General features: G+C 35.2%; 1 protein-coding gene across 1 annotated transcript; it reads right to left on the bottom strand.

Annotated features, from left to right (window-relative positions):
- Positions 1 to 23,578: 23,578 nt before the first annotated feature.
- On the bottom strand, positions 23,579 to 25,066 carry LOC114283233 (AT-hook motif nuclear-localized protein 23). Its single transcript, XM_028226055.2, has one exon. It carries the CDS (start codon positions 24,704 to 24,706, stop codon positions 23,924 to 23,926), a length of 783 nt encoding a protein of 260 aa, XP_028081856.1. The 5' UTR covers positions 24,707 to 25,066; the 3' UTR covers positions 23,579 to 23,923.
- Positions 25,067 to 66,263: the final 41,197 nt, after the last annotated feature.

Below are 66,263 nucleotides of genomic sequence, written 5' to 3'. Positions count from 1 at the left end.
CTAAAGCCAGTGCCAATTTCTCAAAGGGTAGGTACCTTGTTTCTGCATCGACCAGGGTTTTGCTTACATAGTAAACAGCCCTTTGCTCCCCTTCTTCTTCTCGGATTATTACCGTGCTTACTGTGTGTTCTGAAACTGCTAAGTATAGGAACAGCTCCTCTCCAGGTTCTGGATTTGAAAGAACTGGAGCTGTGGTCAAATACTTCTTCAGGTCGGCCAGGGCGGCCTCGCATTCTTCTGTCCATAAGAAATCTGTGGCTTTCTTCACTAAGTTGAAGAAAGGTTTGCACTTGTCTGAGCTTCTGCTTATGAACCTATTCAGGGCTGCAGCCCTTCCAGTCAACATTTGTACCTGTTTTGCCGACGTCGGGCTCTTCAATTCCAGGATGGCCTTAATCTGATCTGGGCTAGCCTCAATGCCTCTTCTAGTCACCAGGCATCCTAAAAACTTACCAGATCCTACTCCAAATGCGCACTTCGCTGCATTGAGTCGGAGCCGATATGTTTTAAGGATGTCAAAGACTGCTTTCAGGTTGGCCAAATGACCTTCAGGTTCTTTGGTCTTTACGACCATGTCATCAATGTAAACTTCCACCATTCTGCCAATCAGGTGTTTGAACATCTTGGTCACCAGCCTTTGGTAAGTTGCTCCTGCGTTTTTCAACCCAAAAGGCATTACTCTGTAGCAGTACAGCCCCTTGGGAGTGATAAATGCAGTATTCTCTTCATCCGAAGGGTACATGGCTATCTGATGGTACCCCTTGTATGCATCCACGAAGCTCATCCTTCCATGCCCCGAAGTGGCGTCTACCAGCTGGTCAATCTTGGGTAGAGGGAAGCTGTCTTTGGGACAGGCTTTGTTCAGGTTAGTAAAGTCTACGCAGACCCTCCATTTACCATTCTTCTTCTTCACTACTACTGTGTTTGATAGCCATGTCGGGTAATCTACCTCTCGAATGGCCCTGGCCTCGAAAAGTCTGTCTACTTCCTCCTCCACTGCTTCGACGTGTAGCAACGTCAGTCTTCTTGCTCGTTGTATTACCGGTTTGGCCGACCTATCAACGTTCAGCTTATGGCAAGTGACCTCAGGGTCAATGCCAGGCATTTCGTAGGGTGTCCACGCGAACACCTCAATATTTGTTCTCAGGAAAGCCTCTATCTCTCTTTCTTCTTCTTCGGCTAGGCTCGAGCCGAGAAGAAAGAAGCGTTCCTCATCCCCGTCTTGGACGAGGATTTTCTTCAGTGTTTCTTTACTCTTTTCGGGCGGCTCCTTGCCGACATCCTCTAGGACCTCCACATCCCCGTCTTCAATTTCTGTCTTCTCTGGTTTTCGAATGCTGCAAGTGGATTTCATTATTGCCATAGAACAATTCTTTGCCTGCAGCTGATCTCCTCTGACCTCCTCAATCCCATACTCTGTTAGGAACCACAATAGTTGATGCAGAGTTGAGGGAACAGCCCTCATTACATGCAACCATGGCCTTCCCAAAATGATGTTGTAAAGGGAGGGTGTGACAATTACGGTGAACTCTGTTGTTATCTTCCTGGTGCCTGCCTGCACCTCCAAGCTAGTTGTTCCCAGTGGCCATGTCGGCGTTCCATTGAACCCGACCATTGGGCTATTGGGTTGCTCCATGTCGTCTGGGTGAAGGCCAAGCTCCTTGTAACGTCGAACGGACATGATGTCACAAGAGCTGCCTTGGTCAATCAGGATGCTCTTTACTTGGCACTCCCCAACCTGGAGGGATACTACCAAGGCATCATTATGCGGATACTGCACCATCTCAAGGTCAGCTTCAGAAAAGGACACTACTGGTCCTTGGCTCTCCTCTGCCGATGTCTCTTCTCTCCGACTTGGTAGACATACTGCAGATGTTTTACCCTCTGGGTCTCCCCCCGAATCTCGTTTTCGTTGACCTTCGAGTGAATTACATTAATTACCCGAGGTCCTCCTACTTGTGATTGCTGTGCTGGGGGAGGTGGAACTGTTGTCACCTGAGGCAATCTTGCCTGTTCTTCCATTCTTCTGGCTTCATCAACAAGGTCTCTCAGATGGCCTTGTCTCACCAGGTCTTTCAAGTGTGTTTTCAGGGCTCTGCAGCCCTGAGTCATATGCCCGTTTTCATTGTAGTAAGCACAATGCCTGCCAAGGTTTCTTCCCATGAATTCTCCTGGTGCCTTTGCCGGTGTTCTAAAATAGAGTTGATTCCGAATTTGATCCAGGACTTTGTGAATTGGGATTCGGAACACAGTTGTCACTGCTTGTGTTGCCCTCAGTTCTATCTCCTGCTTGCTGGATCCGTTGTTACCTCGGCCTCGCTTCGGCGAGCCATTTCCCTTTTCTTGCTTTGCCTCCTTGGTCCTCGATGTATTTTCTTCGGCTTTGGCATACTTCTCGATCCTTGCCATGAGCTCTTCCATGCTTTTGGCAATGTCTTTGCCAAAGATTTTCATAGTGGACAGTTGTCTTTTAGGCCGTTCTTGAAAGATGCGACCGCCACCTCTTGATTACACTCTGGTATTCGGTTGAACACCTCATAGTACCTCTTTGCATAGGCCCTAAGGCCTTCTTCCTTACTGATCTTCAGAGCCATTAATGCGTCCACCCTTAATGGCTGTAGCTTGTTTGTCACGAACCTGGCCACAAACATCTCGGCCAGGCCTTCCCAAGTCTTCACACTTCCCTTCGATAATTTGTGGAACCAATCTGATGCAATCTCCCCAAAAGATGAAGGGAACACTTTGCAGAGCAACGGCTCGTTCCAACTATATAATGCCATCGAGTTCAAGTATAATCCAACGTGGAAGTTGGGGTCTGACTTACCATCGTAAATTTGGAACCTTGGCATACTGAATCTCTTCGGAGCCTCAAATTTGTCTAGCTCCACCGAGAATGGTGTTCTCGGCTTTTCAAGGGAAGTTACCTCGGCATTGGCATTCTGCTGCTTCCTCTTAAGGTAATCTCTCAAGTCTTCTTTGCTCCGTCCAGGAGCTCGGCTATCTCCTGATTTCAGTCTTTTCGGCATACTACTCTCAGCTTCATGGTGGGTCCTTTTTTCTCCGTGAGTTGTGTTGAAGTAGAGCGCCTGCCCTTGAACATGCCGATGTTCTTTGGGGTCTGCCTCCTTGGCGCGATGCATCCTCCGTGATTCTTCTCACCTCGACTCTCCTCGTCCGACCTCCTTTGAAGGCCGGTGAGAGTGTCTTTCGCCCCTGGCGTGCTGGGGGATTTCTGGGATTGGTTTCTGCCCTCCCTTCTATGTATTGGCCGCTGGGATCGGCGTGCCCTACAGCGGGAACGGTGGTTGCATGACATTGTTTTGCATCATAAAATTGACGACCGATTGCAGGTCTGCCAATTTGTTCGCCATTTCTTTTACCTCTTCATCCCTCCGCAGGCATCTATCCTTCTATACCTGGAGGTCATCCTCATTGTAGTACCTACTTCGATCTGGCTTCTTTGGTACGTCACCATCCTGGCCGACGTCTTTCTTGCTGTGATTCTGGTCACGAGTTTCTGTGTTGCGGTTGTCTCCTTCGACGTCAAGGTCGATAGGTCTGCCACTCCCAACGGGAGTGTTGTCTCCAATCTTTTCCTTTTGTCCGTCACTGGCCATCTATTTTCCTTTCTTTTCCACAAACGGCACCAAATTGTGTGAGTGATTTTTCGATCACACTGCCCAACTCAGTAATCAGCTGGAGAGTACTGGCAGAATAGATGACACTTGGCTGACCTGCAACAGAAAGAGAAGATTCCGGTGGTGGTTCATCCACCCAGGGGCACTCCGACGATCAAGTCAGTATATCTCTCAAAGATAATCAATAGTGCTAAACTCACTGTTCAGAATATAAATTGTGTACCTTAGACCCACGAGGGTGTCTCTCTTTTATAATTAACTCAATCCTTGTTCCACTAGAAGCCTAGCTTCAATGGACTCTTGTTCAGTGCTTATCCTCGACTCTCTAAGAGATAAAGATAAACTCCCTAAGAGTGTTATCCTTATCCATGCTATAGTCCCTCCTTATTCTAGGACTCTTGTGCCTTATCTGCTTATCTCGGATTCCGATATCTTCGGAGATAACCTCGGCCGTACCGAGATCACCTCGGCGTCATGTCCTGGACACGTGGCACCTCGGCTGACACGTCGGCGTCACCTTGGCCACGTGTTGGGACTCATAAAATATATCCCCACAGTTTGATTTGATTATATTTGTGTTATTTGGAAATATATATGTCAATTCGATTGATTGCATTGTTAAATTTATTTTTGATTCGCTCGTTTTATTAGAGTAAAAAATTCTAACGTCATATTTCCTATTTTTAGTACATCCTATTTTTTAAGCTTTTACGTTTTTTTTTTTTTTTTAAAGTTCTTTTGCACCATGGATAGGTGTTAGATGCAACTTCATAATAGAAGGTCACCTCAATACATTGATGGGGTGAGGGAATTTATCTTGTTTGCTCATGATCATATGAAACTAGGGGCAGATAAGATTTGATGTCCATCTTATAGATGCAACAACCATATTCAAGAAGCCATAGAGGAAGTTGATATTCATTTGCACGCATATGGGGGTGGTCACGAGTTACACCAAGTGGGTGTATTATGGGGAAGGTTTTGAGTTGAATGACAATGATGACTCACAAAATGAAAATGATGAATATCTCGACAATATGACAAAGAAGTCAAATAGCCCCAATACTAAGGTGCAAGAAGTTATTCATGGCATACAAAGTGGAACAACCACATTTGGTTATGTGGGAGAAGCATCTAGTAGTCGTAATCCTGAATTACCTAGTAGTTGTGGTGGAAAAACAAATAAATTTGCAAGATTAATGAGGGATACAGAGCAAAATTTGTATCCGAATTGCCAACGATTCTCCAAACTATCATTCATGGTTAATTTGCTACATCTAAAGATATTTAATACATGGAGCAACACTCACGATGTTGCTGGAATTGTTGAAGGAAACACTTCCCATTAGTGAAATGCTTCCATGCGCTTACAATGAGGCTAAACAAATAATTCGAGATTTATGCCTCAACTATCAAAAAATGCATATATGCAAGAACGATTGCAGACTTTTTTGGAAAGAGTATGAAAATAAATATAAGTGTCTTACTTGCAAAGCGCCAAGATACAAAGTTCATAAAGATAAAGGTAAAAAGATCCCTCACTAGGTTCTGCGATACTTTCCCTTAAAACCAAGGCTATAAAGGCTATTCATATCAAAAAAGATGACTACTGATATGAAATGGCACAAGGATAAACGTGTAGAGGAAAATGTATTGCGTCATCCGGCTGATTCTGAAGCGTGGAAAGACTTTAACAAAAAACATGGGTCATTCACCAAAGATCCTCGTAACGTGAGGCTCGGACTAGCTAGCGACAGTTTTAACTCATTTGGAAACTTGAGTAACTCATATAGGATATGGCCAATTTTTTTTGTTCCATACAATTTACCACCATGGAAATGTATGAAGGATCCATTTTTTATGATGCCTTTGCTTATTCCTAGGTGTAGGGCTCCCGGATTTGACATTGATGTGTTTTTACGACCATTGATAGATGAGTTAAAAGAGTTATGGGAGGTAGGGGTAGAGACATACGATGCATCAAATGTCCAAAATTTTCAATTATGTATCGCATTGTTATGGACCATCAACGATTTCCCTGCATATGGTAGCCTATCTGGTTGGAGCACCAAAGGGAAATTGATTTGTCCTTCACGTAATAAGGATGCATCTCACCAATACTTGCATCATTCGAAGAAAACTTTTTACATGGGACATCGTTGTTTTTTGCCGCATGATCATGTTTTACGAAAAAGCAAGGCATTCAATGGTGAGCCAGAGCATAGATTGGAACCCAAGTTGTTGTCTAGGGATGAGATTTTGGGACAATTGGGGCATCTTGACTCGATAGTATTTGGGAAGATAGATGAACGTGGGAAAAAGTGAAACGTTCTCTTCAATATTTAAATTGAACAAGGAGAAGCATCTACTTTGAGTTACCTTATTAGGAAACCCTCAAAGTTCACCACAACCTCAATGTTATGTACATTGAAAAGTATATATGCAATAGTGTGATGGAAACATTGATGAACATTGATGGAAAAACCAAGGACTTATATAAGGCTCGTCTTGATCTAGTGGCTATGAGTATAAGGCCTGAATAACACCCAAGGCAAGTAAATGGAAAAACTTTCCTACCCACTCCTTGCTTCATGCTCTCTCCAATTGAAAAAATAAGTTTTTGTGAATTCTTAAGTATAATTAAGTTGCCAGATAGCTATGCATCAAACATATCACATTGTGTAGGCACTAGTGATTGTCAAATTACAGGGTTGAAAAGCCATGATTGCCATGTTGTCTTGCAAAGATTGCTTCATGTTGCCTTACGTAGATGTTTGAAAAAGGATGTGAGAAAGGCTTTAATTGAGCTTTGCTTGTTCTTTAAGGAGTTATCGGCAAAAACATTGAGAGTTGATGTGTTAGAACAAATTGAGAAAGATATTGTTTTCATTTTATGCAAGAATATATTTCCACCATCTACAACAAAAGTAGTCTTTAGAGATGAAAACTAATGACGAAAATAAATTTTGTCACAAAATATGTTTCTTTTAATGACGAAAATAATATTTCGTCTCCAAATGTACCATTTTTAGAGACAAAAATAATATTTTGTCACCAATCTAAATACATAATAAAAAGATTAGGTGACGAAATTATTTTTCGTCATTATTTATATTTTTTTTGTCACCGAAGATTTTCCTGCTATTTTTTCGGGGGGTATCAAAATTTTGAGATTTTTGGTGACGAAACAATTGGTCACCAATTATAAAATTATTAATGACGAATATATTTTTGTCACCAATAATTTTAATATTTTAATATCATTTAGTGACAAAACTATTTTTGTGGCCAATATTTTTATCTTTGGTGAAGAAATAATTTTGTCACCAATAAATGATTTATTGCTAACTATTTTAGAGGGAAATGAAAATATATTGGCGCCTATGGAAGCAGATCTGTTCTTCTTTTTTTTCTTTTTCTTTTTAAAAAAAAAATGCTTGGTTATACACAGAGACCTTAAACACACATATACACACACACACACAATAATTTCTCCCTCAAACCTAATTTCACACACACACATACACCTTATACTCATTCACGGGACTGAGTTTCCACATCGCCGCTGCTAACATTTCATCGATTCACACACATCGCCGGTGTGCCGATCGGCTCACCGCCGACAGCCTTTCACTACAAAACTGATCTGATCACATAACTATCGATATCCGATCAACATGGTATTTTATAGGTATTTATTACTCGATGAATTCTACAAATTAAATGGTTCGAATTATCCAAACGGGATTCGTGATGGGCCCCACGAGCCCAACAATACACTTCAATCCTAAAGCCTCATCTTATTTTTTTCGTTTTTGTTAATTTGCGACGACCTTTCAAACCGTTGCAAAAAATTAATCTTCTAATATTCCACCAATACTACAATAATACATATAGGTCACACCTAAAAATTTAAAACCATCCCACTTTGTGATAAAAAAAAATGTGTGAATGTGAAGCAACTTAGTTATTTATTTATTTATTTCAGTAGCCAACACCCCCACAAAGAAACAAATCATTTTTTTATTTTATTTTTGATATTCCAAACATATCTCTCAATCCTCTCTCCCTCTCTCTCTCTCTTCAAGCCCTAGCCCAAGTCTTCTGCATATCCTTGATCGCCCGGCACCCGTTCAACCAGCCGAGAGTGACCAGCGGCAGCGATCGGCGAGCGGCGGCAATGGCAGCAATCGGCGAGCAACAGCGGCGACTGAGGTATTTTCTTCTCTTCTATTTTCTTCTTCTCTCATCTTCTTCTATTCTTCTACTATTTTGCTAATTCAATTTTTGTTGAAATCGACCCTTGATTTTCGATTTTTGTTGAAACTAGCCCTTGATTTTTGTTGAAATCAACCCTTGATTTTTGCTCTATATATATATATATATATCTCTCTGCCCCCTCTCCCCCAATTTCAAACCCTAACTATAATTTTCGATCTCTCAGATCTCAGCCCCTTCTCTGTTCTATATCACAAAAGTCATTTTGATTTCATTTCGCTTATTGTGAAATGTTTCATATGTTAAAAATGCTAAATGTTCGATGCATTCATTTACATGTTTCTTTATCTGCATTTTGTTGATCTTTACCTCTCTTTCTCTCTCGTTCACTCATCATATTATTTTCACTGTGGCCTTCACTCCGTGTATGTAATTCTATTCAAAATATGAAACCAGGTGCCATAGTGATTGTCTCTTATGTTTTGAATGACTTACGATTGAAATTTGCACTAATTATGGCCCAGCAATTTAGTAAATTAAAGACAATCTTGAAAGCATAAAGATTTATGGGCTGTGAGTATCTGAAGGAACCAAAAAGTCATGGTACGAAAAGTTTACTCTTAGACTGCCCTTAAATTTGAAATTGAAGTTTTATGGCTTTCAGTACATACCCAAGTATATAATTGTTGGAAAACTATATAAATTTGACAGAACCCCCTTCTATTTGAATGTTCTATTTCCTAATGATGGCATTGAAATTAAACATGTAGGATTCACATTGGAATTACCCAAGTATTTAAATGTTTCTTAATGTTTTGTTTCCTATGCAACGATTAGAAAATTCGTAATGAGATCACTTCTGATGCCCATCTACTTCCAGCAACCAATGCCAATTACATAGATGGTCTTGCTATTTTTGCCTATATGAATTTGACAAGGTATCTCTTTCTCTCTCTCTTTCTCCCTTTCTCATCTTTGTTCCTGTGCATATATTTCAACTTACTCCTTTTGTTTTCTTATTGGTTCCATTACATAACAGTGATCCACGAGGTCGTATAACAGCTACAATTATAGAACTGAAGCAAAAAACCTGCTCCAATCATGGCCATTTTCTCCTCAAGGGGTCCAAACAAAATCACACCAGAGATCCTTAAGGTTTGACCAAGATTTTCATTTTCCTTGATGGAGTTCCATTGTATTAGTCATTTCGTAATTTCGTATATGTATCACAATTATAATAATTTGATTTCTTAAATATTGTATTTTCTTTCTTCTATATAAATTGAAGTTTAGTAATTCTTTTGTATGGTCTTTTCTGCTAGACCTTCATTACTATATATGCCTGTCACATATCCTCTATGTGGTGTACTAGGTTTCTATCCATAGTGATTTACATGGTGTTTTGACTTGTCTACCTTCAAAGGCCTTCTATGCAATTTTACTAAAAATGCCTTTCAAGATCATCTTCTTCTAACCAAGGTTGTCAATTATGAAATTATGAAATTTTCCCTTGCTAGGTCAAGATTGTATTTGCAACAAGACATTATGAAATTTTGTTTTTAAAAATCAAAAATAAAAAGCCTATCATTTCCAAGTCCTGTTTCTTTTTCCGTTTTTGGTATTCCGTAATAAAAGCAATCAAGTGTCATTCTAAACAAATTCTCGCTTCTCAGTTATGGCATGGGTTTTATATTAGTAATAATACATTCTTGTGTATTGAACTTGCATTGTTTTATAAGAATGTAATATGGAATGAAAGATGTGAGAAATATTGTTGCTCACTTGCATGCCGCATCTAATACCTGTTGTTCTGCTGATTCTCTGCTCCATGAATTTGAATTGAGTTGTTGTTGCAGGTGACTGAGGTATACAACTTCAACCAAGACGATTTGATGACTGAAGATATATTCATCCTGGATTGTCACTCAGACATCTTTGTCTGGGTCGGGCAACAAGTTGACTCTAAGACTAAAATTCATGCTTTAACTATTGGAGAGGTATGATTTAACGAAATTGGCTTGAAGAAAAATTCATGCTTTCATTTAAAGGACAAAAAATAGCTACTTCTTTATCTACAACCACATTCATATTTTTGGATTCTTAGAGGATGCTCAATAGGTCTTAGAACATGCCACTGGATGGCAAAATTGCCCAACTCGATTTTAATTAAAAAAGGTTTGGGAGAACATTGATGGGGTAGGGTAAATGATAGGGGTAAGAAGGTCAAAACTGTCAGGATTTTAGTAAAATATGGAATTGTATCACCAAAATAGTTGAGTTTAAAATCAAGAAATCGCATGTGAAACCAAAAAAACCTCGACCCATTGCCATCCCACTGCTACATCCATGTTTATTAATTCAAATATAAATTGCAGCTTTGCATCGATGGTTCTGAGCCAATGCTTTGTCAGTCCTGAAGAGGACCAAGACCAAAGTGAAGGTCTGGTTTCATGGGCTGAGCACATTCCATGGTCACCTTTTGTTCTGGTGTCTCACATGTTCATAGATCTGATTTAAATAAACAAAAAACCCAAGTTACATAATTAGTATGTATGTAGCAACCATCTCTTGAGATTTCTGATTCCTACAAGTCTTGATCATATTTGCCATATCTTACTATTATCAACAGAAATTTCTTGGACGTGATTTTCTTCTGAAAAAATTATCTTCTGAAGCTCCAATATATATTGTTATGGAAGGGAGTGAAAGTCATTTCTTCTACAATTTTACTTTAAATAAGCATTTGAGGTGGCTTGTGTTCACTGTGCTTATTATTTTATATTTTTGGAATTTGTTGGATCATGCCAAAGCTCTTGATATGATGGGATATTGGCATATGGGTTCTGTGAGCAACATATATGGACAGGCTTCGATGACGGTGCCCTTTGAGGATTACTTGTTAAACTTAGTGGAAAGAATAATTGCATATTACTTATATTTATTTGTGTATATATATACATTTTGGTTCTGGAGGTTGAGGCATTCCTAATATTCTTTTGTAAGTTCAATGGGAGATTTGAGTCATTGGGTAGGGAGATTCTTTTTTTCTTTTTTTTTTTGGCTCATCTCAATGTGCACATGGTGATTTGCATCCCAACATTTTTTTTTTTTTTTTGTGGACTTTTCTTGCTATGGAAAGTGGCAAGGGGAACTGTTTCACTATAGTCTCTAGTGAATTTCTCCAGCCAGTTTCCAATTAAGGCTTTGGTCTTAAGGAATGCATTTTGCAAAACAAGACCACCCTAGGATTCCACCACACACAACTTTGACTAGCAGAAGGTGCCTATTTGGAGGAAATAAAAACAAAATTAAGATGGTTATTTTCTATTTATTTATTATATATATATTTATATATAAGAAGGGAGCTGCCATAAATGCCCTTGATTCTCAATTTGCATTGGATCAAACAATGCCTTAGACTAATTACATATATGAAAAATGGCACCATATCAATAGTATGGCCAGATATGTAAGCTTACCGATTTCGTGGTTTCAACATAAGCTATCATAGGATTTAAGCTGTGAATGCGGCAGATAACTGTAGATCCTAAATGAAGGATACTTGGGAAGTGACTATTTTAGTTGGCTTTTTGGCTTTTTGATTGGGTGTTTTGACTTTTTGGCTATTTTAACCAAAAAATCACCATCCTAAATGGGGCCTTAATCTTTTACTACTTGTCATAATATGTTGTATGCGTTTCTTTTTCTTATTTATTTTTTTATGTGATGTGAAGCTGTAATTACCCTTTCTGTATTATTTTGGTAATGACAAACATAAAAACTTTATTGATTTTGGTGAAGATACTTCTTTTGATGAGAAAGTTAGGTTTCCTTGTTCTTTTTTGTCATGCCCTTTTTTTTTCATCGTTCTATATATGGCAATTCAGCACCAAGGTACACTATTGCCTTTTGACACTAGAAAAGTTCTAGTGTCATATATTCATTCAAATTCACTTCTAAATGTTCCAAGGTACTTTGTGTTTAACACTGGCATTTTTACATTTACTCCATGGTTGTTAAACTAAGCTAGTGAATTGCGGAACTATGTATTATTAGATTCATATTTTCATTAACTGTGATAAAGTTTTCTCCTATTTTAAAACTTGCTATGTTAATTTCTACTTTATTCTGTCTTTTAGGATACTGCTGACAGTCCTCCACCTGATGAACATGCAAATAGCACAGCAAAACGAACAATTTGCAAGGTTTCAAAAGTCAGAGAGGAAACAAAGCATTGTAAAATTTGGTTTCAAATTTACTTTGAAATTTTTATTTTCTCTCTTCTAAGTTGCATATTAACATATTTAGTGAATGGTTACCTTAACCTTTTGTTGTTGTTGTCGTTTTTTTTTTTTTCTTTTTTAAATGGCAGATTGGAGATGAACAAATTTGGTAACCTGCATAGCAAGAGTTTTTTTGTTGATATTACCAGACACATCCATCACAGTGTAGTTGTACTTTTTGTTGATATTACCAAACATGCATTTTGACTATGTTGTTGTGGGTTATGATTATATTGTGATGAATTTTATCTTTTTGTTGATATTTTATTGAATAGATTAAAAGAACAGGTTTTTGTTGATATTACCAAATGAACAGGTTTTTGTAATGATTTGTAATGGATATTATATTCAGCAAGTTATTAAAATGCACAAGTTATTTTGATTGTGTTGTAGTTTTTTATTTTACTAGAATAGATGTTATAGTTTGGATGTTATATATTAATTTCTTGATACTATGAGACATGTATTTTGCTTGGGTTGTTTTGTTATAATGAACAGTTTAATTTTATATTGATTTGTATTAGATATTTTATTTGATAGATTATTAAAATGTACAGGTATTGTTTATTGAAAAAAATACATAAATTGCAAATATAACCCTCCCCCCAATTTTTAAAATTTATTTATTATTGGCGACAAAAAAAAATTGACACTAAAACTTTCTAATCCTAACAAATAATTTTGTCACATATTCACTATTTCATCACTAAATTAAAATATTTGTTGACAAAAGTTTTCATCATTGAAGGGTCTTTTTTTTCCATCTTTTGGTGACAATATTTTTGTCACTAAAAATTCTATCGCTATTTTTAATGGCAAAATATTTTGTCACCCAAAACAAATATAATAAAATTTAATTTAATTCTAGTGACGAAATGAACGTTATAGGTGACAAAATATTTCGTCACCAAATACCAATAATAGGTGACAAAATTACTTTTAGTGACGACGAATTGATGACGAACGTGGTGACGAAATTATTTCGTCACAAATCAATTTGGTGGCGAAAATTTCACTATTGGAGACGAAGTGATTTTGTCATTAAAGAGCCATTTTATTGTAATGATCTTTTTTCGAAATTATGATCTATTTATGCGTACACTTATCACGTGAAGCAATCCTTGCAGGACCGGTGCAATACCAGTGGATGTACACATTTGAAAGGTACATGCATATTCTTAAGGTCTATGTGCATAACAAAGCCCATCCAGAAGGCTCTATTGCTGAAGGTTACATTGATAATGAGGCTCTTACCTTTTGCTTTATGTACTTCAATGAAGGTGAGACAAAATTTAATAGACCAGAGTAGAATTATGATGGGCCTATTAAAGCTACACAAGATGGAAATTTTTTTGTATTTAAGTAAAAAGTACGTAGAATAGGAGCATGTGATGAATTTAAAAGATTTGAAAAAAGCTCGATGGTATGTGTTGAATAATTGTGATAAAGTTGAACCGTATATGAGGTAAGTAAACCACCATATGATTATATTCGCTAGAAAAATTTTCTTTTTGAATTCTACTACTTTCACAACTATATGTGTCAAATGATGTTGTGTAATAATTTATAGGCAATACATGGATGAACTTGAGAGATAAGGCTTAAGGAATGCTCAAGAGAGGCTAGAATCAGGGTTCCATACATGGTTTCTAAAATATGTAAGAGCTATAAATTTTTTGCCTTATTTTTGCGTTTAAATAATGTAGTTAAGTATATATACTAATACATTTCACATCATAAATGGAATTAGGTCACAAAGCAACAACTTGAAAGGACCATGGACGCTTCCAATTAACTTATGAACCTAGCCCGAGGTCTTGATAGTCGAGTGACACGACACAATGGTTGCATTATCGATGGGACCAAATTTCACACTCAAGATCGTGACATGAATCGAAAAACTCAAACTAGTGGTGTGGTTGTTAAGGGTGACCATAAAGGAGAAGCTATTGATTTTTATGGAGTTGTTAGAGATATAGTCGAGTTGAAATATCTAGGAAAAAATTGGGTATTCCTCTTTAAGTGTGATTAGTGGGATGTTGGCAATGAAAAAAATGGAATGAAATTTGATGATTATAAATATGTTAGTGTGAATGTTACAAAAATCTGGTACAAGGATGAACCGTTTGTGCTAGCATGCCAAGTTATACGAGTGTTTTATATGAAGGACATGAAATTTGGCAACAATTATCTTGTTGTACAAAGAATAATACCTCAGGCAATATATGACATTCTAGTGAAAGAGGATAAAGAGAAAGAGAAAGACGAAGAGGAAGAAAAAGACGAAGATGAACCATACCAAGAATTTGAATCATTTGGTCTTGGAAATGTAGTGCATATGGATGATCAACCCACAGAATTATGCAAAGCAAACATGGAGATGATATGTGTTGATATTGATGACAAATTCCATGAGGAGAAACTTGAGGATGATGAAGTTAATGATGATTTGATTTAACTTTCAGTGAAATCTTTGATGCAGAAATGGGTTTGCTAGCATTTGAATTGATGGGATTAAGCTTATACATTCAATACTCTGTCATTCAGTATTTTGTGGGGGCTCAACTGCCATTTTCATGTTTACTTGAAACCATTGTCAACTAACTTGTCCTCCTCTACTAAAAGAAAATTTAGAACTCAAATTTATGCCATATGAGACATGTTTCTTGTGATCCAATAGCCAGCTTGAATGAATGATCACGTTTAGAAACTATACACAATAGAGACTGGGAAATCTCTTCCTTATGCTCTTTAACTGATTTAATCTCTCATGTTAACATTACATTGATTTGGTAACTTTTGATTTGATGAACCCAACTATATGATTCAAGATTGATTAGAGACTGGGAAATCTCTTTCTTATCATTTCTTTCTTTCTTTATTTTATGGGTTATCTTACTTATCGTGTTTATGCTTTTTATTGTTGGTTTCCATGCTTTTTCTTGTTTGATTGATTAGCAAGTTAATTCTTATTAAGCTGAATCTTTATCATATGTGTTTAGGTTTGTTACCATGGAGAAGCTGAAAGATCAATTGCTAGAAAACAATAAACAAACTTTTGGGTTCCTGATTTTGTGAAGGTTTGATAAATTTTTAAATATCATTAATTTTTTTATCTAGTGCTTAAATTATTGCTTCTGCACTAATCATCTCATTGTGTTTTAGTGAACAAATGGGTTTGCTAGCATTTGAGTTGATGGGATTAAGCTTATACATTCAATACTCTGTCATTCAGTATTTTGTGGAGGCTTAAAGCTTTTAAATGACATGTTTTTTTTATCATATGTTATCTGTTTCCATTTTCTTTTTCTGGATTTATTTTCTGTTGAGTTTGAAATTCATATGTAAACAGGTATGTCTACAAGGGGCAGAGGATGAGCAAGGTATGTACCTAAACCCCATGTGCCTACACCTCATACATCCACTAAATCAGTTCGTTCATCCACTCAATCAACACCTGCACCCCATGCATCTATTAAATCAGTTCGATCATCTATGCTGCACTCATTTACATTAGAATCGATGCATGAAGTTATGTCACAAGTTTCACACTCGGATACTTTTAGCACACATTGCAACACTGATGGTTTGTAAATATTTTAAGTTTATGTTTTGTTTTGGTTGGTCTCTTTACTTCAATCCATATATTAAAATGATACTTTTTTATTGTTTCTAGTAGACACATCCAAGGGTAAGAAAGGATGTGGAAAGTCCGAAGCCTCAAATTAACCAAGCTAAAAAATCAAGGGATACAACTACCTATTCAAATTTGCAAGGTTAGTAGACGACCATATGGTGAAGCATCTGAAAAATTTAGCAGTGAATTAGGGATTGTCACTAGGCAATTTGCCCCACAAAATGTGCCATCGTAGACCGATATTAGCGAAGATGATAAAGAAACATTGATTGCATACCTTCAAGTAAGTAGTACATTCTACTAGAAGTTTCAATTTTTGTTTGTTATGGTTTAACAGTGCATAATTTTGTAATCTTGGGCTCATTTTCTGTCAATATAACAGTGCCTAGTCAATATAACAATGCATAATTTAACAGTGCCTATTCAATATAACAGTGCATAATAGTGCATAATTTAACAGTGCCTATTCAATTTTTTTTTTTTTTGATATGGTATGACAGGAAGGTTTTAAGTTTACCAATGAACCCTATGCTATTGAATCTATCCTCAAATTGATGCACGACCGATATAAGAACTATCACCATGGCCTATGGCAACGCTTTAGAAGTTTTCCTACAATGGAATATGCCCTTGCGGATCCACCTGAAAATATGGAAAAAGAGGTGTGGAGGTTCTTGTGCGAAAAGTGGTCTGACATGGACTATAAGGTAAATTTGTAATCTTGGGCTCATTTTCTGTCAATATAAAACCCTTCTAGATGCCAAATTACAATTATCTAAGATAACTCTCTTCTTATAAAACTCACTCAAAAAATCTTTCTTACCTTGTGATAATCTGAATAGGCTTGAGAATTCATTTACCTTGTACTCTAACTTATGCATTTAATAATAGGTGAGATGTGGCAAGAATAAGTTGAATCGGGAGAAATTGAAAGTCCTCCACATTGTTGGCTCAAAGGCCTTCAGAAAAGTGCAATATGATGAGGTATTAATTATAGAATCTATAATTTATGTTTTGCAATTGTAATTGAACAATGTAATCTATATTGATGTGTAATGTGTGCTATAAATGGCACAGCGAGACCGTGCCTCTGGAGAGGAACTTAGACTTGTTGAGTTGTACAAAATGTCGCATTTTAGTGAGAAAAAAGAGGCATAGGTTCATGTTGATGCTAAGATTAGACATTGAAGACATCAATTTTTATGTATTTTCGTTCCTTGTATCCTTAATAAAATGTGGATGGATACTTAGTTTTATCTCAACTAATAAATATTGTAGTACAAGCTTGAAAGCAGCAGGACAAAGTTATTGAAGATGGATCTGGTCCACTATCCGATGAGCAACTTTCTATTGAGGTATTTTGACAAAAAACTAGCTACATACGAGGCTTAGGGCGTGGTCGAAAACCAAGTACAACATTATCTAGAAAACATACCCGTGCCCAACTCGAGAAAGATAATGAGGCTGCTACAAGGAAGGCTGAAGAGCAACAAAGAATCAATGATTCAATTCTTGGAGTCCGACCACACAGAACACAATGCCAAAGTCGACTTCTTGATGCAGCAGATTAGTCAAAGAGGACCCTCTACTGATTCTTCTTCTTAGTAAGTCATCTTTTGATATCTACATTCTATTTCCTTTGTGGGTTTCTATACTAGTTTCATGAGTATGCACTTTGTTGAGCATGCACTTTGTTGAGCATGAATTCATAGCTTAGCATCAATAGTTTACTAGTGGACTATTAAACCTTAATTGTAAGTACTCTGCATCTCTAAGGAAGCAGAATTGAATAAATTTAGGGGGGAAAATTAAAATAATTGAGTTTTAAATTTGTTTTATATGCATTTTATTTAGAATATGAGGAAAATCAATTTAATTTTTTGTTTCGTATAATGATTTTGGATTTCTGAGAATTTTTTTGTGCTCTTCAAATTGAGAACTAGAGTGTGTGGCTTCACCAAGTATTAATCCTAAATAAGTAAATGTAACTTCTTTTCTTCTTTGATTGGCAGGAATGGGAATACAAGTGCATTGTGAAAGCTACCTACCTGGATATTACTCCATGAGATGATTTGTAGAGATTTTGTTTCTTAGAATTCTCTGGTAGCTGGTTATTCTAAGAATGGGATTCTAAGAATGGGATTTTTGTGAGGCCATTGTAATGTTTTCACATATGCGTGATTTCTTGATACAACCTAATAAATATACTCTTGCTAGCATTCTTTGTTGATTTTTTGGTGTTGTTGAATTTTAATTTGGAGATGAATAGATAGTTTATAGATATGTTTGATATTTTTTGTTTGGTTGTTGAGCATGTCTGATGATATGTTTGATATTTTTTGTTTGGTTGTTGAGAAATCAAGAAAGGAATATAAGTTGATGTTCAAACTAATATTTTTAGAGTAATTGTTACAAAATCAAAAGGCCAAAAAAAAAATTATCAAACTTTTAGCGACCAATTTTAGTTGTCTCAAAAAAATTATAACCTTAGACCACTTTAATTGCCTGCAAAACTAAAACTTTTAGCCACCACTTTTATTTGTCCCAAAAACTAAGGTAGCGCTTGATAGAGTTTTCTAAATATGATTTGAGAATAGGAGTTATATTTTGAGTTTGTGAGTTTTGGAATTATGATTTGAGTATAGAAAACTTGTTTGGTGAATGAGTTTTGAATTGAGTGGGGAATTTTTGATGTGACATGTGATATTTGATACAAAAACTTACAACTTATAACTAAACACACAACTCAAAATTCTATTAAAACTCACAAACATTTTTTTAAAATTTGGAAAATATTTTTTTTGAATATATAAAAATTAACATGTGTCAATTGCAAAAATTAAAAAAAAAATTAAAAAATTGTACTGTTCTGGTCAACCGGTAGGACGTCCGGTGGGACGACCGGTTAGGCCAAATTTCAAAAAAAAAAATTTGAAAATCACGCCTCACATAGAATTTTCTGCAGAGTTTTCTAAATGTCGTGAAAATTTAGTTTGAACATCCTATCCAAATATCATATTAAAAGGTGTGGGTAGAATTATAATTTGGAAATCGTTCCAAACACAGCCTAAGACTTTTAGAGACCAATTTGTATTGTCTCACAAATTAATTTTCTGTCTCCATAACTGCTTCTTTTGCCCTGGATTGTAATTAAACTTTTAGAGACAAATTTTGGTTGTCTCAAAATCAAAATTTTTTGCAACTACATATTTTTGTCTTTAAAAGCCTATTTATAGTGACAAATACAACATTTTGTCTCTAAAAGACATTTTTTGGCTTTTCCGGAGAGGCCATTTGGGACAAACTTCGCAACGGAGAAAATTAATTGGCTAAAGTTTTTCCTAACAAATATTACATTTTTAGGGACGGAATAAATTTGTCCCTAAAAAGCTGATTTCTTGTGGTGTTATTTTTAATAATGTCAAAATGATTATATTTTCATATTTTCAGTTGGTAAACTAAGGTCCTTATACTAAATTTGACAAAATCTTCATATTTCACAGAATCAAAGTGGTAGCAAACCAAGTATTTTGCAAATAATGTTGCACTATCATATATAATTCACAAAGTTATAAAGCATGTATTGGTTAACTATGCCAAAATTAAAATGAAAAGAAGCCTAAACTTTTAAGCGAGTAACAAACAATTGATGATCTATTCGCAATCCCGCGATGGACCATTCTTTGTAAAACTTAGTGCTTGCGTTTGCACAATTCCAAACAATCACAATCAACAGGCAACTTTTAGATTCACTTTGGCAATATACCCTACCATATAAATCTAAACCTAAACCTAAACCTAAACCTAAGCATCGCCTCTTAAAACCCTAAGGAACGGAGAATTAGCTTAGAGTTAGCATAAAGCATATTTCTTAATTAATCATATGCTTTAATTAAGTGGAATCCGATGCAACTGTGTGCAAAAACTCATGGGAGTCATGAGAATTTTGTTTTATGCACTATAAAAAATTAAGGTTTTAAGGATAAAATTATTTTTTTTGTACCAAATATATTTGTTATGAAAAGTGTCGTTATTATACTTTTAGTAACGAAAATTAGACATTAGTGATAAATTATTATTCTTTTAGGACCAAATTTTTTGTCTCAAAAAATAAATCATTTTGAAACCAAATTATTTTGTCTCCAAAATCTATATATTGGTGACATTTTTAAAATTTTGTCGCTAAAAGCCTTGTTTTTGACTTTGCAGGACGACCTTTTAACTACTATACTCGTGACGATGGAAATTGATCCCTAAATGTCTTTTGCAACAAAATTTTCACTTTTAGAAATCAAAACATTTAGTCTCTGAAATCCTTATATGTTGTAGTGATGATCAAATTGCAGTAATTAAGGATTTGATTGGATGCAAATGACCTTCTATTTTGTTAATACTTTTCCAGGCACCTCAACTCGAAAAATTTCAAGTGGAGAATAAAATTAATTGAGAGATTATATTCATTAATTATAATACTAATTAAAATCCAGTGTTGATCATAATTAGAACCCTTCTTGATCAGGGAAGTTTTGATGATCACTCTACCTTGTTAGTTGGTGAAAAGATAGAGAAACAAGCTGTTTTGGCAAACATAAACCGTAAAATCAACAAAAGGTTAATTTGACTATCACAGTGGTTAAGGAAGCATTGGTAGATTCTTGATCATCAATCTGCACTAGGTTTGCTTTTCTTTTCTAACCAACTTACCTCGAATATATATGAATACATTGTTAAATAAAACACAATCCCATTAAGCCATATCTGGTGTATATCCATCTGTCAATGTATTGCACAAAAACACTTTGAAATGAAGACATTTTGTATGGTTTTTTGTTTTCTGAAACAATTTGTATACCTGTACTTCCAGTCCTCCAATTGCAAAATCTCCTCACGTAGTTGTGTGATATTATTGATATATCAGTGTTGTAATCTGAAGGTATTACACATCTATATAAGGATTCAATAAATTTATTGGAGAAATTTGCTACAAAATGAAATATGTGAATTTTTATTTTGGGTATCATTTACATCGCATTAAATTTGAATGCACACTAAGGCCATGTTTGTTTGGGTGGACATGAGCTTGGGATTGGACTAATAGTCCAATAAAATTATTAATCCGATGTTTGGTTAAACAATTGAAGTACGGACTAATTATTTTAAACTTGACTTTTAGTTAAGATAGGATACATAATTCAACGAATTCGTAATCTCAGGATTATTAGTCATGGGAATGCTAATCCAGTCCACCCAAACAAACATGGCCTAAGTACTTTATTTTCAGGGAATGGCTTCTGTCCAGTCCTTAATCGGACTGGACCGTGCTGTTGGTCCCGTGGAGGCCCATCACGGGTCCCGTTTTGATAATCTGAACCGTTCAATGTGTAAAAATCGTCGAGTACTATATGTTTATAGAAAATCACGTTGATCGGATATCGATAGCTATGTGATCAAAACAGATTTATGTCAATCGTTAATTTATTCACCGTCTATTTTTTTATACAAAACTGATTTGATCACATAGCTATCGATATCCGATTAACGTGATTTTTAATAGGCATATAGTACTCAACGAGTTCTACACATTGAACGGTTCAGATTATCAAAACGGGACCCATAGTGAGCCTCCACAGGCCCAACAGCACGGTCCAATCTGATTAAGGACTGGACAGAAGCCATGCCCTTTCTAATAATTGTTGAGGCTGCTTGTTTTTTTCTCTCTAATCTTTTAATCTAACACACCTAATACCGATTATCATTTATGGCTTAATATTATGCTGGTCAACATATTGGTCAGATTTGATAATTGGAATAAAGTCAGTTGAGATTACTAAGTACAGTGAAATTAAGTGATGAGATTTTGTTCTAGTCGATTGAGATTAAATTTGTACAAATCCTCATTGTATAAAATGCGGATATGATTAGCAATACCACACTGTAGGCATGTTAACCACCCTTTTAGGAAATTCATACTGTGAGATTGCTATTTTTCACAATCAAACATGGTCAAACATAGCGATTAAACCAAACATATCCATTAAGCCATCAATGTTAATAGGAAAATGACATGAAAATCGGTTCCTATATCTACATCCGAGATCTAGGAGTGTAAATTTGACCTTATCAAGTCCACGGGCCAAAGAATTAGACATAGGTTCAGGGGGTATTCAGGTCTTCGGTGGGCTGTCAGGCTGGGCCTCAGTCTTGGGTGGGGCCTGGACCTAGGCTCAAGCTCGGGCTCGAGCCTAGGCCAGAACCTTTTTTTTTTTTTCTATCAAAATTTTATTGTTTTTTACTAAAAGTGAAACTGGGTCTCGGGTGGACCGGGCCTCGGGCTGGACTTTGAGTGGACCTTGAGGGGGCCGATGGATTGGGCCCACAGGCCGGGTCAAACTTCAAAATGACAGCCCACACCCAGACCCAGGATCTCGAGTTGGACTCGGACCATTTTTACACCCCTCAAGATCCAATAATATAAAAAAAAAAGAGTTAAAAAAATATAAAAATCTGATTACAGAATAATACACAAAATATATAGGGTAAATTATAAATGCATCCCGTACGATTTGCTTAAAGTACAAATTACCCCTTGTAATTTGAAAAATTACAAATACCACAATGTCAGAATTTTTTATTTAACAGAATTAACTAAAAAATAAAATTCATAATTGTTTTCCTATATAATAATAAAATTACCTGAATTATTAAATGAAACATATTTCTAACATTATTAAAATTACTTCATGCTTTATTAATAAAATAAACGATTTGTTATAAAATTAGAAACTTCGTTGGTGAAATGTAATTTCCAGAACCACAAAAAGCGATTCGTATTTTAATCAAATTTCAAATGATGCATTTATAATTTATCCAAATATTATATGAAAGGATAAAAATTCTGTGTTTCACATAATCTTTTAGCCCAAGCTGACTAGTGACTACGTATATAAATAAAATAATAATATTAAAAAAAGAAACATTAAAGTCATATGCGGAGTACCAGACGTTACATGAGGGGGTGATGTATGTTGGGTTTATTGATTCAACAGCCCACACTTGCCTTATATGATACATTGATAAGGACTGGCCTAATATGATATATTGCCTAATTTGATACACTTGCCTATTGATTTGATTTTTTCAGGACGACACATTAAATGAGTAAATTATCTTTTTAATTCATCACTAAATTTAAAAAAAAAAATTGTATATTATTTTTTCACGTTAAATTGGTTCAAATGAACACTTGAGGGAGAGATCGATTTTCATTCGTGTCTAAGAATTAGAAAAAGAAAGAAATAAATAAATAAACTGTTTGCTTGGCTTTCAGCAAAACTTGCCATATATGTAAATGACTAGGTTGAGAGAGAGAGAGAGAGAGAGAGGAAACTTACAAGTTACAGGGGTATCTTCCAACCAGACTAGATCAAGGTTAGCTCAAACATAAACACCAACCAACATCTCCATTTCAAGAAATAGAATCCTCATGTTTGGAAATTTTTTTTGTTTGACATGATCTAAATAAGTGTATTTTTTGATTTTTTATGAAATATGAATTGAATTTAGATTGAGTTTGAAATAATGTATTAAAGAGATGATGCGACTTAAATAAACTGATGTGATTTAAATAGGATAGTAATTTTTTGACTTTTTTTAAATATGTCAAGTTATCACATCCTTACAACAATACAAAAAATCAGAAAGCTCCTGATTTTCATGATTCAAACATAACTTTAAAAAAAAAAAAAAATGAACGAATGATGTACCGAAGCAAAGCAACACAATAAAATAGAAGATAAAACATGTATCACAAAGAGCTAATTGATCTGTTAGTACTACCACCATGTTTTGAGTATGCCAGTTGCTAAACACAAGTGAGTCTGAAACCATGTCCTTAACAAGAATAGAGTTTCCATGAAGAACAGAAGGAAGACTATTTCAAGAAAATTAAAGATACAACAAAAAACCCAAGAAGTCTAAAAAGAAGAAAAACAAAACAACTCAAGATAAGAGAAGAACCATGATCATGATCATGAGCAGTAATAACATTAACTTGCTGACCTTTTTATGATTCAAAGAAAAAAGCGTATTTCACCCAAGTCAGAGATGTTGCGAAGATCGAATTATAAGCAAATGTGAACATCATAACATTATGGATTCATCAAGTGAGCTGAGTTTCCGACCCAATTATCAACTGGTAACTGACAATTATTAGCCATAGGCAAATTCAAGAAAGGAAGACCACAAGATGGGTCAAGAAATCCACCGCCGCCGCCGCCGCTGGAAACCTCTGACACCGGCGGCTGAATCCGAACCGCCGCCTCCTCCTCGTCCTCCTCATCCAACGGCAATCTCTCATAGGCAACATTACTAAACGACGCGGCAATCACAACCACCGGCCCCGCCGCCACGAGCTCTCCCACCACGCTCCCTCCCACCACCTGTCCCTGCCCTCCCCCCAAAAACACCGTCAAGCTCGTTGCTCCCGGCGGCGCTGGCGGTGGCAAGAACGACCCGGTCAACGACAGAATCTCAAACCTCCCATGTAACCTTACCACCGCACCACCACCCTCCGCCATGGCCGGCTGCCGGAGACTCACGTTCGTGACGGTCCCACTCCCGCCCAAAACACAGATCCCAAGGTGCCGGCGGCGGGCATAGATGGCTACGGAGTCAAACACGTCGCAGCCATTGCTGACCTCAAGAATATGAGCTCGGAGTGTGTTCGCGCTCTCTCGGGTTATAATTACCGGTGGTTTGGGCTTGTTCTTGGATCCGGGTGGTCGGCCTCTTGGCCGACGAGTGACCATATCATCGGAGTGGTGGCTGCCGCCGTTGTCATCGTTGTGTTCTTCGTTTTCAGGATTTGTTTCGAAGGGGTGGAATTGGTGATGGGTATAATGAGAAGCATTTGCTAAATCTAAACTAGACATGGTTACTACAACAACATAAAAAGAAACGGAAAACAAGAAAGAAAAAGTAATAAAAAAATAGTGTGAGAAAGATTTAAAGCTGTTTTTGCTTTGATTATTTTATCGAGTAAGATATATATATAATAAAATAAAATTAAAAATGTTAAAAATAGAAAGAAAAAAAAAGAGAGAGAGAGCTATGGAAGTTGAACACTAGTTTTTGAATAGAGATTGGATTAGAAAACTCGAGTGGGTTTGAGGATTTCAGTGGAGAGAAAGGGAAGGGGAAAAAGGAGGAGGAGGAGGATTCGGGGAGAGACAAGAGACTTAAAATACAGTCATTTCTCTCACCCTACATGTTTGAATATAAGAATAAAAAATTCTATATTTTTTTAAATATTTATTAATTTATTTATGAGATGAAAAGATTAGAGGATCGATAAACGTATTTTCAAAGCGCGTGAAAGTATAACATGTGTATAGTTTAATTTTAACCATATCGGATACATATAAATATGAATTATGTGAATTTTTATATTTTCTAAACTAATTTAGATCGATCCTTAATTGCAAAAAATTAGCCAGAGATCACAAAGTCGGCCCTCAAAGCTTTAGGAGTCGGCTCTTAATTCTAAAGAGTTTGGCTGTGAACAATGAATCGGTCAATCCTATTCATGGTGCAAATGTTGCCAATGCCCCGTGCAAATGTTATTTTGGCACTATGCAAGTACTATTTGTAAGATTGTGCATATTTATCAATTGAATTTTGCACATATTGTACATGTTTCGATTACCAAAAAAAAAAACACTATAGTGGGAAATGGTGTAAGGAGTCATGACAAGTAAGCCTGAAAGAGTGTGGTTGTGGTATCTAGGGTTTGGATCAATAAGATTGTTGGGTCAGGTGAAAAGGGGTCAAAGGTGAGCAAGGGAAGCCAAATGGCGGGATGAGTGGGGAGAAATATCAGGGTGATTGGGGAGGGTAATTTTCCGGATTTGCAGAGAAAGCTGAGTCAGATAAGGGTATTTTTGTCTTTTAAAATAAAATTTTCATGTCTTTGTAATTTTTGTAAACCTTGCTAGCTTTTTTAATCAAATTTGTATGTTATGTTTCCAACTTTTGAAATGGTAAAATTACAACCGCGGTGGTTTTGCCGCTTTAGTTGATTTCATTAAAATAAAAAATAAAATAAAAAAGCTTCTATAAAAAATAGAGTATTATTATTAAAGACTAAAAAATAGATTTAATTTTTAAGTCTTGTGATATTACAATCAATTACAATATTAAAAGAATATTTCATTTCTCATATTTTCTCTAATTATCAATCAATCATATTATTTACACATTATTGAAACTAAAAAATAGATATAAAAAGTGTATTTGTATATTATTTAAAAAAAATAAAATAACATATGGTTAGAAAAATGGGAAATTTTTTTAAGGTCTTTCATATTAAGATTTTATAGCATAAAGTATATAAAATATTTTTATAGTGGTTAAGGTCTCTCAAATCTTTATAGAAAAATTACGAAGCAGACAAATTTCAATTCAGAGAAATTTCGAAACATAGAGAAATTTGTCTGAAATTTCTTTGGTTTGCTCACAAATTTCTCTGTATTTTGACAATTTTGTTTGATTTGCTTACAATTTGTTCTATATTTTAAACAAATCAGAGTAAATTACATAAAATTTGAGCTACTCACAAACTAATTTTTCTATAATTTTTATAAAAAAAAATATCATACTAAGTTCAAAAAACTTAAATACGAAATCTAATTACAGTTTTAAAAATAGCAAACACTACACATCCCAAAAGATCAAAAATAAAATTCAAAATTAGAAATTCAGTGAAAATCAAATAAGCAACATAAATTAGTGAGAGTTTAATATAGACAAGAAAAATTCAAATACCAAAAAAAATTCAAAAGAAAATCAAAGAGACAATTAGCCAAAGAAAATCAAGTAAAGCACAGAGAGAAAGAGAGTCCAATGTATTCAGAGAAAATTAATCTAAAAGAGACATCTTAGTGTCAGAGAAAATTCATCTCAAAAGAAAAATTAACACAAGGAGACAATTAATCAGTGAAAATCAAACAAGTAACCAAAATTAGTGAGAGTTTAATGTTTTCAGGAAAAATTCAAATGCTAGAGAAAATTCATCTCAAGGAACAACTAACCAGTGAAAATCAAACAAACAACACAAATTAGTGGGCGTTTAATGTGGTCAGGAAAAATTAAAATGATAGAGAAAATCAAAGAGACAACTAATCATAGAAAATCAAAAGGCACATAGAGTAAATAAAGTGAATCTAATGTGTTTAGAGACAACTGTGATACTAGAGAAAATTCATTTCAACGGAAAAAATTACACACAAAGAGACAACTAACCAGTAAAAATCAAACAAGCAACATAATTTGATAGGTCAGAGAAAATTCAGATACTAGAGAAAATCAATCAAGGCACATAAGTTAATGTGATTATAATTGTAGACAGAGAAAATTAGGATTCTAGAGAAAATTCATCACATGGAGTAAACTATTTAGTGAAAATCAAACAAACAATATAAGTTGAAATGCAAGAGAAAATTCATCTCAACCAAACTAATGGCAAAGAAATTGCAGAGAACTTCATCTCAACCAAACTACTAGCTTCAACAAGATCAAGCAAGCACATAAAATAAAGTGAATCTAATGTCATCAGAGAAAATTTAGATGTATGAGAAAATTATAGACAGAATCACATGTCTTCAGAAAAAATTCATTCTTTGACTATTTTTCAAAATTGTACCTCATCTTTAACATCTTTCAAGTTGACTCACAATCCTTTTGTTACAAAGTTTTTCTTTTTTTAAAACTTTAGGGGGAAAAAAAAAAGGAATATTTCATTAGAACTAGGGAATGCGGACAAAGATTAATAGAGAAAATTGCCATAAAGAATTTGTTTTCCTATTTTCTTCTAATGTCATATAGTTTTGCTACAAGTAAATAGAACATTCTGAGGGGAGCAAAATGAACCCTTCTTACAATAGTTTGAGCTTAAGATTTAAAACAATTCGACATATTTTTACAACACAAAATCTCCACTGCAATCCCTTCCTCCGCCCAATTCCAATCCCAAACACAAACCCAACCATAATCTAAAATTTATGTGTCACTCATGAACCAAAGGCACAATGCATCAATCAAAATCACATGATTCCTAATAGTTGTAATAATCAATGGCATTTCTTTATTGAAATTTTAAATATAAAACACAAGGACGGAAAATTGATATATGTGTATATATATATATATATATAGAGAGAGAGAGAGAAAATATAGATACGGAATAGAAAGAGATTTGACATAAAAAGAGAGAGAGGATGTAATATATGAATATGAGTGAGAGAGCTTAGACTAAAAAAAAATTATAAATTTTTCCCATTATTAAAAATTAAAGAAAAATGTTAGACTAATTTTTCTTAGAAAAATTAGTAAGAGTGTGGCTTCGAGACGCGTGGGTGTCTCATTTATCATCATGATATTAAATGCAAGTGAATGATTTTTGAATAAATGAAGCCTAGATGGCGATGGGTGGTGTTAATTTGTGGTTGGGGTTAGACGTAGGGTTTTTGTTCTTTGTGGGGTTAGATTTAATCATGGTTAAGAGGGAGGCAGTTGACCAAGTTTCGTTGGACGTGAGTCCAGACGGTGGAAGGAGGCGATAATTTTTTTATAAATTAGTAAATATTATAAATTAAAAAAATTATTCAAAAATTAATTATAAATATTAATATATGATTCCAATTCATTTTATACATATATGTCACAATAAACTCACTCAATCTCCACCCCACATCTAATTTTTGGGCATAAATCTGCACAAATAAATTTGAATTCTCAAGCATACTGTTTTCAAATATTATGTAATAGTGTCTAAAAAATCGTAATAAATACTAGTGACTTTTGATATTTTAATTATCAAATAAAAATAAATAAGTATCTTCATAATATATATATATATATATTTTATAATATAATTAATTAAAAATATTACGTAATAAATAATTAATCTAATCTTGATGTTGAATGAAAAGAAAGAAAGGAAGGAGCAAGTGGGAGGTGGTGGTGCCGCCGCCGCTGCTGCTGCGGTCCTTCGCTTGCGGGGCCCATCCTTGCTTTGACTGGCCTTTGGCTATCTCGACTCGACACCCTCTCATCCATCATCCACTTGCATGTGTTTGGTTGCAGTTACAATCCTATCTCCTCTACTCTACCAACCAACCATTAATACTTGAATCTCCAACTCAAAATCCAATCTGCTTTACTCGTACCAACCAACCAACCAACCATTAATATTTGAATGTCCAACTCAAAACCACGATGTTACGGGAAATTACAATCATACAAAACTTGATATTGACGCATATATGTATTTATTAAGGACTATATAAAATGTTGTTCAATCTGTTAAAATCGTATCGATTTGTATTAATTTATTTTGTTCTATTTGTTAACTACAATTTATATTTTAAAATTTATAATTCGCTTTTAAAATTGCTCTGTTATAATTAATACACATATATTTTTTAATCTATAATAAAATATCAAAGTAAAATTGTATGTGAAAGATATTTAATATGTGAAATTTACTACAAATTAGTAGTTATGTATATGAAAAATATTATGTAAATTAGTATTATATATTATACAAAGACTTAATAATTTGTTAGAATATTTTTTAATACGACAATCCATCCAAAATTGCTCAAATTGTAATTTATTAATCCGTCAATCTATTAATTAGCCATTCAATTTATAATTTTATTCTTAAATCGTTCAAATCACACCCGCACCCCTATATTTATTGATGCATATGTTGGAGAAAGAGACAGGAAGGGATAGCAAAGTCATAGGCATGAGAATTCACATAAATTTTAAATAGAGAACGCTTCATTTTCTTACATTGGTTGCAAATTGCACTTTGACTTTGACATACCCAAGCCAATAAACAATGATACTAAAACAGTTAGTTTTCTTGCCCAGAAAATATTATCAGAAAACCTTGAACATAATATAATGTGTGATTTTGATTGAATTGGTGTATTGTAGGATGTATGTCTAAATAAATTTGAATTATATATTGATAATTCATAAAAATTCCAAGGAAATCTTCGTAAAAAATCTAGAGTTTGACCATTGTAATAAAATAAATTTTTAATTTTTAATTTTTAATTTTATCAATTTAAACTCCATATTTTAATTTATTTTCCATTTAAACCATTAGTCTAATTTTGTTAAGTAAAACCAATAGAAAATGATTTTCGTCATTAAGCTTAATTTAGGTGAATATAAAATGTCCAAGATATTATTTTTTTATTAAATTTAATGATTAAAATATCAATTTTCTATTGATTTTACTTAACAAAAAATATGATTTAGATTAAAAAATAAATTTTTTAATATTTAAATTGATAAAATTAAAAATTTATTTCGTTATAAAGATCAAACAAATTTATTTTTATAGGTTTCCTAAATTCTAAATATGTAATGTTATATATATATATATATATATTAAAAACTCAACAAGAAAACATGAGTCGGCCCCGCAAATATAGATGTAGGCCACATTTGGGCTTTTCATAATTGCTTGGTGGCCACCCAAACAGTTAGCATCTGATTACTATAAATATTTTATCTACAACATGAAAAGATAAGAATAATTGATAATTTAAATAAGGTTAAATTACATTGACTCCTGATATTTATGTTTGTTATAGTTCTCTTCTCACCTTTTAGAAATTACATCATTCTCTTTAAGATTTAAAGTTTCATTACAGATTGCTCCCTCCAACAATTTAATTTTTTTAAATACCAATTTTGCCCTCACTGAATAAATTACATTGACACCCCACATTTTGAAAATTACAATTCCCTCCCCAAGGTTTAAAGTAGCATTACCAATTGTCCCCTCGATTAGTATTAGTTGGAAAAAAAAAATCATTGAAAAAACAAATTAATTGAAAAAAAAATTATTTAGTCAAATTTTTAAATTTCTGTTTAAAAATCAACATAAAATAAAAATTACACTGACACCCCTAGAGGTTTATGTTTATTACACTCGAAAGATAAAAATTATATAAAACTGATAATTATTTTTTATTTCTTATTTCTTAACCAAATTAATTTTTAATTTTTAAAAAAAATTCTAAAAATCAAACCATACATAGCCTAAGAATCTTTTGATAAGTCATTTCTTACGTTGGTAACTTATTTAATTATTTGTTAATTTTACGACATTTTTACTATCTGAGACCTGTTTGGTAACCATTTAGTTTTCAGTTTTCAATTTATTTTTTCAAAAATTTAAAAAAAGGAAAATGTCTCGTAACTCAAATTTTGTGGCTCAAAAGTGGCTCAAATGGCCAAAACGACGTCGTTTTGGCCATTTTTATGTTGTTCTGTACTCAAAACGACGTCGTTTTGGCCATTTGAGCCACTTTTGAGCCAGAAAATTTGAGCTACGTAGCATTGTCGTTAAAAAAATTTGTGTAAAAACCAATGTAAGCTTATTTTTTGAATTTACGTTTTTTTTCTCAAATTTACAAACTGAGATAACCATTTATAAATCAAAAAAATTATCAAATAAGTTTTTATGACAATTTTTTTAATTTTTATAAATATAAATTGAAAACTGAAAACGAAATAATTACAAAACAAGCCTCAGATGGTAAAAATGTTGTAAAATTAACAAATAATTAAATAAGTTACCAACGTAAGAAATGACTTATCAAAAGATTCTTAGTCTATGTATGGTTTGATTTTTAGAAATTTTTTAAAAAAATTAAAAATTAATTTGGTTAAGAAATAAAAAATAAAAAATAATTATCATTTTTATATAATTTTTTATCTTTCGAGTGTAATAAATATAAACCTCAAGGGGTGTCAGTATAATTTTTACCTTACGTTGGTTTTTAAAAAGAAATTTAAAATTTTGACTAACAAAAGTTTTTTTCATTTAATTTTTTTTCAACTAATTTTTTTTTCCAATTAATTTTTTTTTTCAACTAATACCAACCGAGGGGGCAATTGACAATGCTACTTTAAAACCTTGGGGAGGAGATTGTAATTTTTAAAATGTAAGGGGTGTCAATGTAATCTACCCAGTGAGGGCAAAATTGGTATTTAAAAAAATTAAATTACTGGAAGGAGCAATCTGTAATAAAACTTTAAATTTCAAAGAAGGAGATGTAATTTCCAAAATGTGAGAAAAGGAACTATAATAAACATAAATCGCAATGGGTGTCAATGTAATTTACCCTTTAAATAATAATAGCAAAATTTAATATTCAAAGTACTTCACTTTAAGTACAAATATATATTATTAATAATTATAAAAATATATTTACATTCATTTGATTGTAATATATAATATATCTCCCAGTGGCTTCATGAACACATGTTTTCAATTAGAGATCACAAAAAAAAAAAAAGAATACATGTTGTCAATTGATAAAATATTTAAATAAATATATAAGCATAACGATGTACAGTATGACAAACTTATGAAACCAATACAATATTTAAATATTATAATAAGACCTTAGAAAAACATTTTAGAATAGTTCTTGTTGCAAATTTGAGATCACCTTAGCTATAAATTAAACATTTTATACAATATTTTGATAGAAGTGATGTTTCTGAACAAAGGACAATAGGGACAAAATAAACATTTTAATGTAAAAATAGTGCTATAATAGTCATTTAGTTCACCAATCTTATTTTATTATATTATGTGTCGGTTCAATTATTAATACTGCATTGAAAATGTATATTATTGCTAAGATTCATTACATTAATATTATATTAATAAATAAAATAATAAATATAACACGATATAAAATTGTAAAGAATATGTAAAGTACATGTTTAACTCATGTATGTTTTAGAGATCATTTCTATAAATTTATAAAAATTTATATAATTTTGTGTATGTGTAGTATGCATGACATATCAGAATATTTCCCGACAACTAATTAAAAAGGCAAAAAACAAAACAAATAAAAAAGAAAAAAGTCTATATTTCCAGTGGTTAATGAGCTGCAAATCTTATCTTATGAAAAGAAGTGCAAAATATTAAAGATTAAAATTGTGGAGGTTGACTTTTCAACGTGAGTAATTATTGAGTACTTTTAAAATAATTCTTTGCTTTCATTAAAGTGAAAGTCTCATTCATTTTTTTTTAGTGTGTGAAACATAAATAAAATATGATTAATTTAAATATTTCATCTAAAATTATAAGTTTTATTATTCTCAATAAATTAGAATGTGTATATTGTCCACGCAGTTTTAATTAGACTAATTGATCATGCATTATGGAGTTTGATTTTGTTTATATGTTTTTGAAGTTTGTGAATAAAACATATTTTTTGATTGGTGAAAAATTGTGAAATTCATGAAATCAATGTATACTTTTTGGTATGAATGACTCACATTCTCTCTTTTTTTTGTTTTTTGTTTTTGTTTTTGTTTTCATTTTTGTTTTTGTTTTTTTTTTTTTTTTTTTGTCAATATTGTAGAGTTTTAGTTTGTTGGTAAAATTATATTACAACTAAATGGGCAGTCACTACTGGAGGGGAGCATGGTTCGAACTGGTTCGTTTTAGCCGTAAACTAAGACCAATCCATTACCTATGATTCCATCAAATTTGAAACCACCCAATCTATGAAAATTTTGGAACCAAGACTAACCAAACCACAAAACCACCCTTTGGTTTGATTTGAGACCGCATATTTTAAAAATATTATTATTATTTACAATATGATCATAAAATATTATTTACAACTTAAAAATTGTCTACATAATTGTTTAAACTAGTCTTATCACTATACAAAAACATACTTATAATAGTAGAGAGTGATAATATAAATACTTGATACTAATAAAATATTTTAGTATTTACATTTGGTAACAAATTATATATATAATTTAAACAGTCTGGTTCGGTTCTAAATTATGGACTGAATCGTAAAATACAGTTCGCCTATTTTAAAAATCAAAACCAAACTGTGCATTGAGAAAACCAAACCAAACGTGCGATTTAGACTAGGCCAGATCGATTTATGATTTTTTGGGTTTTTATACTCAATCGCTGTTTCATCAATTCAAATCACAAATTTTCTCTTCATCACACCATAAGTTATGACTATAAGATCACTGGACCAAAATTGTGTCTTGTTCACACAAAAAAAAAAAAATGTAAACAAATTTATTTTTGCATTTTGATTTTGTTTGGTTTGATTTTTAAAAATTATTTTTTAAATTTAAAAAAAAAAATTTTGTTTGACTAAAAAAATATATAATTTTTTTGTACTCTCAAAAAAATAAAATTATATAAAAATAATGAATGTCATTATTTTTAATTTTTTTACCAAATTAAATTTTAATTTTTAAAAATAAAATCCAAAAAAATCAAACCGAACAAACTATTGGTCAATTTTTTTTTTTTTCAGCCCTTAAAAGTCGGGGGCAGTTTTGGCCTAGAGATCCCTTACCTTTCGATGCACTTACAGTCTCATTAATAGCGCGTGACAGGACTGCACATTGTCAATCGTCAATGTCATAAGTTACATATACGCGCTGTGAAATAGCGTGAGGAGGTTACAATAACAGCTGAGGAGCTTGGTTTGGTCAAAAGTGCTTTCGGGTTTGGCTCGGAGATAAGGCCGCAAACAAACACACCTTATAAGAGTTATTTAACGACAATTCTACGTAACTCAAATTTTGTGACTCAAAAGTGGCTCAAATGATTAAAACGACGTCGTTTTGAGTACAGAACAACATAAAAATGGCCAAAACGACGTCGTTTTGGCCATTTGAGCCACTTTTGAGCCACAAAATTTGAGTTATGAGACATTTTCCGTTATTTAAATTATAAATTATTTCATGTGATTTTAAAAATTATATTATAATTTTTAAAATTTTTAATTTTATAATAAATAAATTTTTTTATTAATAAATCATTAAATTAATTAATAGTTTTTAATAATGTTAAAATTTTATTTTAATTAATAATTTAGATAATTTTATTGTTGTATAAGTGAGCAGTTAGAAATTTCACTTTTTTAATTGATTTTATTAAATAAAAAATTCTAACATGAAAATATTTGTAATTTTTCAAATCACATGAGACTATTCGTGTTTTAAGCAAATCTCAAAGAATGTATTTGTAATTGACTCAAAAATATATATCCCGAATTTCAAGATCCGACCCGTTACCCTGGAGTAATTTATCATGTGTTTTGGAAATTTTAAATTGACAATTGAAATTAAAAAAAATCATATAACTTTATAGACAAAAAAAAATAATTAAAAAAAATAAGATAATAACACTGGATGAGTAGAGGACCATTTGATGCACCTAATGTATATAATAATTTCTACGCCTCTCTTTAGTGAAAAACATCCCACGTCCATATTAAAATTGCGTAAAATTTTTAATAATTTTTTTTATAATAAAAATCCCTCTAAAGCATTTATTTTAATTGATTCAAAATTATAAAATTGACAAATTTGAATTGGGTTAATATTAATTCGTTTTGGATACAGAGTCTACAATCTTGAACTAATCAAAAGTACGTATAACATTATGTATGAAATTGCTATGTTGCGAAAGAATAAAATATTAAAAGAACCGGAATTCTAATTCTGCCTTTGGGTCTGAATGGTTTACCTCGTGCTTTGACTTTGAATATGTACATTATATGCACACGGTTTTCATATTTCAGAGTCCTCCAGACCCTTTAATTTGTGAACAAATTTATTTTTATTTCCAGTGTCTAATATGAAAAGGTTGTTGGATCTTTCAAAGAGAGATCTATATGAGGATGTTGAAATCTATATGAGGATGGTGAAAAGGTTGTTGGATCTTCCAAAGACTGGATTAGGTCTAATATGAAAGTCAAGATTGTTGGATCTTTCAAAGACCCTTTCACTTTCTTCATATAGATCTCTTTTTGGAATGGAAAATTATAATGTGATGCCGAGATAAATTCATGTGGTGTCTAATTTATTTTTTATTAGTTAAAATTATAAAACTTATCACTTTTGTATTGATTATTGGAAGATAATAGCAGGTCCGGCCCTGAGATTTTTGAAATTTAAAACTGATAATCAACTAATAAATATCACTAGATTATTTAGGGCCCTTCATATATATTTTTTTCTCATGCAACGAAAAAAAAAAATTTGAAGGTAAAGGACAAAAAGTTTGTATCAAAATCACAAAAAATACTCAACATTACATTACAACAACTAATAAGTATCACTTGATCCTCGTTTTTTTTGCATTTTTAGAAGCAAATATATCAATCATACTTGCATAATCTATTTTTTTGCAAAATCATTTTCAATGGATAACAATGCTAATCCATTCAATCTTTCTTGTGACATGGTTGATCGGAGGTAGTTTTTGATCATTTTCAACTTTGAAAAGCATCTTTTCCCCGATGCAACTATAATCAGAATTAGGGATGGCAATTTGAACCCGATCCGATGGGGGCCCAGCCCCCTGACCACGATTAGAATGGTTTATTTCTGAAAATTACCCCTGACAGGTCAAGAATGATATTCGAAAATGAATCCCCAACAATTTTCAAGCCAGGGACGGTGATAGGTTCCCCGGCTCGGCTCTGGCCTGTCCCCGTTTTTCGCTTTGAACTGAAGTTACTATTATACCCCTATATATATACATATTTTATATAACCAGTGGAAAGTTGAAACAAGGCCCTCTCTATCTTTTACTCGTCTCTCTCTTTCTCTCTTTCTTGTAGTCGCCGAAGTCGTTGTCGACCTTACGTCGCTACTATTGAAAATCGTTGGAGCTTCAAATTTGAGTTTCTCCGCTGCTCTTCCAACGTTGCTCCTCTGTCATCACTCTTCAGCCACTAATCTCCCTCCGCCGCTGTTAGTTATCTGTCTCTCTCTACGCCTATACTCCTCTTTCTCCTTTCAGATATGATGATGGTGGATCACAAGTCAACTTCTCTCTCTCTCTCTCTCTCCCTCTTCACAGCTTCTCTCTCATCATTTTCTCACCGTTGCTCCGCCACTGCTTTCGTTGCTCCACCACCGCCCAGATTCGGAACCAAATCTATAGCACAGACCATGCTCACCTCCCGTAATCGACGGTTTTTCTCTCCCGATTGCAATTTATGCGCATACCATTCTCTCTCTCTCTCTCTCTCTCTCTCTCTCTCATCTGATATGATATGTGTGTATAATGAATAGATCTTTAGTTGTTGATGAACAGAACTACCACAAATCTGAAATAGATCTACAAATATATATGTTTTTTTTTTTTTGTAGTTGTTGTTGATGATTGTTGTTATTGATAAAGATTGTTATTGTTTTTGTACGGGGATTTTTCAGGATCAAGGAAACCTGATCCCCGTTAAGAGGCGGGGACGGGGGTGATGAGTTCTTCGCCAAGGATCGGGGGCGAGGACGGAAAATTTTATACCTTCAGGGATCGGGGACGGGGAGTGTAATCCCCGGCCCGACCTGACCCAGCCCAGCCCGTTGTCATTTCTAACCGGAATAGTCAAAAGTATCCTATTAGCAACCTATGAATTTGGAAAACAGTTTGTCATCAACTGCAGATGATTGAGCACTTCATTTAATTTATTGACTTCTTTTAGCAATCTCTCTTTCAAGACTTTTAGCTCCATCAATATCTGAAATCTCACCATGTTTTAAAATTCTTCAACGTTCAAACACCCTGCCTTCAACGATTCATCGCTGCACTTTTTCAAGTCAAACAAAAAGCCAAAGTTTGTCTTATATACTTTAAATTATTCGAACTTATTTTTGAATGAACGAAGGGCTTGATCAACAAAATAGAAGAAGTAACTAACTCTAAATGATTCTTCAGCCGACTGGGTCAACACTTCGCTAATATTCTCATCAAATTGTTTCTTTCTAGAAATAATGCTCTTTTCAGCAAATGTAGGTTCAATTCCCATTTCACTTGCCATTTCTTTAGCTTCAATCATAGTCTCCATGAAACCAACTTCTCCATACATTGCAACATACTTAACAAGCCCATCTAGCTGCTTTACAGCAACTGCTATATCCATATCTTCACTTTGAAGAAGCTTACTAACAAAGTTCACATGAAACAACAAATTGTATCAAATTATAATACTAAACAAGAACTCAAAAGTCTCAAGTTCATGAGTTACCAGGGATTTAGCTTCACTTTTTGCAATCGAATCTATGGTAGGATTATCGTACAAGTCAACGAAAGCATCTTTTATTTTTGAAACATGGTATCTTAGTGGTTTAACACTTTCAATGCGACTTTCTCAACACATTTGCAACAACGACTAACTGTGAGGCCTTCCTTTAGATTTATCTTTTAAAATTGGCCATCGTTGAACAGAAGATGAAAATAATACATATATGCGTTGTACCATACCAAAAAAAGTTTTTGCTTTAGAGCAAGAGTTGACCATATCACAAAGCATACGGTTAAAACTATGACAACCATACAGCATATAGAATGCTCTAGAATTTACTTTAAGTACTCTTGTTTGAACACATTTGTTTTTGCCTTTCATGTTAGAGTCATTGTCATATCTTTGCCCTCTTAAGTCACCAATAAAAAGTTGAAGGTTAACTAGCGCTTCTTGAAATTTATCAAAAAGTCTCATCCTCGATATATCATCCACATTCAAGAATTCCAAAAAAAAACTCTTTCTTCTTAGGGCTATTTTGGGAAGTTGGCTTTTAGCCACTTTTTTTGGTTTGTAGCAAAAGCCAAAAGTTGGCTTTTTTGTCTTTTTTTTTTTCATTTGGGAAGTTGGTTTTTAGCCAACGGTGAAATTACAATTTTATCCTCATGGGTCAAAATGTGTTACATAGGTGAAGTTGTAAATATTTTAAATAAATGGGGGTAGTTTGGTCATTTTATTATGATTTGACATCATAAACAAACATTAATCAAAAAAGGTCAAAAAGTTACTTTTTATCAACTTCCCAAATCATTTGTCTAAAAAAGTCAAAAACTTGGTTAAAAGCCAAAAAATTACTTTTTACCATCTTCCCAAAATAAGCCTTAATAATGCAGATTTGTATAAATATCAATATTATAATAGCAATTGAGTAAAAGACAAGACAAATATTTAATTAATTGAATAAAAAAAAAGACCTACTTGTGCTATGCTGCTGCTCTGAATTTTTGAGAAATTCGTTAGTGTTTTGTTGTGCCACTTCTCTCAAATTTTTGAAAAAATTGAATTAAGAGTTAGAGTTAGAAATTAGATAGGGGGAGAGAATGCGTATTTTTAATTTTAAATGGGTTTTTTAATTTTTTAACAGGTCAATATATTTTAAATTAGTTTGGACATTCTTTAAATTTTTTTTAAATTTAAAACATACGTAATATATTATACTACATTATAATAGGAAGAGACATTTTTTTAAATTTTTTTTTAAGAGATTCTAAATCATGATTTGATGGACCTATGCCTAGGATCGACATGGATAATGGGACAATAATTACAAAATGTAAGATGCAAAGTATTATTCTGAGACTATCAAATAGCCTCCCCAATGTGTGTGTTAAAAATAAATTTTAAAAAAATTGTAATAAATTATTTAAAGTTGCTTTTATTAAAGTAAAAGTGTGTCTCGAGAACACAAATTCAAAATTAAAGGTTGTCTTATCATTTCACGATTTCAAGAAATTACTCATATTTGATAAATAAATTCAAAACAACATGAGCCATGTTTTGTTAAAAAAAAATCAGATATGATAGTACCTATCACAATGTTGGTGACGATTAATAAAAGAATAACGTTAGGAACTTAAAAAAATTATTAATAATTCTACATAACACACACATGAGATCAAATTATAAAACTAACACGTCCATGCAACTCATTTTGAATTTTAATAATAAAAGTCTCGTACACTAAAATTATTTTTTGGAAAATGACTCGTAATTCGAATTCGGTGGCCCGAATTCAGCTCGAAACCCAAAACAACGTCGTTTTGGGTTTCGATTTTTTTTTTTCCTGCCATTTCTTTCTCTTCCTTTTCCTTCTTTCTTTTCTTCTTCTTCTTCGTTGAACACAGGAGAAGAGCAGAGGAAGAAGAGAGGAGAAGAGAAAGAGGAGGCGAGAGAGGGAGAAAGAGAGAGGAGGAGAGGAGATCGTCGCAGCACCACCGCCGTCGGCTCGCCGCCGTCGATCGTCACAGCACCAGCGATCGTCGCAGCACCACCGCCGTTGCCTCCGGCCCCGCCACCGCCTCCTCCTCCTCCTGTGATTATGCCTCCTCCAGTCCTCCTCCTTTCTCCTCTTCCTCCTCCTTCTTCTCTCCTTCTTCTTCTCCGAATTCAAGCCTCCAAATTCGAGCTACTTATCGGAACCGTTATTTTTTAGTTGAACAAATAGCTTGCCATTACACTTATTGAAATATGACTCAAGGTTGGTTCGTGTATGACTTATTTTTTAACTTTTTTTAATTATTATAAAGAGACTTACAAAATAATAATAATAATAATAATAATAATAATAATAATAATAATAATGTAACAGAAAATAAGCCAATAAACAGGTAACTTGGCTTTTTACCAAATTCACTCTCAGTGAAACGCTTAATTAGCAAGCCAAAGATAATGCAATTTTGGCACTAAAAAGAATGAACTACCTATCAACCTAACCTTGTGACTTTTGAGCCTTTTCATTTATCTTTCTTGCATGTTTTATGGCATAAAAAAAAAAATGTACAGGATTACCAAATCCATTTCTTTTTACTTTTTAGATTGTTTTGTTTATTATTTTTTAACTTCAACTATATCCAATTTATTTCAAACCATTGTACAAAATTTTCCACTCATTGGATAACCTAATGCTGAACTTGCCATATTAGGAGATCTGTAGTACTCTTTCAAATAGCCACAAATTTCCAGGGCATTTCAGGTAAATACCCTTAATTGTTTGTCTTTTGTTTTAATTTGGTTCATATAATTTTAATTATATTAATTTTATCTTTGATTTTTTCACATCATGTGAATTTAGTTCAATTTATAAAACCTTTTTGAGAGGGTAATTTATATATATAAATTGGGCCGAGCTAAGTAATGGGTCGTTGTGAGCCACGGTAAGAAGGGCGGAGTGAAAGGGCCTTGGCGTTAGCCCGGTTCCCAAAAGGCCTTGTTGTTTTCCCGATCTAAGAGAGCGTTACACACAGCCCGGTCACCACACTCAGAGTTAGCCCGGTCGTGGCATGTCGTGGTTAGCTCGGTCCAAACCTTGCTATTTCTTAGCTCGGTCTAAACACACCATGGTTTGAACAGGAGAAGCCGAGGTAAGAGCAGTGAATGGAAGAAACCGAACTGGATTTAGTTCGGTCTACTCTGCGGCTTAGCATAAGCCATGCTTACCTCAGTTATATTGGAATCCGACAATGGTAAAACCATCTCACTTGGTTTAAGCAGTGAGGGGGTGTTGAGGGATAAGCATTATCTTTCAAGAATGTGATTCCTAGGAGGACTCTACATGGAGGAGTAAGAGTCCTACTAGGATTGTGCCACACAGAACCTATAAAAGCTCATAACATCACCTATGGAGAGGTAACACAACTGTGATTCCCGAACACACAGAGCTTTTGTCTATTTGTCTATTTTGCTGACTTAGGCATTGGAGAGATTTCCGGCAAACACCCGCCAGTTAGCTCACGTTTGTGTTTTCAGGGAGTAAAGCGACGTCGTACGGAGGAGCGCATACTTGATCAACAGGATTATACAAGAAGGTTTATTTCTTTCCTGTACAATTGGCGCCGTCTGTGGGAAGATCAGACAAGGAACAAAACCTCTTGATCAAGTTTCCCTTGCTAATTGAATGGCGCACAATGAAGATTTGCCGCAGTCCACCATCGACGGACAAACCCCAGAGGGGGGTGGGCAGCGCAAAGGATTACCCCCTATCCCTCCCATGGCGGACTTAGAGCCCCAGCGACAGAATCCCATGAGGGATACAAGGGGGAGGCGGAACAACAGCCCCCGACGCTCTCACTCACAAAGTCCTGAAAGGCAAAGGCGAAGAATCGACCCTCAGGCTCTGAAGGATCGTGTAAAAGAGCAAGATGAACTAATAAGGAAGATAGCGGCGGACATGGGGGCCATGAAGCGCCAAATCAAGGGAAAATGGGTGACAACAGGAGAGGGGCCCAAAGGAAATACACCTCCTCGCCACTCAGAAGATCGTGGTAGGCATACCACGCCATCACTAGCATAGAGCAAAAGCCTCAAGACAGGCGACACTCAATCAAGGACTTCCAGAACTCGTTACTCTAGGTCTGAGAGAACGAGATCATTGAGGTCTTACACTGAGGGAAGTACCTATCGGCCCTCACATACGCACCAGACATCATCCAGGCAAACGGAGTTGCCTAGATCGTCCGACTTACAGACTGTGCTTGAAGAAAGGGCGCGACAGAAGGAAAATTCCAGGGCACACGACCCACACAGAGTTTCAGCCCTTCAGCGGTTGGCTCCTCGGACGCATGGAAGCGTCGAGGTTGGAATGCCAATACCGCACCTTGCCTATGAACCAATAGATAAAGCGTTGGCAAGACTACATAGCTCGTCGTTCGTTCCAGCGATTGAGAACACACCATTACCCTCAGGCTTCATCCGGCCTAAATTTACCACGTACGAAGGGAAGACAGACCCTTATATGCACCTAAGCCACTTTCGCCAGGTTATGGCAATATACCGGCGGAACGAAGCTTTAATGTGCATCCTATTCCCATCCAGCCTTGGCGACCTATGTTTACCCTGGTTCGAAAGGCTACCAGAAGGCAGCATAGCCTCCTTGGCGCAATTAGCGGAGGCGTTCGTTACAAGATTCAGAACGAACACCAAGACGCCAGTGGAGATTGATCAGCTACTCTCCATTAACATAGGCGACAAAGAAACACTGAGGTCCTACAACAGTCGCTACTGGGAGACGTTCAACCAGATAAGGGACTACCCCACCAATCTCGCCATCGCACAATACAAAAAAGGACTTCCAGTCGGAAACAGATTGAGGGATTCGATTACAATGACTCCATCTCTCACAATGGAAGCCTTGATAGAGAGAGTGCACCAACATATTCGGGTAGAGGAGGATGGCGCCCGTGCCAAAGCAAAATCTGGTGCAACAGCAACACCAGACAAAAAGACTGCAACAAAGGTCAATACGGTAGAACGTCAAAACAAGACTGGACGAGGCAGACGAGACAACGAAGAGGACCGAGATAAAAGATGGTTGAGAGTTCGCACTGCCATTACCACGGTATTCAAGAAACCAATCTACCGAATTCTCAGTGAGATACGCGATGAACCTTTCGTCAAATGGCTAGCTAAATTGGGAGAGGCTCAGAAGGACTACGACGAAAGATCTTGGTGCACCTTCCATAAGGAAAAAGGGCACCGCACTGAAAATTGCGCACCATTGAGGCAGCATCTGGAGGAGTTAGTGGCAGCTGGTCACCTAGACCGGTACATAGAATGAGGGACGCAGCCAGCCCCCCAAAACCACGACCACCCAGACGGAACACCGAACAACACCCCACCTCAAGGCCTGATAAACGTAATACATAGGGTATTCGAGCCTGAGCGAGTATGTGAGCTCAAGGGCATGATAAAGAAGGCAGAGCACTTAAGGGAGGTATTAAGTGTGCAGCCCACCATTAAAAAGGGGAAAACAGAGGCCACGAACGTCACGTCTTTTTCAGACAAGGACCTGGAAATGATGTATTGCCCTCACAACGATGCGTTGGTCATCACTCTCCGCATCAAAGATTATGATGTCAAGCGAATTTTGATTGACCAAGGAAGCTCATGTGAGATAATGTACTACGAAACTTTCAAACAGTTGAAATTGAAGGGCAAAGACTTGGCACCCGCTGTATCTCTCCTGATCGGGTTCAACTCAATGCCAGAATGGCCAGTCGGCAAGATAATCCTCCCAGTCAGAGCTAGAAACATGACTAAACAAGTGGAATTCTAGGTATTGAAAGTGCCCTCCACTTACAACATAATCTTGGGAAAGACATGGCTGTACGCCATGAGAGCAGTAGCATCAACATACCATCAAGTCATGCGGTTCCCCAATGAAGCCGGAGTAATTGAAAAGGTCTATGGAGACCAAATTATGTCCAAGCAATGCTTCGTCATAGTAAATGGCAGCCGAGCTGCCAAGGGGTTTGTTCAGATTGTAGAAGAGCCCGAAAATAATGAATTGTTTGCGGATGTTGGCAAAGTCGCTGAACAGAAGGCAGTGGAAGACTTGGTACAAGTAAGAATAGATGAAAAGAACCCGGATAAGTTCGTTTTACTTGGCTCATCTATGACCAGCACTGAGAGAATAGAGGTCATGGAATTCTTAACCTCTAACATCGAAGCGTTTGCCTGGACACCGTACGACATGCCTGGCATTAACGCAAGCTTCATCTGTCACCAATTGAATGTCCATCTAACTGCCAGACCAATTATACAGCGCACTCGCAGATCGGCACTCCACCATGCCGAAATAGTGGCGGAGGAAGTAGAAAACCTGCTAGAAGCATGAGCTATCAGGGAGGTGCACTACCCCAGATGGATCTCCAATACAGTGGTAGTGCCTAAGAAGAATGGAAAATGGCGTGTCTGTGTAGACTACAAAACGGTCAACAAGGCGTGCCCAAAAGACAGCTTTCCTCTTCCACGGATAGACCAACTGGTAGATCTGACGACAGGACACAACCGTCTTAGCTTCTTCGATGCGTACAGAGGCTACCATCAGATCGCTATGTATGAACCAGACCAGGAGGTCACATCTTTTACAACGCCAAGAGGACTGTATTGCTACAAGGTCATGCCCTTTGGCCTAAAGAACGCAGGGGCAACATTCCAATGGATGGTCACCAAGATATTTGAACCACTGTTAGGCAAAACAATGGAGGCTTACATCGACGACATGGTGGTCAAGAGCAAGGACAAGAGTGACCATCTCAAGGACCTAGGTGAGATGTTTCAGATCCTGAAGAGATACAAGTTACGCCTTAATGCATCTAAGTGTGCGTTCGGCGTAGGATCTGGCAAATTCCTAAGCTTACTGGTAACCAACCGTGGCATAGAGGCAGACCATTCTCAGATCAAAGCAATCTAGGATCTAGAGAGGCCCAACTCAGTAAAAGAAGTACAGCATCTCACCGGTATGGCAGCTGTACTAAATTGGTTCATAAGTCGGTCGTCAAACAGATGTCGACCATTCTTTCAAGCATTGAAAGCCAAGTTTCAGTGGGATGAAGAATGCAACCATACCCTTGAAATTTTGAAAGAATACATGTCTTCTCCACCGTTGCTAGTGACCCCAATACCTGGAGAAGAACTATTTTTGTACCTGGCAGTCTCACAGTATGCAATCAGCGCAGTATTGGTCCGAGCGGAAGGAATCCAGCATCTGCCCATATTTTATGTCAGCAAGGCATTACTGGGCGCAGAAACTAGGTACTTACCATTGGAAAAACTAGCCTTAGCCTTGATGATGGCCTCAAGGAAGTTGTGGCACTACTTTCACGCCCACACAATAATCGTCCTCACAGCTTTCCCATTAAAAGCTCTGTTTGAGAGGGCGAACTTTTCTAGGCGAATCTTGAAGTGGGCAGTGGAGTTGGGGCAATTTGACATCAAGTTCCAACCCAGAACCGCGATAAAAGCCCAAGCCTTGGCAGACTTTGTCGCAGAATTCACCCCAGGAAGTCATCATATCTGCCCGGTTGACCTGACTAATACAACCGAACTAGGGTTAGAAATTGACGCCGGAATAGCGCAACCCCTGGTGCAGGATACCCAGTCAGACCCTAAGGCAGACCAAAGTAAAGTAAGGGAGAAAAAAGCAAGCCATGCTACACCAAGCAAAGATTCACCAGCAAATAAAGACTTGGTACAATCAGATAATGAGGGGGAAACAACAAGCATGGACTTGGAAGAAAACACCAGCAATACTCAGGACCCCAAGGCATCATCCGACCCCTCCACCTGCTGGAAGTTATTTGTAGGAGAGATGTGGAAGCTCTTTGTGGATGGAGCATCCAATAGGCACGGAGCAGGACTCGACATAGTCCTCATCTCACCAGATGGCCTAGTAGTGAAACAAGCAGTCAACCTTGGCTTTCCAGCATCAAACAACGAGGCGGAATATGAAGCACTTTTAGCAGGACTGAGATCAGCATCCTACATGAAGGCCACCGAGCTAATGGTTTATAGTGACTCACAGCTGGTGGTAAACCAAATTTCAGGTGACTACGAAGCAAAAGACGACATGATGGCTAAGTACCAGGAATTAGTCAGAAAAGAGATCAAGAAATTTGAAGTAGTGCGGATAGAACAGATTGGTAGGGAAGAGAACAGTAGAGCGGATGAATTAGCAGGCTTTACTTCAATAGCCGATACATCTGTCCCAAATCCATTACTGATTGACTACTTACCAAGACCAAGCATTAAAGAACCTGAAGTAGAAGAAGTATGTTGCGCTAAACTAGGCCCTTCATGGATGGATCCCATCATAGCATTCTTAAAAGACGGCGTCCTACCGGAAGAGAAGAAAGAGGCCAACAAAATAAGAGCAAAGTCGCAGCGATTTTGGCTCTCCCCATCAATGGCCTTGTACAAGAAATCCTTCACAGGACCTTATCTAAAGTGTGTCCATCCTAGCAAAGTTGAAGTATTCTTGTTCGAGATACACAAAGGTGTATGCAGAAGCCACCAAGGAGGAAGATCATTAGCTTACAGAGCCATTTCGTAAGGATATTGGTGGCCATACATGCAAACAGATTCTGAGAAGTATGTAAAGAGGTGCGAGAAATGTCAGAAGTTCGCACACCAAATACATCAGCCAGCCAGAGAACTTCTACCATTAACTAGCCCATGGCCCTTCGCAATGTGGGGTTTGGACATAGTAGGGCCACTCCCAACAGCACCCGGCAATAGGAAGTTCTTTCTAGCAGAAACAGACTACTTCACAAAGTGAGTGGAGGCAGAAGCAGTAGCATCAATAAAGGATAAGGATGTAAAGAAATTCGTCTGGCAAAATATCATTACTCGATTCGGTATACCAAAAGCTCTAATATCAGACAATGGCACCCAGTTCGACGACAAAATTTTTAGAGGCTTTTATGAAGAATACAAGATAGAGTTCTACAATTCTACACCGGCTTACCCCCAAGCAAACGGCCAAGCAGAAGCATCAAACAAAGTTGTCTTGGATGGATTGAAGAAAAGGCTAGAAAAAACAAAGGGCAAGTGGGCTGAAGAGCTCCCTCATGTTTTATGGGCTTACCGTATCACTCCTTGTCGATCTACTGGGAAAACACCTTTTTCCTTGGCCTATGGCATGGAAGCAGTAATCCCATTGGAAGTCGGCCTCCCTACAATCAGAAGTGAAAATTTTGATCCAGACCTAAATGGAGAAGCCATCACCTTGGAGCTTGACCTTGTGGAAGAAAGAAGAGAAAGAGCACTGGTTTACATCGCCTCATATTAGCAAGAGTTATCAAGGAAATACAACAAGACAGTGCATCCAAGACAGTTCAAGATTGGAGATTGGGTACTTCGCAAAGTAATGGGAAACACTTTGGTACCCGGAGATGGCAAGCTAGGGCCCAATTGGGAAGGACCATACAAAGTGGTTGGATTAGCAGGAAAATGGGCGTACCACTTGGAAGATGAAGACAGCAAAGCCATTCCAAGGCCGTGGAACACTGCCAATCTCAAGTTATTTTATTTTTAGTTTTTCTTCCAAGTATTTGTAGTTTTTTCCTTTCTCAATAAAACAAACAGTTTCTTGTCAGTATAGCTTTTTCCTTTGTAAAAGATTATTTTAGTGAGTTAGGAAAATTAAAAGCATAATTGGCGGAATAACCAACTGTGCACCCCTCCTAAGCCCAAAATAAGGATCCAGGCTGCAGAACATTTGGCTGGAAAAACCAAACACCTTACTCTAGGTTGGCTAGAAAAACCAACTTAGAGGTTGGCTGGAATAACCAAAACCCCTCCTAAGCCCAGGATAAGGATCTAGGCTATAGGACATTTGGCTGGAAAAATCAAACACTTTACTCTAGGTTGGCTGGAAAAACCAATTTAGAGGTTGGCTGGAATAACCAACACCCCTCCTAAGCCCAGGATAAGGATCCAGGCTGCAGGACGTTTGGCTGGAAAAATCAAACACTTTACTCTAGGTTGGCTGGAACAACCAACTTAGAGGTTGGCTGGAATAACCAACACCCCTCCTAAGCCCAGGATAAAAATCCAGGCTGCAGGACGTTTGGCTGGAAAAACCAAACACCTTACTCTAGGTTGGCCGGAAAAACCAACTTAGAGGTTGGCTGGAATAACCAACACCCCTCTAAGCTCAGGATAAGGATCCAGGCTGCAGGACGTTTGGCTGGAAAAACCAAACACTTTACTCTAGGTTGGCTGGAAAAACCAACTTAGAGGTTAGCTGGAATAACTAACACCCCTCCTAAGCCTAGGATAAAGATCCAGGCTGCAGGACGTTTGGCTGGAAAAACCAAACACCTTACTCTAGGTTGGCTGGAAAAACCAACTTAGAGGTTGGATGGAATAACCAACACTTTGTACTCTTCAACCGAGATAAGGATCTAGGCTGAAGAGTGGTTGGCTGGAAAAACCAACACTTATTATTCTTCAGCCAGGATAATAATCTATGCTGAAGAGGTTGGCAACTATGGCTTAATAGATTGGAAAGCTAAAGATCGGGATAAAATATCTCAGTCTGGTTACAACTTCTTGTCCAAAAAAAAAAAAAAAAAGGAAAATACAGAGATTAAGCAAAAAGGTCTTCTATTTTCGCGTCAAAATCAACTCGAAGCCCGGTCTCATCTAGTAGCCTGGTCTCATCTGGTAGTTCGGTCATCAGATCTTCAACCGGTGGCTCCAACTGAGCTAGTTGAACAGCAGGTTCATTAACAACCGGGGTATTGTTTGGCTCGGTCTCTTCTTCGTCATCCTCAGCCTGAAGAAATTGTTGCTGAATGGCAGCATCGTACTCCGTCATCGAACCAGGGATAAAATACGGATGAGGGTTAAAGACCTCGGTCTCTGGCCCATGACCGAGCTATGCCAGGACCGCCCTCCATCCGCGTTTAAAGAATAAGTCTTTGGCCGCTTCGCATTGCTTAATGTAAAGAGCCTCCCCTTCCTTGAAACCACGGTCCTCCGCATCTTCCAGCTTCTTCTCAAGCTTGGTTATCTTGGTGTTCTTTTTTCCCTCGAGCTTGGCGAGCTCGCGCAGATACTTATCTTTTATCACGGCCGCAGCCTTTTGCTTGTCAACTTCAGCCGAGCTAACAAGACCGGTCAGACGACCATTCTCGGTTTGTAGCTCGGCTATCTGCTTCCTGGCCTGTTCTAGCTCGGCGATTTTTTCGGTTACCTCGGTCATTACTTGCCTTGTCGTTTTACGAAGTTCCAATACACGCTTGTGAGCGATGTGATTTTTCTGTATGGCTTGCAAGAGGATGATAAGAAACTTTTAAACCAAGCAGAAAGTTGGAAAAAATTAGAAAGGTAAGCAGACCGACTACTTACCAGCACCATGGATTTTGTGGACGAGCGAATAGCCTTTAACTCGGTTAGGTGACCATGGTGCTTCATGTCTACCGGAAGACAGACACCTTTGGCAAGGTTGAATGCCATAAGGTGATCTTTCTCTGCTACCACTAAATCAGAATCACTGATAGCACGGTTCTGAAACATGGTCTTGGGTACCCACTTTGAGGAGGTAGCTCGATCTGAGCGCTCAGGTAAGGGGCTTGGCGGAGTGGTTTGTGGAACCACGGTTTCGTCTTCGTCAACAAGGCATTGCTCGGTTGTGGAAGTTCGAGCACGCTTGTTTAGGCGGGATGACGAAGGCTGGTTGGTTGGCAGAGCTACCACGGTCTCTTGGGGTAGGCTTGCTGGTGGTACCTCGGCTTGGTTTGTTTCGATTAAAAGGGCCCTCACAACTCGTTTTTTGGCCATCTCTTACTCAGCGGTTAAAGGGATCAATCTGATTTGGGGCAAGTTTGGGTCCGGTTCAGGAGAGGTTTCCAATAAGAAATCAGTTACCTTGGTCTTCTGTTTGCCACTATACCGGTAGGTTGGCTCGAAGTTCAATAGCTCAGTTCAACTTCGGTTTGGATATCGAAGCGCGGCGCGGAGCACGTCCAAGTTGGGGTAGCTGTATTGGGACTTAAGAAAGTTCAAATCTGCAAAAAGGAAGATAACAGTCAGTACGGTTCAAGATCAGAAAACCGAAGTAAAACAAAAGCATGGGATTAAGCCAAGGTAATCCTACCTGCTACACCCTTGTTCTAGTTTATTCTGTGGCCAGGGATCTGGGCTTGTTGGTCCTCAAAATTCCCAGATACCCTGAAGAAATCATCGTCGCTCACGTCTTTATCCGGAGTATCCTTTATTATCTTTTCACGCCGACGCCTTATTCGTAAGTAGTAAATCCAGCCATCTTCAGCTGATCCTATGGAGTATTGGTGGAAAAGCTCGGCTAGGCCGAGATTAAGGCCAGCCCGACGGTTTAGCTTGGCTATTCCGTTTATTATACGGTAGGAATTGGTGGAAAGTTGGGTGGGGCAATGCTTGGTTTGCCTAAAAAATTCACATAGAAGGGGCTGTACAGGGAATCGCAGACTGCACTCTACGATGGAAATAACGTTAAAAAGGACAAAACCTTGTTTTCCCCAGGGAACGGTTTCTAGTTCGGCCAGTGAGAGGTGGACATCATCTGGAATTTGGTAGTCCTTACGAAATTCAGCTATGGCCCTTGGTGAGTTTACTAAAAATCTATACTTTCCCATTTGTGGTTTAAGTTATGAATAAATTAAACTTGAGTGTTAGCTCGGTCGAAGAATGGTGCTGAGTAGCTCGGTTGAGCCCTCAAAGGAGTGCTTGGGCAACCTAAGTCTGCAAAGTAAAAAACAAAGGTGTTAAACACAGATCGTTGGACCGTGCTGAAAGAATAAAGGCAAGTGTCACGACCCAAACCCGGCCCTATGGGTTTAGCACCGTAACCGGACAGTAATCCGAGATTACCACAGGCCTGCAGAACAGTAGTACAGTAAAACAGAGTACAGGGCCTGGCGGAAGCCAATACAGTAAATGAATAATGTCCATTGAGCTGTGTCAGTCTGTATGCCAAAAAGATTTTTCATGCATTCACATATACAAACAGTACAGAACGGTATGCACAATATTTACAATCATTCAGACTAGGGACTCAACCCTAGATAACAGTACGGTAAACATTCAGTCTATACAAAACAGTAGACGGTACAGAAGGGGGAATTGTAAAACACCCCTAAGCCTTAACACGATAAGCTCGGAACCTCACAGTGAGGCACATAGGCTGGCTTGACAAAACTGGAGTCTAACCCACGCTCCTAGCTCCGGTCTGGTGGCTGAGCACCTACATATATATATAAACAGTGAGCTGAAGCCCAGTGAATAACATAATGCGTAAAGAAGTTATGAATGAAATGTCCTTACAGTAATGAAATCAGTTCATTAAACAATACTTCAGTCTTTCAGTCAGAACAGTTATTCAGTCATATGTGGTACATCCATTAGCATAGCAGTAAACAGTAGGTCTTAAAGACCGAACAGTAATGATGGCCATCAGTCAGTAAACAGTAGTGGTTCCACGAGGGAACCGACAGAGATCTCTGTAACAGTAACAGTAACAGTAACAGTAACAGTAGATGCCAAGGATGCCACAGTACAGTTTAGAATATAGGACATACATTCATTCAGTAAACAATAGCAGTTCAGTAAACAGTTCAGTTCAGTATTCAGAAGATAATCATTTGAACATATCTTTACACAATTGTTACTCACAGAGTTCGGGCTACAGTAAGCTAGAGCGTGTCTCCCCAGTCGCCAACCCTACACAGTTAACAGATTGAACACACTAAGCTACGCAGTTGGGAAATATAACAACTTAATCCCTAATGCCTCGGTGTGTTCTACCTCTATATCCTCAATAAGATGTCTTAAACTAGGCCTAAGAATGCCTAGGATGGGATGAGGATGCAAGGAGGCACACTTAAAAGCATTTTCAAAAAAATAGAGTCCCGCTCGAGTGCAGGTTTCCCCGCTCGAGCGGTCATGCAATAAAGGTACACGCTCGAGCGTAAAATTTCCCGCTCGAGCGTACTGTAAAAGTACTGGATGGGTGAAATCTCCGCTCGACGCCCGCTCGAGCTTGAGACATGACTCCGCTCGAGCGCCCGATCCTCCGCTCGAGCGGACTGTAAAACAGTGCAGAGAGATACTGGATGCTCGGATTCCACGCTCGAGCGTAACTTCCCCGCTCGAGCGGAAGTGCGAAATCTGGAAAACCCAGATTGCACCTCCAAGCTCAAACTCAAGTTTAAATGCATCAAAACCGATCCTCTTGGGCTGAATTTCCAGAAAACATTTATAAACACATAGAATAACATGGTTCAAAGCTCAATTTGAGAAATCAAAGCCCAAGGGTGTTTAATTCAAATCCAATTTCAAACCATTTTCCAAGAACATGGAGAACATGCAAACATGCATGATCTTAAATCATTTTCAAAGCTTTAATGCTGTTTCAAAAGAGCTCAAACCTTCAAAAACAAGATGAACTCATGGAGTATGACCAAAAGATGGACATGCATGTGAGGAAACATGGACTACAACCTCAAAACTTCAATATATGTACATGCATGCAACAATTAAGCCACAATTCAACATCTAAACCATGTTTTGGCTCTACACTCCATCAATATGACATGAACCATGCAAGAATCAACTTAAAACATGAACAAGAAGACAATGGAGCTACCTTTAGTCTTGTAGTTCAAGAAGGGAGCTCAAATATGCAATCTACCCTTCAACAATTCTTCAATTTCCAAGCAATTCACAAGGTAGAACTCAATTTCTCTCCCTCTCCCCCTCTTGGTCGGTTAAGCACAAGAAATGAGCTGAAGCAATGTTTTGATTGAAGTGTATACAAGGCTCAACATGTGTGAGGTAGTGGCCACTAAGTGGTCTAATGGTAATTAAGTCCAACTCTTTAATTAGCTTAACTTAATCTAATTTAATCATACCTAATCAGTTTTCAGGTAAATACACCATAAAATCACATTAATCATGAGGATCATAAAACACTAATCGGTTTCTAATTCGGCCGCCGATAAGGCCTTCAATTAGCAGTTGAAACATATAAACATGAACAGATAATCATACAGTCAACAGATAAAATGCAATTCAAACAGAAGTATTCATTCCATTCAGTTTCAATTTCGGTCAGTCAGTTCAGTACTTTTAATCAGTTCAATTATCAGTCATGATCAATTTAGTTTCACGGTAAACAGCGTTTATCGGTAACTAATCAGTCATTAATCGGTAAACAGTATGAGGGTTGTTACAGCAAGATAAATAAAGTCCTAGCTCGGCCATGTGAGATGCTACGGGTCTTAGCTCGGTGTAAACAAGGGGTTTGTTAAGCCCGGTTAAGTCTCTAGGGGCAGCGTTCTTAGTTCGGCTTAAACTAAGAGGGCTGGTTTAGCCCCAGGCTGTAGCTCGGTCGTGGTTGAGGCTTTGAAGCGCGCTATTACGCAGACGTAGTACGGTTCAATAGCTCGGCTAATTGAATCAAAAGGTGGTTTGACTTGTTAAAACTACTGGAATGGCATAAAGTGTTAGTTCGGTTGGTTAGTCTGGCCAGACTGACGTCAACTACAAACAACTTCCTAGTTCGGTTACATTGTGAATTTGGATCAGATGCAGTGTTCTACAGATTATTTCATAAATACTAGTGGTTCCTACAAGGTTTTTCCCAGAAATATTGTAGCAAAAGTGGAGTATGCTTTGAAAAAACATACAAATTAAACATGCTATGTGTTGCAAAACAAGTCCGCAAACAACAAAAAGGAAGAGGATTTGAATCACTTACCAGTTCAAGTTGAAGAGGCTGAAGATGAGAGCAACGACAACAAGAACACAAGCTTATGCAGTATAGAAATGAGGCTGCAGAAGCTCAAGCAAGAGAGAGAGAGGATGAATAGTGCAAATGAAGGGTTTCAAAACAAAAGGTTTTGTTTTGTAAAAAGGAAGGAAAAAGGCAGGACTATTCAAAAAAATTACGGAGTACGAAGACGGCTGACAGCTGCATTGGGCCAATAACAGTTCGCCACGTGTCCATCGGATGGGAATCGATTCAGTTACAGCGATTGAAGAGACGTTTTGACCGGACAGACAGAGCTCAGTATGAATTTAGCTCAGTTGGGAAGCTAAAAGTTTTTAGCTCGGTTGGAAGGCTAAAAGTTTTTTTAGCCCGGTTAGAAGGCTCAAGTTTTTTAGCTCGGCTGGTAAACGGGTAATCCCTATCATGCTGCGCAGATGGAATTTAGGGGCAATTGAGAGGGTAATTTATATATATAAATTGGGCCGAGCTAGGTAATGGGCCGTTGTGAGCCACGGTAAGAAGGGCGGAGTAAAAGGGCCTTGGCGTTAGCCCGGTCCCCAAAAAGCCTTGTTGTTATCCCGATCTAAGAGAGCATTACAGACAGCCCGGTCACCACACTCAGAGTTAGCCCGGTCGTGGCATGTCGTGGTTAGCTCGGTCCAAACCTTGCTATTTCTTAGCTCGGTCTAAACACACCATGGTTTGAACAGGAGAAGCCGAGGTAAGAGCAGTGAATGGAAAAAACCGAACTGGATTTAGTTCGGTCTACTCTGCGGCTTAGCATAAGCCATGCTTACCTCAGTTATATTGGAATCCGACCATGGTAAAACCATCTCAGTTGGTTTAAGCAGTGAGGGGGTGTTGAGGGATAAACATTATCTTTCAAGAATGTGATTCCTAGGAGGACTCTACATGGAGGAGTAAGAGTCCTACTAAGATTGTGCCACACGGAACCTATAAAAGCTCATAACATCACCTATAGAGAGGTAACACAACTTTGATTTCCGAATACAAAAAGCTTTTGTCTATTTGTCTATTTTGCTAACTTAGGCATCGGAGAGGTTTCTGGTACACACCCGCCGATTAGCTCACGTTTGTGTTTTCAAGGAGTAAAGCGACGTCGTACGGAGGAGCGTATACTTGATCAACAGAATTATACGAGAAGATTTATTTCTTTTCCGTACACTTTCAAAAAAAATAAACTGAGGCCTCGTTTGGGAACAGGCTAATTTAGTAACTTTTTGGCTATTTGGCTAAAAAGGTAAGTAAAAAAAACTTGTATGTTTGGGATGACTTTTTGGCTAATTACGAAAAGATGTGCAAAAAGTAGAGAGAAAAGAGAATCTTTGACTTTTTGGTATGGGTTGTTGGCTTTTTGACTAATTTAGTAACTTTTTTGCTAATTGACTAAAATAGCCTCTTGCCAAACGAGGCCTGAGATCAAGGGACAAACTAGTTATTCACTCTCCTAAGAAATGAATAAATCTAGAGTCTCAGAATTTGAACCAAAATTTATGCCCACAATTTGGGTGTATTATGAATATTGAATGAGTGAATTAAGGGGTTCATATGTATAATAAATTTGGACTCTATATCGATATTTCTATGTAAAATTTTTAAATTTGTAATATTAAAGAGATTGAAGAGTTGATTTTTAATTTAAAATGTTCTTATTACCTTTTAAATGGATCATTTTTAAAAATAAAATAAAATAAAATAAAATTCTTGACAATTTCTTAACTAATATGATGAATTAGATTAAGTTGACATATTACGGAAAAATTCAAAGACAAACATAATTAGAACTATAAAGATGAAACTACCACACAACAGAAAAATTATAATGACCAATTTGCCCAGCTTTTCAAACAATGGTTAAAAGCTGGCCAAGTGAAACAATCCAGTTAATTCAGTGCAATCACGTTAGCTGTATTTTTTTTCTACAGAGCTGCAAACAAATCAATATCAAAATTCACAAATATATCAAATCAGCATTGTTTTAAAATGGTTACACTTTAAGCCAACTTGTAAACTCAATATTCAATGGACGAGGGTAAAGTATTCCTTTCAAAGGGGTCCTACTTACACCTAATTAAACAAATGTGTAGTTTAATTATAAAAAAACACCTATTACAGCATAGATTGTTGGTGTTTGAAATATTAAATAACCGAAAAGAAAAAGTTAAAAAAGAAAAATTATGAGTGGCTTGTCTTCACTATACTACGATTATAAGTGACTCATGTGACTGATAATGACTATATTGTCAATTTCTTATTAGATTTGGAGGATTTATTTACTGTTTGATCACGTTTAAAGAACTGAGTGTACAATAGAGAAGAAATTTAGAAACAAAAACAAAAATAAGGCATGCTTGGTTATAGATATAAGAGAAAAGATTTTGTCATCTATTGTCTCCACATCCAATGCCACAATTTGTATTTCTTCTTTCCCTCTTTTCTAATGTTTTCTTAAGCATTTGGAGTTTGAAATTTAAAAGGATAACACTTAGTTTTGTGGTTCATGCAGCATAAATACTCTAATAGTAGTGATAACTAAACAATAGAGAGTTCATATCCTCGAATTTGACAGAAGAATCCTATCTACCAAACACAATTTCAAAATATGCCCAGAGACAAAGGAAATGCATGTCAGCCAAACAAAGGGACAATGTGTGATGAACCGTGAAGGTCCTAAACTAACGCGCAAAAATCTCGAAATATGATAAAGGAAAAATTATATTAGTAGTTTTTATATTTTATTAATTATGTCATTTTAATTCTTATACTTTCATTTGATTTATTTTTTACTCTTAATTTTATAATTAATATCAATTTGGTTCAATTGATAATATTGTTAGTGTTTTTAACGAAAAATAATCATTGAATTGATTGAGATTAACACACTAAGTTAAGTAAGTTTATAATTCTGCTCAAACTATGACATATACCACTTATATATTTATATTTCATAAAAAAATATTAAGAGATTTAATCAATTGGACCAAATTAAAACAAAATCATAAATTCAGAATTAAAATTAAGTCAATTAAAATTACAAAAATCAAAATAATACAAAAATAAAATTATAGGAACTATTGTAGTAATTTATCTTATAATTTAATAGTAAATTATGTATTGAAACATATGGATAGATAGAACGATTTGGAGAGAGAACATTTCGTTCCCTAAAGAATGTGAATGTGTGATACTACAGTTGGGTAAGAATTGAGAAATAAATAATCAAGGCAGCCCTATGTTTATCACATCATCTTATAAAATAATAATAAATTTAAAAATTAAAAAAAACTGGCCTACTCTCCAATAATTTTGGTTAAATATACAACCAAAACCAATGTATCACGTTCAAATCAAGTCTACTCCAAAAACCAAAGGGCACATGTATCACGTGCACATGATTGGAGAGCACCCGCAGGGTTATAATAATTTGATGGGGGTTACTGGAATAATTGGGACATTATTTTTTCCTTCCAGGCTCCCACGTGACACACTGTGCTGACTCACTGCCCCAAGCTATGTTCCAAATTATCCACTGTGGTCCACCCCTCCATTCCATCTTCATTTGTTTTGTTTGGATCCGTTTTCAAATTTATTCTCAAAATAATGGTCAGATTTGTTTAGTTTCATAAAATAGAAAAGGTTAAGAGTATGGTATGATTAAGAGTTATTTTAGGAAGATGATTATAATCAGTTAAAAATTAATTATAATTAGTTTTTTTATAAGAGAAGGAAGTAGGTTATAATTTGGGAAGTAGATTATAACCCACTTCCCAAAAGACCCCTTAATGAAGAGATTATTAGTGTGATGATAAAAAAATATTTATTTGTGTACCACAAAATTAATAATAATATAGATAGTATTAATATATAAAATTAATATTTTTTGTGTTTTAGTATTTTTTAATATTATAATTATTATTTTTATACTAAAAAATATAATTTTTTCTTAAAAATCATTTAAAATTTCTTTAATCTCTTCACTCAAATTCTAATCCCAACCCTCCTATGGCTTTGTTAGTCCTACCACATTAGGGGATTACTAATCCAAGAGAATAATTTCTTCACTAATGTCTCCAACAAAATACTCTTTAAATAGATCCACAGACTATTAGTCCAATTCTCCTTCCTAAAAAGCCAAACAAACCTGACCAATAGGTAAATTACAAAGCAAGTTTACTTTCAAAAAATAATTATACATGAAAAAAATTATAATTTTATAATTAATATTTATAAACTTTACCATTAATTTGAATTTGTTTCAACCCTTCACTAATTTGTTATTTTTCAAAGAATAATCACTCTTTATCATTTTGCATTTTCAAAAATATTTTTTAAATTTTTAATTCATGCAATTTATTTTTATTTTTTAGATGCACTTAATTTCGATATATTTCAAAAAATAAATTTTTTGTAATTTTTTTAAAATTCAATAAATACAAAACAATATAGAATGTGTTGAATTTTTATTTTTTATATATAGCGAATTTTTTTTACAGATTTTTGAAAAAAATTTGTACTTTCTAAATCATTTTTTAAATATTTAAAAAAATTCACTAAGAACCAAAAAATAAGAATTGAAAACTCAAAATTATTTTTTAAAAACTCCAAACCAAACAAAGTAACTAGAATTTAAATTAGTAGCCCAAAATATATTTCAAAATTTAAATTTGATAAAAAAAGGGGGGGGGGGGATGAAAATGAATAGTTTTTTGAACTTTTATTTTTTTAACAAATTATTTTTAGTAATTAAAAAATTTAAAACAAAAACGATGCACCCCAACCACCGTCAGAGTACTCTTCCAAGTGGACTTAGCTACAGAGGATCATGGCCCATTTACGTTTCTTACTTGGCACCCGTAAAATGCACAGAGAGGCCCACTATTTAAAAAAACAAAAAACTTATGGGCTTCGAAGCCCATAAATTTCATCTTCAGTCGTATCACTATAATGTAACTTACCATACACTGCAAACTAAGAAAAGTAAATGAAATACAAATTAAATTTTTTGTCACATTTCCCTTCTATTTTCTTCACAAATTAATACCTCCTCAAATTCTATATTCAAACATATAGATTTGGGAAACAAACAGCTCCAACTCATCTTCATTCCAAGGCATTGTTTTTATTTTCAATTTTATCTCACTATTGACAACATAAGTTTAATCCACAATCTAAACCTCCCCCCTTTAAAATGCAGTGTTAGACTATTACCTGTCTTGAAATTTTTCCTTTTTTGTTGATTTTAATAAATAAAACAATCTTCCAATCAAAACAACATCAATTTAATTATTTTGCCAATGGATTAAGTCCTCTACGAACTAGAAGTCCATCTAAGTTCACTTTTCTTACGACTAAACCAATTAATAATGCCCATTCCATATTAGCTTTATGCAAACTCACAAACATCGGTGCCTCTCCTACATTTTCATAATCTGACTGTTCAAAATAAATGGCTAATATGGTTTCACATGGTTTATGTAATTAGGACACAATTCAAAGTTAGAATAGTAACAAAGACATCATGAGATTGTAACGGAAACAAGGAATGCAATCTAGTCACTGAAAAAATACACCATGAAGGCATAAACTCATTATCAATATCGTGCCAGGTTTCATGCACCTACTAACTAAGAATCTCAAAGTTCAGGGTTTTTATGAACTTATCTTCTATAAAAAACATGAGCTGTTCCTATAATTGAACTTTAGGGTCTTGCTACAATCAGTGTTCTTCATAATTCCTGCAATTTGATCAAAAGAGAATTTAAAATGTATGTTTGAGAAAATTCAATAAATCGCAAAGAACTTGCTCGCAGTTAAATCAGATACAGCATGAGAACTTTGGGTTTTTTTGATTTGCATTCTTCAAAACATATCTCAAAGTATAAGCAATATGATGAAATCAAGACCATAACAAAGGAAACAAAGAAAAAAAAAAAATACGCCATTAACTTGGATAATTGACTATAGGCTTGGTCCTTCAGTTTGCTATTAGATGTCTCCTTATTAGTTATTTGCTTCAAATTCGACACAATCCACAAGATGGCATTCCTACTAAATAGCTGTTGAAGGCTTGAAAATAAGCTTTCTTTGGGAAAAACCTCCTGCTGGCACCAAGTGAAAGAAAACAGAGCCAAAGAAAACTTTTAAATCGTTAGAAGTCTCCTTAAAGAGCTCTATAGGGGACCAAAACCCTCACTAAATAATCCAAGCCACTAAAAACTTTAATCTTAACTCTGTAGCATAATATAGATAAAAAGACGAGCCCTATAGTAACTATTCATCTATACTATTGATGCCCCAAGATTGTTAGTTTTCAAGCTAGAATTTTAGGATTCTAAAAGCATTCTAAGTTGAGTTAGTTTAGAAGTGCAATCCAACCGACTTAGTCGCTTGGGAACAACTATCTATTTTGGTAATATTAGCAGGGGAAATGTTTACAAGCTTTGTCCATGCGTTTAATTATCATTTATAAAGAGGGTCCTTAATGGCCAAGGATTATCTTTTGTCCCAAAGTCTCTCTATCTTCCTATTCCAAAACACTTACAACTATTGAATTATGTGAGAATCTTAAATAATAGAAATCTCGATGTATAACTTAACACCTATGAGTGTTTTGAGACATGAGGACAGAAGATCCCGTGTTGTCCCTTATTGTAATAAGACATTAGAGTCCTTGGTTTTCTTGATGAATGACTCTAGGACTTTTCCATTGTTCTAATAGTGACTCTCGATCAAGCCATTGAGTAGATTATTTTTCCCTATATTTTTAACTCAAATCTCTTAAAATTGCTGACTTTCTTCTCCCATTAAATAGTTCATTGCCCTTTCCATTAATAAAATCAATATTTTTTTCCTTTTTTTTTTTTTTTCTAGATCTAAATCTATTTCCCTTTGTTGATACACAATGCCGCTCACTACAACTGCTCTAAAAACAAGCATGCGGGGCACGATGTCGAATGCCATAAAAAAGTGAAGCCTTCTAACACCAATTGATTTTAGGAGAGATGGTAAAACTTGGTCCAACACCCTTAATTTAACTACTTGATTCACCACTCCATTGTAGTTCAGCCCTAAAGATCAGGAAGCATAAATATATGCATCAATATCTTGGATTTGACAAGTAAGCACATAACCAATCAACTCTTAAGTCCTAAAGCAACATTTTCAAATTAAAAAGTTACCAGCTAAGAAAAATTCCAATCTATGGACCACAAAATTGTATGAAGCTTCTTGGAACTCAATAATTCATACTCTTACCATGAGCACCCAACAATTTCCAAACATGTGAATAACATTTGGCATCTAAATAGCATGGAAATAAACACCAGACACTTGGCACAAAAAAACAGACATACAACGACATGGAAATGCAAATATTGTAAATTCTACAAGTAGGAAACCGAGACAGCAAGGGTACAAAAATCATAAATACATGTTTACACATATTCACATATATAGATTATTTACTTCTAATACATTTACATCTCTTCATATACTTACAGAGACCTCGATGAGCATTTAGACTGCAATAAACCAACACAGCAAGAAAGAGATATGGATGGAATTAAACCCAAACAAATATTGCCATCATGAAATTCACAAAAAAAATTATGTTCAATCAGCAAGAACAAAACTTCCCTTGCAATCAGAACCGTCATAACTTTGATTGTGCTGTATCGCATTGAAAAATCAGCACCTTGAACACCATATGTACCTCCCAACTGGCTAACTTATTGGACAATCAATACATCTAAGGCTGTGATTGGATTTAGCAATTTGTGGAGAGAAAAAAGAAAAGGAGTGGGAAAAGTGGATGAAATTATATAGAAGTTATTATTATTATTATTATTATTTTAAAAAAATACAAATCCTTTTATATACTTGCGCTCCACAAATCATATCAAAATTTCAAGATCCAAACACAGAATGAATCTTCCATTCCAAAACATTCAATTCCTTCCCTCTACTATGTATAGACCCAGAAGTTAAGATTAAAAGGAGGGGGAGAGATATGCTTCAAAATTACAGACACTTGTGTCAGAAGAAAAAAAAATGAGCTCTAACAGAAGTTTCTCGACTTTCAGCAAACAAGAAAGAAAATTGCCCCCATATTCCACCACCTCCTTAAAAAAAAAAAAATGCAAAATCAAAATCAAAAAATAAATTGTGTTCAATTAAATGGATCGTTAAATTGGTAGAACCTAGGTTATATGATTCTTCTGTGACATCAAATCACTTATATAGACTGAAAGTAGAGGTGTGCAATTTGTGTTTGCGTATGATAATTATGACACTTTTATGGAAAAATGTTAGGATCCCTTTTTTGGAACCCCTACTATCCCAATGCATTATGATTGGCTAATTATTTTTTTTTTTTTGTCCTTCTATCTCTGATTAACACGTGTCTGTGGGGTAGCAGGGTAAAAAAAAAAAAGAGGGGGGTGGGGGGGGTGGGGCTGTGCATTTCTACACTTCTATTCGAAGCCGTGGGGGAAAAAATTAAAGCAGTTTATTGCAATTATTATGTTTTGGGGGCATTTTAAAAACAAAAAACAAAAATCTGCCACACCAACACCAACAGAGGTGTTTGTATTGATGTCTATTCAATCACCAATATATCAGAAATGGCACTTCTATTCTCTTTCTAAAGTGCAGTTTTTCCTTCTTTTTTTTTTTTTGGACCTTGGTAATTAGTCTAAGATTAGAAAAACACATGAGGGTTATCCAAGATTTTATATAAATATATATGTGTGTGTGTGTGTGTGTGTGTGTGTGTGTGTGTGTTTATGTACAAATTTGTATACAAATGTATGTATGTGTTTTCAGGCTAAGATCATACATTCATTCATGAACACAAAAATACTAAAATTCCAGTACAAGAAAACTAACTAATTCAAGAGTATAGAATATGCACTAATTTATTGGTCTAGAACACTGAGTAATCATGATAGCAAGAACGAAAGGTCGAGAAAGATAGAAAATATAATTGTGCGAAAAAAGGAGATCTTACATTAAATATATATAGGTATATATATATATATATATATGTTTGTATCGAATGAAAAGGGAGGTCTTACATATCGTATAGTGAAAAATGTTTGGGAGCACTAATTAGTGCTCCCACTAATTAGGTGGCAGTGGGTCCCGCCATTAATGATGTGATGTTTTGGTTTTGGAGTTATATTTTTTTTAATTTTTTTTTACTTTTTTAATGCATTAGTGTTATTAGTGGTGATGTTTTTAGTGGGATGAATCATTGTTGATCGTACAGTTGAATGACTGTTGAGGAATGCACAACGTTGGTTCAATTTAACCTCGGTTCCACTTGAGTTCTGTTTGTTTCCAGGGAAAAGTTCCGCGAAACGAACTTTCCTCGTGAGAAATATTTTTCTTTCTGAAAATTTTGGAAGTTGTAAAAATCCTCGTTAAAAAAAATGATTTTGTTTTAAAAAATTATAATCATATTGTTAATACTGCAAAATTTGGGTTAAACAACTGCAAAATTTGTCTTAGTGATTAAGATCTCACACACAAAAACAAAACTTTGAATCTTGACATTTAATAAAAACACATTAACAAGTTATTTTTAATTTAATACAAAAATCTCTTATTTTCAGGAAGATGATAAAAAGTGACTTTTTTACTTTTAACCAAGTTTTTGAATGTTTTAGACAAATGATTTGAGAAATTGGTAAAAAGTTACTTTTTGACTTTTTTGATTAATATTTGTTTATGATGTCAAATCATAATAAAATGACTAAATTACTCTCATTTAGTTTAAAATATTTACAACTTCACCCATGTAACATATTTTAACCCATGAGGGGTAGAATTGTAATTTCACCTTTGGCTAAAAACCAACTTCCCAAATGAAAAAAATTCAAAAAAGCCAACTTTTATTTTTTGCTACAAACTAAAAAAAATAGCTAAAAGTCAACTTCTCAAAACAAGTCTAAAATACAAAAAATAAGTAACTTATTGGTTTGTTGACTTAGGCCTCGTTTGAGAACCCTCATTTTTAGTAAAAAAATTAAAAAGGTACCAAATTAGCCAAAAAATCAACAATTCATACCAAAAAGTCAAAGATTCTCTTTTCTTTTTACTTTTTACACATCTTTTCGTAAAAAGTCATCCAAACATACTAATTTTTTAACTTATATTTTAGCTAAATAATCAAAAAATTATTAAATTAATCTGTTCCAAACGAGACCTTATTTAGGTAATATCATTTCTACTTTTTACATGTCTTTTTGTAATAAACAAATAAACAAAAAAGTTAAAAAATAACTAATACCTAAACCAGTTAATAAAAAAGTGAGCTTTTTCTCAAGTCTGGATATTGCTGGTATGCGGTAAGTCCTATTCCCAATCCATCTTGAGGATCCTAACATTCAATGTGTGGAGTCCTTGAGAATATAATTCTACAAAAAAAATCACATTTTGTGAATCTTACACTTTAAATAATTTAGATCTATTCAATTTAGATCATCAAAATAGGTCTAGAGTGGAATCCAAAATTTGTTTTAGTGATTAAGATCACACACAAAAACAAATAACAAAAAAAAAAAATGAATCTTGATTAATAAAAATACTTCAACAAGGCATTTTTAGTTAATACAAAAACCTCTTGATATTTAATATATATAAATTAAAAAAATAAAAAAAAGAAAAGAAAAGTGAGGCTTCTCTTTAGTCCCTTGGTTGTCGTTGGTATGCTGGTCCTACTCCAAGCCAATCTTGAGAATCTTTACATTTAATGTGTAGAGTCTGTTGAGTACATAATTTTTGCACAAAAAAAAAAAAAAAAAAAAAAAAATTACATTCAATATATCTTAACATATTGAATGATTTGGATCAATGAGATGGGCCTAGAGTAAAATCCACTACACACTAATAACATTCTCCAATATTGCATACTCAAAACCTCTTCCTAATAAAAATACATGGATCTAACTTAAAATTTCAAAATATCAACAAAATTTATTGACATTTGAAAATTATATAACAGGGTGCTTGGAAAAAAGATAAGACTAAAATAGCTCACTAAAAGACAAAATAAGCTAAAATAATCAATAAAACAGAATATCACATTCAATCCATAATTATTGTTATTTTTTTCTCACAATTATCAAATCAATTATGAAGAAAAAAAAAAAATCAACAAACTTCTCAAACACAACTTTTTTAATCATATTAAAATAATCAAAAAATTAATAACCAACTAAAATAGTCAACTTCGTAAACAAGTCTAACATTTGAATTTCAATCAACATTAAACTCAAAAGCCATTTCAAGCTCTACCTTCATCTCCCACTGGCATAAGTAATGTATATGATGTATACAAGCCATTTCAAGCTCTACGTTCATCTGCCATTGACACAAGTAATATACATGATGTACTGGGTAAAATAGGCAGTTGAAGTTTTGGGCTCAACTGGTATAAAAAAGGAAAAATTATAGACTATTTCCGGAGGGATAATGTTAGAGTTACCATATTTTTTATCAAACAAATGATCAAATATCTTACATGGGTGTGAGATTTGAGACCTATAGCATTTTCCTTCCCGGAGTACCACGTGTCAATACTCCTTAACCAATCATCATTTATTATGCCCCCTCATATTCCTCAATCACCCAACACAATACCTCACCCACCCACCTTCTCTACCAATCACAATATTATAGAATACCATGTGTTTATACTCAGGATTACTGAATAATTATAAAATAAAAATAAAATAAAAAAGAGTTTAATATCCCTTGTAGTGGTTTATTTATCCCTATTATGGGGGTTTATGTAATTAGCGGTAGTTGGATTTGGACTAGTTGGTCATTAGGTTTTGTTGACTTTGATGATGTAAATATTTATAATGTTTGTAATTACTCTCCTATATATTGGCCAAAAAAAAAAAAAAAAAAAAAAAAAAAAAGCTTCTCTCCAGTCCTTAGAGGTATTGTTAGGCTTATTGGGTTCACTTTTGGGGTCCGTTTCAATTATATGAATCATTCGTATTTTAAGATTCGCCGATTACATCAAGTTTGTAAAAAAAATCAAGTTGATCGGATAATGACAATCATATTATTTTTTTTTATAGGGATAATGTAATCAACAAATTTTAAAATGTAAACAATTCGAATTATCAAAACAACAAATTTTAAAATGTAAACAATTCGAATTATCAAAACGAGACTGTGAAGTTGGCCCAATAAGCCCAACACCACCTCTTCAGTCCGATTAATTAGATTAACGAGAAGCCCAATCTATAAAAAAATTAATGTGTTGAGTGAGATGTATGATTTTTTTATTCATTTATCAGCAAAAAGAAAATTATTTAATTAATGTCAAAATGCAATACAATGAAACCTCCATTTTGGGGGTATTTGTTTCAGTTTTTCAGAGCCAACTTATGATTTTTAGCTTTGAAAAAGTTATTTTGGACTGTTTGGTTAAACTTATTTCAAACAGCTGATTCTGAGAAGCTGCTCACCCCTTGCTCTGATTATCAACTTCTGCTGTGGACATGTTAATTTATG

This window comes from Camellia sinensis, chromosome 11 (assembly GCF_055761805.1).
Source record: "Camellia sinensis isolate YWXY chromosome 11, ASM5576180v1, whole genome shotgun sequence".
Classification (NCBI taxonomy): Eukaryota; Viridiplantae; Streptophyta; class Magnoliopsida; order Ericales; family Theaceae; genus Camellia; species Camellia sinensis.
The sequence above is the reverse complement of the archived record's forward strand: the minus strand, read 5'-3'. Positions and strand labels throughout refer to the sequence as shown.

What these genes read in the sequence shown, in the direction of transcription:
- LOC114283233 (XM_028226055.2), bottom strand. Translation starts at nt 24,706, where the DNA reads ATGTCTAGTTTAGATTTAGCAAATGCTTCTCATTATACCCATCACCAA.